Source organism: Sus scrofa, chromosome X (genome assembly GCF_054392235.1).
Source record: "Sus scrofa isolate SSC_HxYL_T2T_F1_AM1 chromosome X, Sscrofa_HxYL_maternal_Yorkshire_Landrace_v2.0, whole genome shotgun sequence".
Lineage (NCBI taxonomy): Eukaryota > Metazoa > Chordata > Mammalia > Artiodactyla > Suidae > Sus > Sus scrofa.
The window spans coordinates 92,944,709-93,007,950 of record NC_139401.1 but is presented as its reverse complement, the minus strand read 5'-3'; the positions used below and the strand labels follow the sequence as shown (position 1 = coordinate 93,007,950).

Sequence of the window (63,242 nt, the reverse complement as noted above, 5' to 3'; positions counted from 1 at the left end):
ATGCAGGAATGAAATGAGACTAAGGGAGAGAGACAAGGACAAACAAAATGAAGCCCAGATCAGGAGAGAAGTTAGAGTACAACCTGAAAACCAAGATGATTTTTTATTTTATTTTATTCTTTTGCTTTTTAGGGCCGCACATGAGGCATATGGAAGTTCCTGGGCTAGGGGCTGAATCGGAGCTGCAGCTCCCGGCCTACAGAGGATCTGAGCTGTGTCTGTGAACTACACCACTGCTCATGGCAAGGCCAGATCCTTAACCCACTGAGCGAGGCCAGGGATCAAACACGCTACCTCATGGATACTAGTCAGAGCCACAGTGAGAATTCCCCAAGATAGTTTAAAAAAAAATTTTTTTTTCAGAAACCCAGAATTTAGGAGTCGCCACTGTGGTGCACTGGGTTATTATCTGGCTTGTCTCTGTGGAGGCGCAGATTTGATCCCTGACCTGGCACAGTGGGTTAAGGATCCAGTACTGTTGCCGTTGTGGTCGCAGCTCTGGCTCAGATTCAATCCCTGGCCTGGGAACTTATATATGCTGTGGGGGCAGCCAGAAAAGAAAAAAAAAAGAAGAAAAAAACCCACAGGGACTTCCTGTCATGGCGCAGCGGAAATGCATCTGACTAGGAACCATAAGGTTGCAGGTTCAATCCCTGGCCTTGCTCAGTGGATTGGGGATCCAGCATTGCCATGAGCTGTGGTGTAGGTCACAGACAAGGCTTGGATCTGGAGTGGCTGTGGCTGTGGCGTAGGCCTGTGGCTACAGCTCCGATTCAACCCCTAGCCTGGGAACCTCCATACGCCATGCAGCCCTAAAAGGACCAAAAAAAAAAAAAAAAAAAAAAAAAAAAAAAACCAAAAACACAGAAACCCAGAATTTAAAAGATGAGAAGAAAGAATATGGAAAAGGAATTGTCAGAGGCAGAAGCTGGGAGAAGAGGCAGGATTTGAAAAGAAGATAGACCTTTCCAGATGAAGGCTGGCAGGGGACTGGGGCAGAAACCCAAACTACCCTGGCTGGAGAAACCCAGGCCAGTGAGAGTGGCACATATGCCACAAGTGGCGTCCAAGGCTGAGAGAGGTAGAAGAGCCCTAGTTCAGCCTCTGTCCCTAAACTGCAGCCCAAGAGCAGCCAGAGTTCTGCTCAGAGGCAGTGGGGGAGGAAAGACAACAGGAGAAGGGGCAGCAGCACATGCGTGTACCTGCAGTGCCCTTCCATTCCTCTGCTACCACGTCTCATTGCAACCCCACGGAACTTCCTCCCCACTGCCCTCCAGTCACCCAAGGCTTGTTGCTGCCCTCCCTCCCCAACACACACAACATGTGATACCTCAGGAAGTTTTCCTTTTCTACAACCCAGTGATTCTGACTTTGACGTGTTGCAGAACTGCACTTCCAATATGGTATCCACTAGCCACATGGGGCTTTCGAACACTGGACACACAGCTAGTCCAAACCAAGGTGTGTCTCTAAAACATGCACTGGGTTTCTGCAGGGGAACTGCTCTGTGCTGGCTCCCCGACAACCTCGCACTCTCTACAGAAGCCAGGTAGGCAAGGCTCAACTTTAGGTGGCCCCAGGGAGGATGCCCCATGATTCTCCTGGAACCTGGGAAGAAAGGCAGCCTCCTGAGAATTCGTGACAAGACCGTTTCTCATTCACCTCTCTATTTTGAGGAAAGCTGTCACACGGCATATTCTCATCTGCTTCCCTCATTCTGGTGAGGCATGGGACTTTCTGCTGCACTGCCACCCCTTTGCCCCAAAGGGTCCAGCTGCAGGCCACAGAGCTGCTTAGCCTCAGTGTGGGGTTGGTACTCAGCAGCACGGTGTCCCGCCATTCATGGTGCATGTCCTCTGGTCCCTTTTGTCCCAGTGTCATCCTATAGGACAGGGACACAGGGAATGGGTACAATTGTGGGCCTTGCTTTTGCTGTTTCTATAAGTAATAAAGTGCCTGGATCTGTGTGGGTTTCTTGTTTCTTTACCAGCTGAATCTATCAGCCTGCTTGATAGATTTTCTTTTTCTCTTCTTTTTTAGGGCTGCACCTGCCACATGCAGAAGTGCCCAGGCTAGGGGTCGAATCAGAGCTGCAGCTACTGGTCTACACCACAATCACAGCAGCTCCGGACCTGAGCTGCATCTGCAATCTATGCCGCAGCTTGAGGCAATGCCAGATCCTGAACCCACTGAGCGAGACCAGAGATCGAACCCGAATCCTCATGGACACTATGTCGGGTTCTTAACTGGCTGAGCCACAACAGGAACTCTGATAGTTTCTAAGACTTAGTAAAATATATATATATGTATATATATATAAATATATGTATATACGTATATACACATATATACATATATACACATATATACATATATATATACATATATATATATAAATCTCAATAAAGGTTTTGTACTGATTACATGTTGAATATTTTGGATATATTGGGTTAATGAAATCTTATTAAAACTAACTTCGCCTGGTTATCTTTACCTTTTTAATATAGCTGCTAGAAAATTTAAAATTGCATGTGTGGCTCACATTATATTTCTATTGGACAGTAATGTTATATAGATCAGTGAGAAAAGAAAAATTGGTGGTGGCAAAGAGGGACCGACAGGATTTTATTTTGCCAGAAATGGCATTTTTAAAAAAAAGCTAGCATGGGGAATTCCTGTTGTGGTACAGCAAAAACAAATCCGACTAGGAACCATGAGGTTTCAGGTTCGATCCCTGGCCTTGCTCAGTGGGTTAAGGATTCAGCGTTGCTGTGAGCTGTGGTGCAGATCACAGATGTGGCTCGGATCCTATGTTGCTGTGGTTATGGTGTAGGCAAGCGGCTATACCTCTGATTCGACCCCTAGCCTGGGAACCTCCATATGCTGAGGGTGCGGCCTTGAAAGAAAGAAAGGAAGGAAGGAAGGAAGAAAAAAAGAAAGAAAGAAAAAGAAAGAAAGAAAAAGAAAGAAAGAAAGAAAGAAAGAAAGAAAGAAAGAAATATTACTAACAATTCCTAGGAAGTTTTAACATTTTTAGCACTCTGCAATATATATAGCCATAATCTCAGAATGAAGGATAGACTTTTAAATTGAATAAATGTAACTTTACAGAAACTCACTGCATTATCCAGATTTTTCTCTTATTGCTTTAAGCTAGTGAAAAATACCTCAGATTGTTGAGGATGACATTGAAGAACCTTTGCTATAAAGAGCTCATCCTGGAGTTCCCATTGTGGCTCAGTGGGTTAAAAACCTGACACGGTGTCTCTGAGAATGTGGGTTCGATCCCTGGCCTCACTCAGTGGCTTAAGGATCCAACATTGCTGCAAGCTTTGATGTAGGCTGCAGATGCAGCTCGGATCTGGTGTGGCTGTGGCTGTGGTGTAGGCCTGCAGCTGCGGCTCCAATTCAACCCCTAGCCTAGGGACTTCCATATACTGCAGGTGTAGCGGTGAAGAGCTAAAAAAAAAAAAAAAAGAAAAGGGAGCTCATCCCATGAGTAGCTAACTAGCTAATTTGGGGCCTTGTGTGGGGCTTTGAGGGGTGGCCACCCCAGGTAACAGTGGCAGACGGGGCTAGTGAGGCTCTCATGTTTTTGTACTTCGGGTATTGGACTCATCTGGTCACCTATGTTTTGCAGTGTTCCTGTGGCTTCCTGGACCCACCCTCTCCTCCCACACCCAAATGAGGGAAAGATGTGGAGTGTCAGAGTCAAAGGGTATAACCAGAGGAACCAAAGTAAACAAATACAAATTTATTCTTTTCAAAGCAGAATTGAAGGGGAAGGGGAAAAGCACCACAGTGAGTGGCAAAGTTAAACAGTTTGTTCCCAGCCCTGCCCCTTCATCCTAAACCTTGCTAGACTTGTGAGCCACCCTTGCCACTTCCCTGAATCCCATCCTCATGACCAGTCCTTACAGCCAGCAAGCAGCATAGCAGTCTGGCCTCAAGACAGCCCTGGGGACAACAAGGACATTCAGCAGGTGCCCCTCCAAATGCAGCAGCTGTGGGCGGAGATGGAGGCTGGGAGCTGAGCCCTGGCCTTGAGCCCTGCCCTCTCCCACAGTCATTGGCGTTCAAAGAGTAAGAAGGAGCTGAAGTATTCCTTTGTTCTCAGGGCCAGATTTTGGCAGGAAAGCCCAGAGATAGAGCTGCCCCCACTTTCTCCTCCAGTACTGTTCGTGTCAGAGCGGCTACTTTCTTTAGTTATCTGTCACCTACGTCAAGGGAACTTTGAAAAGAATCTTGGCCTGAAATGGCCTCTGAGGCTGTGAGTCTGCCACTGAGAATGTCTGCTCGAGGAATGCTCTAGCCCGCAGCTGAATATGGAGCCTGGATCCCAAACACACACACTTCAGGCATCATGGGTATTCCTTAAATTCATCTGGAAGGAAAACATCTCCTAGGATTGGCCTCTGCTGGGCCTCAGGCTTTCTAATTACATTGGCCTGCCAGCCCAGCTCCTAAAGTACAACAAACTCAAAGATTTCTCTATAAACAAATATTTACATGGACTTTGAAAGAAATGGGCACTTGGGGGCCTTGATTTCAGCTTTTCCATTCTGGAGGGAAGGGCAAATATCCTCCTGGGTAGGACTCTCTCTAGGGAACCATACAACAAACAGCCTGATATCCTCCAGCCAGTCAGCCTTCCTAATAATTTCCCAACCTGACTCCACTCTGCTCTCACCAAGAGCAGATGCACCCTCATAATGGCCTTTTGGCCTCTATCAGATTCTGTCAAGAATTCATCACCTATCAATCCTAACTGTTCCCTGATACTACTGACAACAACCCCAGCAAACACTCACATCCCTTATCACTGATGCTAATCTCACAAGTCAGAGGTTTTCGTTAGGCTCCCTACCCAACGGCTCCCTTCCCCACCCTTCCAGTACAGGGGCCATAAACTACACAGCATGACACATAATACCTCTAGGAGACACAATACATGACAGATGTCTAACATGCAACACATCTCAGTAAATCCCGCCTTAATTTGAATTCGCAGTGCCCAAAGATCCATTTACCTCACTGCAGACAAACTGCCCACATGGGCTGCAATGACTGTCATTAGATCCTCCATCGCTATGCTCACTTCAGGCAACAAGGTAAACACAGGACCACAAAGTGTCAGTGACCAGGTGACTGAGAATTCAACTCTCAACTTTCTGCTCTGGTCCACCTACAGCACAAATCCTACATAACAAGATCTACATCTTCTCTACTGTGGCCCGCTATCATTGCCACAGGCCTTCAACAGTCCAAGGGCTTCCAGGTGGAGAGGGGGTTATGGAAAGGATTTTCCAGAATTTTCCAGGTCAGATTGTTTCATAATATCTACCCTCCTAAGGCTTAGGTAGGCATATGCTTCAAAGACCCTGAGCTCTCTGTCCTAGAGCAAATTTCTTCTCTCCTAGTCCTACATACAATCTAGGCTCCTACAAATATGGCTCCCCTCAACCCTGCTGCCTGATGCCAAGGCTCTGTGTTTGATCTCCACCTGCCACCTGCTCACCATATATCACCAGTTCTCCTGCCCAGGACCTCATGAGCACTAAGGCAGAGTGTCCTGATGAAGCCTGACACCCTGAACCTGTGGCTTAGTGCCCCCTGGTGATTCTAGAAGGAGGCGATCCTAGGCTTCTGGACCCAAGCCACTGCCTTCCCTCCCCTGCAGTAGCTAAATCTAATTTCTCAGCAGTTCTACCCACTGGCCAACTGCTTGATTGTTACAGGACACTCCAACCATCTCATACCCACCTGACCTTGGTGGCAACTGCTACTTTCTTCAAGGCCCTGAGCCAGACAGAAACTGGAAGATGTCTCAGTTGGCAAGGGCTACTAAAAGCCTATTTGTTCCTCCCTTTCCACACGGGGTGAGTAGACCTTGGACTTGCTCTCTTTTGGCCCCTGAACCATTGTTTGGAGGAGCCCAGGAAAATTCACCTGAGGCCCAGGTCTCAAGGGAACAAGATTTGGAATGAATGAAGTGAACAGAGGGACTCTTCCTGTTAGATTCCTCTGGGGCCACAGGCTTCTGTTGTTTTGGTCTTGAGGACAGCTCACCTCAAACATGAATGGAGAGACATCCTGGGGGAGTAGCCAGGATGCATCTATCTGTCCAACCAGAGGCTGGGACTAACAAAGAGCAAGGAAGAACATTACTACATCAAGAGGTATTAGAATTTAATGTGTGAGTGAGGCCAGGGAAGTACTGACATCCAGTAGCTATGTAGGATAGGGATGTATGCATATAAACTGAGGCAAGTTAAGTCAACTGTGGGGTGCTAAGTTATAATGCTCCTTTTGACAGAAAGCTGCTTAAATGGGCTCTGACTTTGTTTAAAGTTCCCAAGCCCACTCCCCCCACCCCCATGCCACCCCCCACTATCTATTCTGAATAGTTTCTGGATAAAAGGAAGAGTTAACTCAGTTTGAGGATGGGGTTCACCTTCCAGAGTTAGAGACACTAGTTTTACGTAAAGGAAGGCTTTGCTGTTGTCTGCGCAGAGGTGGCCAACTCCCTGATCTGTGGCCAGTGGCTCCTAGGAAGGGCCACTGTTCTGGGTGGCTTGTTGCATCTGCCTTATGATTATCTGCGGGGCAGTCAGCCACCTTGTCTGACTCAGCCTAAGAAAGAAGGGTCGCAACCTGCAGGGGCGTGGGGCAGTAACACTCCTTCAGTCTAGAGGGTGGCTTCCCCTTCCTGACCCAAGAAGAAGACCCCCTTTGCTGAGCAGCTGCTGCCCCTCCACCAGGGCTATGAGGGCCGACTCAGAAGAGCCAAGGGTGGCTTCAGCTGGGTTCCCAGGATGCAACCCAGCTGGTCTCTCAGGATGCTGGGATTTTTCAGGAGAGGATCCGGGGAAAATACCTAAGCCCATAAGTATTTCTTTAATGTTTCCCAAAGTAAGGTGAAAATAGGAACCTAAATGAACCTTGAGAAAGGTCTGCCAGGGACTAAGGCAGACAAAACTGAAGATAGTGAAGGAGGAAACAACATCTATGTAGCATCGGGACGACTAGAGCTATGCCCTCGAGCTGAAGCTACATGACACATGTTGCCCAGAATTTTTCAGGGGCACTTTGGGGGTGGGAGTGTCTTTGGGATACCCTTTTGCCTCCCTGAGTTGGGCCAGAGAGTAGGGCTAACTCCGGTGTATTCCTAATGTTGGAGCCCTAGTATCATTACACTCCCCCATCTCCATGATTCCATGGAGAATGGAAAGGGGCTATGGGCACTGCTTCATTCTGCCAGGCAGCTTCACTGCTCCCCATTAAAATGGCTGGGCTGCAACAGAAGTGTATTTAAGGGACTGGCCTCAGACTTGAAGATTAAAGGGCACATTTCCAGAGTCAGAGGAATCATGTCCCTCCATCCCCCGCCCCCACACACCCACCTCACATACCACCAAATCCCTGCTGCTGCCTGGAGCTCGAATAACTCTGGCTGAGGAGTGTGGGGCCAGTGGGAACTGGAAAGGTTGGGTGAAGGCCAAGGGAAGGCTTTGACCAGAACTGGGAGAGGACCATGGACTATGGGATGGGGATCTGGTTTCCATCAAGAGGCCAGCAGGGTGTTGGCAGTCACATCAGAACTTCGCACGCTGGGGAAGGCATGGCGCAGCTTCTCCATGATGTCCTCCAAGCACAGGCTGACATCTTGGCTCTTTGACCCCACATCATCTGAGTTAGAAAAGAGAGATTTAGGAAGAGACCTAGAGATTCCCTTGTGAGGCCAAGGAGCTGTAGTAGGACGCTGCCTGCTGAAGGGCAAACCTATGGCATTTGTATCTTCCAGGCACCTAGGTACCCATGAGATGTTGGGCACACATTTGTGGAATAAAGAAATGAAGGAATCAGTCAATAAGTCAATCTTCCTCCACCCTAAGCTCAAGGCCAGGAGGAGAAACCAGTCCCAGCTATAGCAGAACTTTGGACAGGAGACCTGGGGCAAGACAAAGCCATGGAGGAAGGGGCTAAGAGGGGTCGGGGGAACTCACCTGCAGCCTCTGTGTCCGGAGTAGTCTGTCCCTTCTCCTGGGGGTGACTGCTTTCTGACTGCTGTGGTGAGGAAGCCAGGGACGAGCCTGCAGAGCCATTGCCATCCGATTCGGTAGGTGGCTAGCAAGAGGTAAAGCGTGGCTTAGGTGGCTTTGCATTCCTGACCTTACTTTGACAGACTCTTGAGCTTTGAAGGGCTTTAGAGACCTCATGCCCAAGCCTTCTCTTTTTATTTTTTTCTTTTTATGGTTGCACCTCCTGCAGCATATGGAAGTGCCCCAGCTAGGGGTCAAATCGGAACTGCAGCTGCCGGTATACACCAAAGCCACAGCAACACCAGATCTGAGATGTATCTGTAACCTATGCCGCAGCTTGAGGCAACACCAGATTCTTAACCCACTGAGTGAGGCCAGGGATCAAACCCACATGCTCATGGACGCTATGTCAGGTTCTTAACCAGGTGAGCCACAATGGGAACTCCTCGTGCCCATCCCTTTGCCCTTGGACTTTAAGGAGCTTTTGGTGATGCCTCAAACAGTGGCATCCACTTTTAGGAAACTTCTTAGATATTCAATTACTGAATAGCTTCTTTTTTCAACATGAATCAAAAGCTCCCAGTTCTTATCAGGATGGCATTGTCTCAAAAGATCTCTTGCTGTCATTTCAGCTATAATTAAGCTATTTAGAATGCAGTTCCCTTTGGAAATAGTAGAGTTGCACACACACTTGGTTCATGACATAGTATCAAATGTTAAGATCTCCAGGAACTCATCTACAGACCATACCTTGGAGGATCTAGAGAAGAGGCATGATGTGGTATTACTAGGTATGGCTAATGGCAATAAAAGGTAACATTTCTGAAGTGTTTATTATATTCTTGGCATCATGCTAAATTCTTTTCTTTTTTCTTTTTACAGCTGCACCTGCAGCATATGGAAGTTTCCGGGCTAGGGATCAAATTAGAGCTGCAGCCGGATGCTATGCCACAACCACAGCAACACCAGATTCAAGCCGAATCTGTGACCTACAGCTTAGGGTAATGCTGGATCCCTAACCTACTGAGCAAGGCCAGGGATTGAACCTGCATCTTCACAGAGACCACGTTGAGCCCTTAACCTGCTGAGCCACAACAGGAACGCCCATTCTTTAAAGGAATTATTTCATTTTATGTTCACCACAATTCCATGAAGTTAGTGTACTTTTATCCCTGTTTCACAGATGCAGGAACTGGGGTTTAGTGATGGAAAATAACTCTCCTAACATCCTACAGCCACTAATTGTCAGAGCAACATTCAAACCCAGGGCTGTCTGACTCTAGAACTATACTACATCATATACACTACCTCTCAAAGAAGAAAGGGCCCAAAAGTAACAAGTGACCCTTTCACAGCAAAAATCTTTCTCTTGGGAGTTCCCGCTGTGGCACAGGTCGCTGCAGCAGTGTGGGTTTTGTCTTTTCTTTTCTTTTTTCTTTTTTTTTTTTTTTTAGGGCTGCACCCGCAGCATATGGAGGTTCCCAGGCTAGGGGTCCAATTGGAGCTGTAGCCACTGGCCTATGCCACAGCCACAGCCACGCCAGATCTGAGCCACATCTGCAACCTACACCACGGCTCATGGCAACACCGGATCCTTAGCCCACTGATCGAGGCCAGGGATCAAACCTATAACCTCATGGTTCCTAGTCATATTCCTTTCCACTGAGCCACGATGGGAACTCCAGTGGTGTGGGTTTGATCCCTGGCCTGGCACAGTGAGTTAAAGGATCCAGTATCGCTGCAGCTGCAGCTCAGATTTAATCCCTGGCCCCAGAACCTTCATATGCTGTGGGTACAGCCATAAAATAAAATGAAAATAAAAATCTTTCTCTTGGCAAGCATGTCCAAACTTGCTTCTTTCCAGCAAACATCTAAGAAGCAAAATCAACATTCTGGATGATTCTTTGAACTCTGTTCCTTCAATACCATATTCAAGTATGTGGGGAGGTGAGCCCTCCAAAGCCCTTCCTCTGCCCTCAGCCCCATAGTGGCTTGAAAGTCACATGTAAGGACAGAGTGGAAGCTAGGTGCAAGAGAACCAGCCAAGCCAAGTGACATACCAGCCCCTTCCTTCTCCATCCCCCGCCCCCTCCCCCCCTTTCCTGGCTGCCAGCCCAGTTCTCTTCTGAAAGTCTTCTACCAGCCACTGTCAAGGAGCAGCTCTCACCCACCCTCTTGTGCTCGGAGGCTGCTCTGGTCCTTCCTCGGCCCCAGCCTCACCTGCAGGAGCAGCTCCCTTAAGCGCTGCAGCTGGGACTCGAGTTGCTTGTTGTGGTCTTCGAGAATCTGCATGCGCGTCTCCAGGCGGCTCTTGTGCTGCCGAAGGATCCGAGCCTCAGCCAGCAGCTCCTCGTTGCGGTGGTCCTGTGCCACCTCAGCAGGGCCCTCCCCCAGGGTGGGTGCTTCGGCAGCCTCCTCATGCTGCCACTTCAGGCGCCTCAGCTCTCCCTGGAGGATCCTGTCAAGGATGGAGAAGCCAAGTCCGATGGCCCTCATGGGGTATTGACTGTCCCGGGCCCACTGTCCCTTCCTACCTAGGTGTGAACAATCCCTTTGTTCTCCCATCCCCCCCCGCCCCCCCCCCGCCCCCCCCACCCCCCACAGCAGCCGTGCTCTCTCTGGCTTGAATGGCCAAATCCACTTCCTCTTCAGCACGTATGTCATTTATTCTGCCATCCTTAGGCCACAGAGCACGGAGACCTGACATTTCATATAACAAATGTCTCAGGGCTTTGATGTGCTGGCTCAGGGATTAATTCCGACCTTAAAATTGGACAGAAACACAGTCTGCAAATAAATGAGGCATTGGGGCCACTGACTCACCTACTCCATTTTCAGATTTTTAGATTCCAGGGGGAAGACCTAACATAAAGAAAAGATCACCCATCTTTTCTCTTTTCTCCATTACCCTCCTCCTCTGTCCATTTTAAACACCCGTTGTTGAGTCATCAAGGAAACAGATTCCAAAGAGATGATTTGTGTTGGGGCACATTACTTCTTCTTTTTCTTCTTCTTTTTTATTTGCTTTTTTAGGGCCAACCCTGCAGCATGTGGAAGTTCCTAGGGGTTAAATTGGAGCTGCAGCTGCTGGCTTACACCACAGCCACGTCAAATCTGAGCTGCATCTGCGACCTACACTACATCTCTCAGCAATGCTGAATCCTTAACCCACTAAATGAGGCCAGGGATTGAACCTGCATTTTCATGGATAACTAGTTGGATTCTTAAGCAGCTGAGCCACCACGGGAACTCCTGGGATATTACTCTTTATTTTTTGCAACTCTCTCCCTAGTGTTTCTCAGGGCCTCCCCACTGTTGCTCTAAAGCAGTGTTTCTTAAACTATCCATAGTGAAAAACCAGGGGGATTTTTCAATCCATTATGGATCAATATGTGGTCTGAATGTGCATGGCTAGTACACAGCTCATGCCACACAAGTTCAACAACACTCAAGCTGGTCTGTACCCTATTCAGTGAAGACAAGTCCACTAATTATGGGCTTGGATGTCATGGCAATGTCAAATTGCTCTAAAAGTTTTTTTAAAGCTGACTTTCTATTTATGTATTTATCTTGCTTTAAACCAGTAACAAATTGTAGATAGACCCTATTCTAAGAACTTGCTACTCCAAATACAGCCCACAGGCCCGCAGCATGGGCATCTTTTCGGAGCTGGTTAGAAGTGCAGGAAGTAAGGCCGCAGCCCAGCCCTGCAAATCAGATTCTGCATTTTACTGGGCTTTCCAAGTGCACACTAGTGTTTTAGAAGCACAGTTCTGGGATTGCTATTGATTCTACTACACATGACCAAAGTGGCTTGGACACTCCTCAAGACTCCTGCTGCCCTCCATGTGTTATGGAGGTCAAGACCATCTGCAAAATCTTCTTCACCTTTTTTCTTCCAGTCCTCAAATGCTCAATGCAATACTGTCCCCCTTTTATGGCTTTCACTAGGTGATAAGGATCTCCTTCCATTTCCAACAACTGAAAGTTCCTTGAGGGCAAAGATATGCCTCATCTCTTCTGGATTCTCTGTTTGCATTCTCTCTACTTGTACCTACTGGGGACGTGTAGATATTTGGGTTGAGTTAAAGGGATTCAAATAATTATTGGGTGAGCTAACTTTTTTTTCTTTTTCTTTCGTCTTTTTAGGGCTGTGTCCGCAGCGTATAGAAGTTCCCAGGCTAGGGGTCAAATTGGAGCCTAGGCAGCTTATGCCACAGTCACAGCAATGCTAGATCTGTGATCTATGCCTCAGCTCAGAGCAATGCCAGATTCTTAACCCACTGAGCAAGGCCAGGAATCAAACCCACCTCCTCATGAATACTAGTCAGGTTCTTAACCCACTGAGCCACAGTGGAGCTGTAGGATAAGCTCGCTTTTATTGAACCCTTCCAATAAGCCAGACATTGGCTAACATATTATATGCCTGATCATTTGATCTTCACAGGTGACTTGAAGAGGGACGTTCTATTATCATCATCATCCCTATTTTACAGATGAGGAAAGGGAAAATTGCAGAACATAAGCAACACGTTTAAGGCCACATAGCTAGAATGTGGAGATCCAGGACTTGAATTAAGCTGTCTGACTCTAGAACCCACGCAGATCTGTGCCACTGCCACACCCACCGGTTCTCATCCTCTAAGTGGGCCAGGATCTTTTCGAGCTCCCCCTTGCTTTCGGTGGCCATGCTGCATGGAGCCTGCTGTCCGAAGGCTGGCTCCCGGTCTGTGATGGGGCTGGAGTGCCGAAGCAGATACTGGTCCTCGTCTCTGTGGGGGGGAGGGGTGTGAGGAAAGGAGGTGGCCAGCCACTGAACCAGGAAACAGCTCAGGGTGTGAGTCCTCAGCTCCCAGCTAAAGCCCCAGGAGACATATGCTGGAGGATTCCCTCTCTAAGTTACATAGACAGGGAAAGGCCATGTATTCGGGCTTAAGAGGAATGAAAGTAAAATAGATAACCAATAAGGCCCTACTTACAGCACAGGGAACTATACTTAATATTTTGTAATAACCTATAGGAGAAAAAAAATCTGAAAGAAGAATACATATATATACATATATACATAATATGAATATATACTCTAGAATATACATATTATATGTATATAATCATATATGTATATGAATTACTGTGCTATATACCTGAAACTAACATGTTATTATAAATCAACTCTACTTCAATGAAAAAATTTTTTAAATTTTTAAGAAGGGAAACAAAGAGGGATGAAAGTATTCAAAGGTGGCAGGAGTTGTGGTTGGGGGTAGCAAGAGAGAGTGTTTTCAGAATACTGGGGTTTCTGCGTTCTACTTATAGCAACCAGGGAAACCATGAGCAAATTATTCCTCTCTCTGTGATGTTCCCCCATCCCACCCCCATTCACTTTCTCACCACCACTGGGATCATTGCCTGCCTGAGTCCCAGTCCCAGGGCTAGATTTATCCATGTGGTAGCAGTTCCTAGGTCCTCTAGGGAGGCCAGGGACCTTCCTAGAGATGAAGGGTCCCTCCTCTGGGCTATAGCACCAGGGATTCTCTCTGGCCATGCTTTGGTCAAGTCTCTGGTGTCTTCCCAGAGTGGACATGGCCCTAGATGGGGCATTGGCTCTGAGCATAATAGCTCACTTCTGCAACTTTATATGGGGGCATATTCTTCTTTCCTTGGAGTTGGGCGTAGAAGGGTGGAATCTTGCAACAGGAAGGGACCTTGGCAGATGGCAGGGAGGTAATGCGTCATTCATGCCTCAGCTCAGTTGATAGAAGACAGACTGCTTCTCTTATTAAACACTGTGCCCCCAAGCAGCCTTCTGTACTGAGGGTGTCAAAGACCCTAACCACCACAACCCCCTCCTCTTAAAGATCTATCCTGCCCAAATGGTGGCAGAGGGATCCCAAAGAAAGCTATTCCTGGCAAATAAGCAGGTGTGAAAACTCACATGCTGTCATCTGGAGTCAGGCTGTCATTAAAGAAGGAGCAATTTTGACTTTCCATCTCAGCAAGCCTGGAAAGAAAGAGCAGGAACAGAAGGGAGAACAGAATGTGAAGCCTGCTTACATCTCAAGGACTCTAATCCCACAACAGGATAATCAGCTTTGGGGGCTGTCCCAAGTGCCCCTCTCCCCAGGCATTGGGCCTCACTGGCTGCTGCACTGTGTACTGTGCATGTCTCCTCAGCCCTGACCCCGTTTTCTTTGCCTCCACTGAAAAGCCTTCTCCCCTGGACTCCTTACAATTCCCCTCCCCCAAAGCTGGTGGTACCTGCTGGCAAAATGCTCAATGCGGGAGTGTGTGTCAGCGTGTGGCAACATCGGGGAAGAAGCTGGCCTAGAAGAAAGCAGCAGAGACTCAGAAGACCAAAGACTGGGTAGCCGAGCACACTGTTTCCTCCGCACCACTCTTCCACATACACACCACCCTACCACCGCCAAATTAGGAAGGACAAAAGCTGATGGGAACAAGATACAGAGATTTAATTCTAGTCTATTTCTTAGGTCAGATTCCTCGTCAGGCCCAAGCTGAACTGTCACTGGTTGGGTTGGCCCTGGAACACTGCCCTAGCCCACGTGGGACTCAGCCCCTTCACAGCACATCCCCAGGCTCAGTGAGGATGCCCGTGGTCCCTGCTCAGCCACCAATACTCACGTCTCACTGTAGTCGGCCTCCAGCACTGATTGCACAGGCAGATAACCTCGCTGAGGATGTTTGCTGAAATAATGCTTTGAGCGGAATTTGTTCTTTAAGGTAGTGGCAAAGTCCCGCATGTTTTCACTGGATGTGGTCTAGGGGGAGACAAGATAGAAAAACTCACCTTAAAGGGCTATTCCAGGGAGGTTTGGCTTCTCCCCTAGTGCAGGGAATGTAATAGTTCATTCTTGTTCATGTTTACCACACCCCACTCTTAGAAAAAGACCTAAAAGGATACATGCCAAACTGTGAACACTGGTTGCCTGTGGGAAGTTGGACTGGAGAGGTGGGGAACATTCTGAGGAGAGAAGGGAACTTTGTTTTAAACACCTCTATATAATTTGACTCTTTTATAATGATCTTCTATTTGTTAAACTTTAAACATCTTTTACATAAATTCTAGGGATGTAAACGATTTGCAGGAGCTACAGGATTATCAGTCTACCATCTTAAGCCAGTTTTCCATGTGTGACATTCATGATTTTTTTTTTCTTTTTTGGCTGCCCCGAGGCATATGGAGTTCCTGGGCCAAGGATCAGATTTAAGCTGCAGTCTTTCCCTATGCCACAACGCTGGATCCTTAACACCCTGCGCTGGGCCGGGGATTGAACCTGCATCCCAGTGCAGCAGAGACACTGCCAATCCCGTTGCATTACAGCAGGAACTCCAATAATGTTTATTTTTAAATGATTATAAATGAAAAATAAAGGGCAAGGTCCCCGCTTCCATTGGGTCACATATGTTTCTGTGCCTACGGAATTTGGAGAAGAGGTGACAACTCAGGGAGATGGATCATGGAGATGGGGAGGTAGGATGGAAGAGAGCAGCAGCGGGGGTGGGTAGCTAGGAATATGCTTGGGACTTTGGGAGTATCTGTGGGGAGAGAGGGATAAAGGAGTTTAGAGAGCAGAGTCAGCTCAGGAAGCTAAGCCTGTTGCTGTGCATCCTGAACACAACAGGGGAGAAATTCTATGACTAGAGTTCAGGGATGCTGACCCACCTGAGCCCTGGAGGCTGTCTGTGAAGGGCACAGTTTCCAATGAAACCCAAGTAGGTTTTGGGTAAAGGAAATGAAAGAAAATACCCCCCCCCCAAGAGATTGAGTAACGAATTTGAGCATAAGCATCAGTATTGACTAGAAGGGATGGAAGCAATGGCAAAGTGGCAGATGAAGACCAGGAGGCATGAACAATCCAGGAAGCTAAGCAGGCAAAAGTAAAGTGAGAGAATAGAAGGTGAGTCATCTGCAACTGCCTTGCTCTATTTTTACCTGAGACTTTTCTCTTCAGGAGAATAGTAAGTATCTTTTAGATGGCCAAGGGTATCCTGTGCTGCTCTAGTGGGGGAGAAGCCCTGCTGGATGAACAGAGAGGTTGGGATCCCCCAAACTGGTGAATCACCAGGACTGTTGGGAGAATGCTCCCCAACAGAGAGCAAAATACAGTGAGCTAATGCCTGGCAAAGTGAATCAAGGGCCCAGAAGCTGAGAGCAGCCTGCCCCTCCTGCCCAGCCCAGAGGCTTCATACCGGGGTGTAATACTCCATGATGGGGTAGTGCAGTTTGTTGCCTTTGCTGGCCCTGCCTGTCAGGAAGCAGGTCTGGCAGATGTCCACGTTAAATTGTTTCAGACTCCGGTACCTTGGGGAGAGGAGAGGTGGCAGGAAAGAGGATCCAGTGTACCATAGTGACCTCCCCCCTCCCCTAACATCCCAATATACACCCACATTAGAAGGGGACAAGGCATGGAGCCATAACCTCCTATATGGGGAGCACTGAATCACCTATACATTTCAGTGGCCTATACATCTAGTCTTCACTAGATGACTAGTCTTACCCCAGAGACCATAAATCTTTTTAGGGCTGCGGCATGTGGAAGTCTCCCGGCTAGCGGTCAAATTGGAGCTGTAGCTGAGGCCTACACCACAGCCATGGCAACACATGATCCAAGCTGCATTTGTGACCTACACTGCCATTTGCAGCAATACCAGATCCTTAACCCACTGAGCAAGGCCAGGGATTGAACTTGCATCCTCAGAGACACTATGTTGGGTTCTTAACCGCAGAGTCACAAGAACTCCCTCACCATATTTTTTAAAAAGGAGTGTGGGACAGGGGTAAAGAGCTCATTATATCAAATAGCCTTCTAAACAAGGATGGCCCAAAAGGTATCACCACCTGACTGAGAAAAGGTACATTTCCAATATGAAGATAAGTGATTTTACCAGCCATAAGCAAGTTAGCTAAAAGTTATTCCCCAAAGTTATTTATAATAATAACTCTATTATGATGGAATACAGACTAGCCCTTCAGATCCACTTCCAAAGCCTGATTGGACTGCCCCGACTTAGTAGCATAGGATGGTGAAATGTCTAGACTTAGCGCAGTCAGAGGACCTGCCATCTGGTCCAGGAGCTACGCTAGCCAGCTATGGGAATGCCACCTCTGTGCTTCATTTGCTTATAAAAAGCAGCATGTCTGTAAAGAGAGTATTGCTAGTGCTTTAAAAAGGCACGGCATTATAAATCATCTATACTTTAATTTTTTTTTATTTTATTTTCCCACTGTACAGCAAGGGGGTCAGGTTATCCTTACATGTATACATTGCAATTACAGTTTTTCCCCCACCCTTTCTTCTGTTGCAACATGAGTATCTAGACATAGTTCTCAATGCTATTCAGCGGGATCTCCTTGTAAACCTCTAAACTGAGATGTTCTACTAGTATAAATTAAACATCATATTTTGAAGACATTCTGAAAAAAATGTAAAATAATGTAAAAAACAAGGTATAATAATTTTAATACTGATTACATGTTGAAATGATAAATGTTTTGGGTATATGGGGTTAACCAAATATATTACTAAAGTTAATATCACCAGCTTTGTTTTTTTTTTTTTTTTTTTTTTTGTTTTTTTTTTTAAGGTAAGAATTCTATGGTGGCCTAGTGGTTAAGGATTCAGCCTTGTTACTGCTATGGCTTGGGTTCAGCCTCTGGTCCAGGAACTTACACATGCTGCAGGTGCAGCCAAGGGGCGAAAAAAAAAACAAAAAAAAACAAAAAACAAAAAAAAACAACCAACAAGAAAATCTTTAAGGAAAGAAAAAGGTAAAAGCAAGAATTTTATGGGAGTTCCCTTTGTGGCTTAGCAGTTAAAAAAACCCAACTAGGATCCATGAGGATGCAAGTTCGATCCCTGGCCTCACTCAGTGGGTTAAGGATCCAGCATTGCCATGAGCTATGATGCAGGTTTCAGATACAGCTTGGATTCTGAGTTGCTGTGGCTGCGGCATAGGCCAGCAGCTGCAGCTCTGATTCGACCCCTAGCCTGGGAACCTCCATGTGCTGCAGATGTGGCCTTAAAAAGCAAAAAAAGAGGAGTTCCCGTCGTGGCGCAGTGGTTAACGAATCCGACTAGGAACCATGAGGTTGCGGGTTCGGTCCCTGCCCTTGTTCAGTGGGTTAACGATCCGGCGTTGCCGTGAGCTGTGGTGTAGGTTGCAGACGCGGCTTGGATCCCGCGTTGCTGTGGCTCTGGCGTAGGCCAGTGGCTACAGCTCCGATTCAACCCCTAGCCTGGGAACCTCCATATGCCGCGGAAGCGGCCCAAGAAATAGCAACAACAACAACAACAACAAAGACAAAAAGACAAAAAAAAAAAAAAAAAAAAAAAAGAATGTTCATGGTAGTACTACTTATAATTGAAAACAAACAACCTAAATATCCATCAGTATGAAAATGGATAAATTGTGATGTAGTCATCATATAGAATACTTGATGCATATAAAATGAATTAAAATGTATGGATAAGGAGTTCCTATTGTGGTACAGCAGAAATGAACCCAACTAGTATCCATGAGGTTGCAGGTTTGATCCCTGGCCTCGCTCAGTGGGTTAAGGATCTGGCATTGCCATGAGCTGTGGTGTAGGCCTGCAGCTGTAGCTCCAATTCCACCTCTAGCCTTGGAACTTACATATGCCTTGGGTGTGGCCCTAAAAAAATAAAAGCACCCCCCCAATAAAATGTACGGACTACCGTTACCAAGATAAATCAATTGTAAAACATCACACTGAGGAGTTCCCGTGGTGGCGCAGTGGTTAACGAATCCGACTAGGAACCATGAGGTTGCGGGTTCGGTCCCTGCCCTTGCTCAGGGGGTTAAGGATCTGGCGTTGCCATGAGCTGTGGTGTAGGTTGCAGATGCGGCTCGGGTCCCGCGTTGCTGTGGCTCTGGTGTAGGCCGGTGGCTACAGCTCCGATTCAGCCCCTAGCCTGGGAACCTCCATATGCCGTGGGAGCGGCCCAAGAAATAGCAACAACAACAACAAAAAAGAAAGACAAAAGACAAAAAAAGACCAAAAAAAAAAAAAAAAAAGAAAAAAAAGAAAAAAAGAAAAAGAAAGAAAAAGCATTTTATGATGAAAGCCAAATTCAGGATAGCAGCTACTTTGTGGGTGGAGGGGGGAAATGCAATCAAGGAAACTTCAAATATATTATTTTTTAATGCTCTTTTTCCCCCCCTTTTTTATAAGGGCCACACCTGTGGAATACGGAAGTTCCCAGGCTAGGGGGCACATTGGAGCTACAGTTGCCACCTATACCACAGCAACACCAGATCCTTAACCCAATGAGCAAGACCAGGGATTGAACCCACATCCTCATGGATTCTAGTTGGGTTCATTACTGCTGAGCCATGATGGGAACTCCCAAATATATTGTTTAATGTATTATATAATATGTAATATATAAATTAGTAGATATGTGAAATATATATATTATATAATATATAGTATATTGTAAAATATTATTTCCCTTCTTTTTTTTTTCTTTTTATGGCTGCACCTGGAGCATCTGAAAGTTCCCAAGCTAGGGGTCAAATCAGAGCTGCAGCTGCACGTCTACACCACAGCCACAGCAACACCTGATCTGAACCACATCTATGACCTACACCTCAGCTCACCGCAATACCGGATCCTTAATCCACTAAGTGAGGCCAGGGATGTAATCCACATCCTCATGGATACTATGAGGAGTTCTTAAACCACTGAGCCACAAAGGGAACTCCTTGTTTTATTTATTAACCTTGGTGGTGGGTGCCCACAGTGGGACACTAGAGCCAGCTCTTACCAGCTCGTGAGAGCCAGTTGTTAAAATTTTATGAATTCTCCAAGCCAGTTGTTAAATATAGTCATTATATAAAAATTAAGTCATATAAACTCATAATTAAGCAAATGGTATTAAAAACAAAGGTAATAAATACTCCATCTCATCACTTCCTATATTTCACTATTATCTATTATGCTCTTGAGGTTGTCTACATCTATTGTACCTGATGGCAGAAATATTTTTTGTCTTTTTAGGGCTACACCTGTGGCATATGGAGGTTCCCAGGCTAGGGGTTGAATCGGAGCTGTAGCCACTGGCCTACACTGCAGCCACAGCAACACCAGATCTGAGCCGCGTCTGCGACCTATACCACAGCTCAAGGCAACACCAGATCCTTAACCCTCTGAGTGAGGCCAGGAATTGAACCTGCTTCCTTATGGATGGTGGTCAGATTCACTTCTGCTGAGCTATGATGGGAACTCTGGAAATACTTTAAATGGTGTGCAACCATGCATCTCTTCCTAACCTCCTATTGGCAGCTTGACATTGGCCATGGTGGGAGTATTTACATCATGGAAACTAGCCAATGCATAAATCAGGTTACTATTTCGCTTTCTGGACAGTAGGTTGTGAACCATCTGCCAGCATACATTTTGGTACAGAGTTCTCATATGTCAGGATGCTGGGGCTTCTGGGTTCTATTTAATACTCCCTGGGAAACACTGTGTAAATTACTTCCCTTTCTGTGTTGTTCTCCCACCCCATCCCCTTTTGCTTCTCTATATGATTTTATAGGTCTAAATATTTCATAATACCACTAAGACAAAAGAAAATATTTCATTGTTTCTGTGCAATCAGAATGATTATAACAGTATATAACAAATACAATAGATTAGTTGTAATTATCTAATTATGCAATGCATTGTTTTATAATATATAATTCAAATGTAACATGGCCTATTTATTATTAATATCATTCCAGCAGATACTGCCTTCCCTACCTGAAGCCCTTGATGGGACACTGCCTACAGATAGAGCACTTGGTCTGATGCTTCACTTGTTCAGCAATGGTGACCCGATGCAGAACAGCCAGCCACACCATAGACTGGGGCTCCAAGTTGACCCATTCCAGGAACTGTGAAGCTTCAATAACTGGCTTCCCAGTGCTCTAGGGAAACAAGACCAATGGCAATATCTGAGGCCCAAAGTGTTTCATTCCTAGAATGACAGTCCTCTAGGGAGGTGGAGAAACAGCCAGTCCTGTTCTTCAGAAATGTCCACTTTCAACTGTGTCCTAGTTGGTCCTCCCCGAAGGAATTGGACCCTAGAAGCTCAGAGAACTCTCTGCCCTCTTATTCCAGCCCAACAAACTTCCCTACCCCTGAGTACTTCAGATCAAAACCCTAGTTCTTGTCCTCCCTTCTGCCCACCCTCCCTCCTTCCTTTCCTTTCCTCCCTCCCTTATTCCATACTCACAAAACGGAAGCAACTACGGACACTGGGCTCCACATTGCTGCCGCCAAAGGCTGCTACTTCCCCCAGCTGACGGGGCACCTGAATGGCCTCATGAAGCAGGACACCAAGGTGGCGTTGGTCACACTGACTGCCTGAGTTGGCCACTTGGCTGAAGAGGTCTGCTGGTCCCACGGAAGTCATGGCCAACCCCGATCCACAAATGGCCAGAGAATGGTGAGAGGAGAAGGAGCAGAAAAAGAAGACAGGGAAAGAGCAAAGCACATCGACTTAACTAATGATGTTGGCAACTAGAATACCTAAAGGTCCATCCATTACCTCCTAGAAGCCCAGAAGTTCTAAAAAACAGCATTCTCTGGGTGCAAAGAGAAAAAAGTGAGAGAGACACAAGGAAGGAGAGTATCAGAAAGAGAGGGGAATCAAGGGGGGGAATACAGATGGCGAGCTGTGTGTGAGAGTAGTGTCAGACACAGATGTGACACTGCTGGGAAAAAAGATTCTTGAGAAGCGAGACGAAGGGGTGGGGGGTTCAATGGTGCCTGAATATGAGTCTCAGTTGGTCTGTCCTATCCCTTTCTGTTCATATAGCCCATGTAGTCTGATACTGCAGTAATCTCGTGGTTATCCGCACAAATGGAAAGAAACACTGTCATGGATAATCCAAAAAGAGGAGATAATTTGACACAGTCAATCATCGGAGAATTAGTTCTAAATGACTGTGGAACAGATTCTGGTATTTACATTTGAATATGGGCTACATCTGCCTTTGTGGGAACTTCCCCATCCCACCCCAACCTTAGAAAACCTCCTCCAGAAGTTCTTGCCTATCTGCTTCATACCTCACCAGGGCCCAGGAAATCAACAAAAGTAGAAGGCAGAGGGCCTGGGTTTTAGTTCTGGATCCATTATTGAGTAGCCGGTAAAACCTTGGGTAAGTCAGGAACCTCTCTATGCTGCAGTTTCCTTACTTGTAAATTGAGACTAAATCATCACTGTCTATCCCATCTCAAAGGACCATTGGGAGAAGTAAATTATGTCATAGCTAGGAACATGCTTTTTAAAGTCTTCTTCTTTGGAGAGTTTTCTTATACTGCTGTCATCCCTCTCCTGTGAGCTGATATAACACATATCCTCTGCCATTCAGATTATTCTAATTAGCACTCTAAAAAAATGCTTTCTGTGTACTTCTGTCTCCTCCTCTGGACTTGAAACCACTTGAGGCAGGGACCATGTCTAATTGGACCTTGTACTCACCACATTTAGCATAGCAGTCAGCACACATTAAGCACTTGACAACTAATGATGCTGCTGCAGAAAGATGCAAAATGTGTACAAAAGAGGGAGGATGAAGGAGATAGCAAAGGCTCTGTACACCAGAGAGGTTAACACCTACCAAATTACCTAATGTCCACCACCCAGACAATGGGAGTTATTGCACATAGCCTGCATTTTCACGGGGGTCAGTCTCCAGAAGAATATGTCACATGGCTTGAGCTTCAGACTGGGAGAGGGCTAAGCCTGATAGGCCACAGGGAAATGGAACTAGAAAGTCCAGGTCCTGGGGATCCCAGGATGCCAACTCAGATTGTCATCAAGTCATTACACCGGATCAGAAGAAACCAATGCCCTGGGAGGGACAGGGGGACTAATACCAGGCCTTAGACCCATCTTGGCCTTGGGCTGCTATGGATTCTTTGCAATAATCTGGACCAGGAAGCATTACAAGGTAGCCAGAGTAGCCCTCTGCTGAGTCATCAGACTGACCTTCTGTTTATCTTACCCCCTTCATCCTCCCACCACACCTCCTCCCTCCACCCAAACTTTGGAGTTATACTCACACTGCAGTTTTTCCTTCACTTCTGTGCCACACAGGCATGCAATGCCAGTCTTAAAGGACAATGCCCGCATCTTTCCACTGCGACCACTAGGTTTAAAAGAAGAGACTGACAACATGACTATCTGTAAAGGGTTAACATTTGGCAGTCATTTCCCTCACAGGGTTGAACCCGGCAGGGTTCTGTGACAACCATGTCCCAAGCTGAGCTGAGTCCAAGTCCACCATAGGAACAACCCCTTCCCGCTACACCCATTCCAGGCGCCCCACTGAATTTCCTCCTGGAGGCTGCTAAGACCTCAAGCCCCTACCTATCAAAAACATTCAGGAGCCAGTTGAGGCTCATGTCCACACAGAGTGGCACGTTGACCAGGATGCCTCTTTCTTCTTCCAGCCGTTCATATAAGGCAGTCAGGCAGTGGATGACCTCCACCACATCCATCACATGCTCACTGGCTTGCAGATCATGCTCATTGAAGATCTCCAGGGCTGTGGTTAGGGTTACCAGGTCCACTGGGAAATAAAGGAGAGAAGGAGAAAGTACAGCCAAAACTAGAACCTCAGGGACTAGACAAGGAGATCTGGCCACCAGCATCACCTAATTTGACTCAGTCTCCAGACTAACCATTTCTAAGTATGAAACAAGCTTGCTCTTTACCAAGACCCTCAACCAAAGCAGGGAGAAGGCAACAAAGGGCCCCCTAAATCAACTCAAAATGTTTCTAAACCGGGGAGTTCCTGTCGTGGCACAGTGGAAACGAATCCGACTAGGAACCATGAGGTTGCAGGTTTGATCCCTGGCCCTGCTCAGTGGGTTAAGGATCAAGTGTTGCCATGAGCTGTGGTGTAGGTCGGCGGCTACAGCTCTGATTAGACCCCTAACCTGGGAAGGTCCATATGCCATGGGTGCAGCCCTAAAAGGACAAAAGACAAACAAACAAACAAAAAAAAAATGTTTCTAAACCTGTATGTTCTTTGACATCAGTTTCAAGAAGATGGTGGGATTTGGGTAAACTCCCAGGGTCAAATAACATGTTCAAGTTTTTCTGTCTTTACATGCTTTTCAACTGCAAATAGGTTTGTGAGCCTTAATCTCAGAACTTAGACACTGGTTATGAAGGCTCAGGTATGCCTAGGTAAATGTGATATATCTCAGGGGGACTTTTTAAAAAAATTTTTTTGTAGGGTTGCACCTGCAGCATATGGATATTCTTGGGCTAGGAGTTGAATAGGAGCTGCAGCTGCTTCCTACACCACAGCAATGGCAACACTGGATCTGAGCCACATTTGCAACCAAAGCTGCAGCTTGCAGCAACGCCGGATCCTTAATCCACTGAGCAAGGCCAGAGATTGAATCTGCATCCTCACAAAGACAACATCACACCCTTAACCTGTGGAGCCACAACAGGACCTCCTTATGAGGACTTTTTACTTATCAACCTAGCCAGATACATCTGAGCCAGGAAGAGTGAATGGACAATGTCTCTGATAAAAGACAGAAGGCATATTATATCTATAGACAGGTTATCCCCTAACCACTGACATTTGCTTTAATAGTTCTGCTGCTACGTCCAAAAATCCCAAGATGGTGAAAGAACACAAGCCTCCAGTGGCTCCAAACCATTTGCTGAGATACTTCATTTTTTTTATTATAGTTGATTTAAAACATTCTGCCAATTTCTGTGGTACAGCAAAGTGATTCAGTTATATATATACATATATATATATATATATATATATATATATATATATATATATATATTCTTTTTCTCACATTATCCTCCATCCTGTTCCATCACAAGTGATTGGATATAGTTCCCTGTGCTATACAGCAGGATCTCATTGCTTATCCACTCCAAATGCAACAGTTTGCATCTACTAATCCCAAACTCCCAGTCCATCCCACTCCCTCTCCTTCCCCCCTAGCAAACACAAGTATATCCTCCATGTCCATGATCTGTTTCTGTTTGAGATACTTCTTGCCATAAAACAGTTGCTTCATTATCCATGTTGGGCAGGGAAGAAGGGTCAAGGAACAGGAAAACTGTGGGGTAATTTGGAAACAAGTCTGGGGGTTGGGGAGAATAGAAGGGCCCTGGAAAGATCAGATGTCCACAGCCAGCATATCCTAGTGTTTGGAGAGTCCCTATCAAGCCAATCAACAACTCTGGCCAAGGGGGAATGAAAGTGAGAAACAGCCAACATATGAGGAAGATTAGGAGTGGGATGAAGTGCGACAGGAGACTTACGACGCAATGCCTTCTGGACTCTGCGGAGTTTCATGGCAGTGCGGTAAGCTGAGAACTTAATGTTGTTCAGATCAGCTGCAAAGAATAGAAAGAAATCCACTCAGATCAGGGAAATTCAAATTAAAACCACAACAAGATACCATGTTACAGCAAAATATAAAAGTCTGACAATAACAAGTGTCAGCACAGAAATGGATGAACGAGAATGGCTGGTGGAAGTGTAAACCGATACCATCACCTTGGAAAACACCTTGATATTACCTAGTAAAACTGAACATCCATATATTCTACAACCCAGCCAACTATATATCCTGGAGCAATGATTGTCACACTTTTTTTCACCAAGCAGCCCTGATTTTGTTAGCTCCAAATTAGAAAGGACCCAGATGTCCATCAACAGTGGAACGGATAAGGAAACTGTGGCATATACAATGGAACACTCCACAGCAATGAAAATGAATGAACATGCATATTGATCACATGCATCAACATGGGTAAAATTTACAACATAATAATGAGCCAGGGAGTTCCCGTCGTGGCGCAGTGGTTAATGAATCCGACTAAGAACCATGAGGTTGCGGGTTTGATCCCTGCCCTTGCTCAGTGGGTTAACGATCCGGCGTTGCTGTGAGCTGTGGTGTAGGTTGCAGACGCGGCTCGGATCCCGCGTTGCTGCGGCTCTGGTGTAGGCCATTGGCTAGAGCTCCGATTTGACCCCTAGCCTGGGAACGCCCATATGCCGCGGGGAGCGGCCCAAGAAATGGCAAAAAAAAAGACAAAAAAAAAAATAATGAGCCTCTTTTAGAAGCCAAAGATGAAGCACACAAGAGTCACACTCATCATCACCTGGATAGTGTCTTTCCAAGCAGATCTAGTTCACACCTATAAGCATGATGCCTTAATGTGATGGTAAAATCATTTAAGGGGAGTATAGAGCTTCCAGTTGAAGGAGATGCAGAGAGGAAAGGAAGGAAGGATGCTGGAAAAAGGACAAGGACTCACTTCTACCCTCACCTGCTTGTTGAATGGGATGCCCTTCTATTCTTTTTTTTTTTTTTTTTTTGGCTGCATCAGAGGCATGTGGAAGTTCCTAGACCAGGGATCAAACCCAAGCCACAGCAGTGACAATGCCAATTTCTCAACTGTTAGGCCACCAAGAAACTCCTTAATTTATTTCTTACTGAGATAACATTGGTTTGTAACATTATATGTTTCATGTGCACAATGTTTTATTTCTATTTCTGTATACACCACTGTGTGCTCACCACCAAAAACTTAATTTCCATTTGTCAACATACAGTTGATCCCCTTTACCCATTTCACCCTCCCCCATGCCTCCCTCTCTTATAATCACTACCCTGTTCTCATGAGTTTGTTTTTACTTGGTTTGTTCGTTTTTTTGTTTATCCATTTTTTTTTATATTCCACATATGAGTATTTGTCTTTCTCCATCTGACATATGTCACTTAGCACAATATCTTCAAGGTCCATCCGTGTTGTCACAAATGGCAATATTTCATCTTTTTTATGGCTGAGTAGTGTTCTATTGTGTGGTGTGTGTGTGTGTGTGTGTGTGTGTGTGTGTGTGTGTATCCAGCTATCCCACTTCTGGGTATTTACTCAAAGGATAAGCAAACACTAATTCAAAAAAGATATATGCACGCCTATGGTCATCACAGCATTATTTACAATAGCCAAGACATAAAAACAACCTAAATGCCTACTGACAGATGAATGGATAAAGGTTATGGTATGTATATAGTCAGAGATTTGCAGACTCATGGGGTGTTTTGTTGTTGTTCTTGTTTTCTCATCATTCCATTGTGATACTAAGAAACTAAGAAGCTTAATGAAAAATAAAATGCTTATGTTGTTATATAGACACACACACACACACACACACACACACACACACACACACACACACTCAAAGAGCCAACTGAATAGAATAGAATACTGCTGCCTTCTATTCTTATAGGTCAAAGGCAAGTGTATAGATCCCCACCCTATACAGGAACCTTGAATTCTTACCTAGGGTTTGGTATAATTCAGTCATCTTGGGATGGTCCCAGCATGTGGTCTGAGCCTGGTGACTACAAACAAAAGCATCAATAGCGCCAAGGTCCATACCACCCCCTGCTCCACATCCCCACACACACAAGTATATCACTCAGTGATAAGTTGTATGCAAGAAGCAGCAGGTCTGAGAGTGAACCCTGAAGATCCCAAAGCACAAGGTTCACCTTTACCCACGTAGAGTCTTGAGTTCTTGAGATGAGTAGGAGAAAACACTGGACTGGATGGAGGAATCCCCACAGAAACAGGATGAGAGTGATCGGTAGGAAAAAAAAAAAAAAAAGACAGGCGAAGGACAGGGGACAGGGTGGGCAGGTGACTGACCCGTTTCTGATTCAGATGCCCACTCACTTGATGTAGTAGGGAACTTTATTGGGTGAAATTGCTCTTTCCCAGGGCACTTGAACAGAGGCTGGTGAGAGAGAAAAGAAAGAGAAAGAAGCTGGCCACTAATGCTCTCCATGCCCCCAGTAACTCCTCTGTTCTATCCTCCCAGAGAAATAGCCCAAAAGGGGATGCCTGACTCTTATTGCCAGCTCTTAACAGCTGCCAAGAATGGGGCAAACATTTCTTTTTTTCTTTTTAGGGTCACACCTGCAGGATATGGAAGTTCCTAGGCTAGGGGTTGAATTGGAGCTGCAGCTGCCGGACTGTACCATAGCCACACCAGATCTCATTGCAGCCCAGGGCAACATCAGATCCTTAATCCACTGAGTGGGGCTAGGGATTGAACCTGCATCCTCACAAAGACCACATCGGGTTCTTAACCTGCTGAGCCATAACAGGAACTCTGGGGCAAACGCTTCTAATGAATGCGCTTCTCTCCCTGATGTTAGGGTGAGGGAAGGAGAAAAGTTTGTCACCAATACCCTTAAGTGCTAGAGACATGACAAAGGCATGAACAGGAATATCTGGCCTTGGCCATCCTGCTGGTCTTCTCCCTGAGCAGGCTGCCATTTTATATGTTCAGCTCAGGCAGCTGGTGTGCTGCTGTAGATATGAAGTGGGCCCTAATTTCTCATGGGGCTCAAAGCACTCCCCAGAGAAGGTCAAGTTTCTTAGTCCTGTGTGACAATGGGGCATGGGACTGCCCATTCCTCTCTGGTGAGGAACTATGGAAAAGGATTCCTCTCTTGGCTCCATGTTTTTAACCTCCAGATCTTCCAAGAGAAACTCAGTCATTGGCCTACCTCCCCATTGCAGTTTCCCTCGGTGTGAGAGCCCTCTGTGAGTACAGCTGCAGGCCAGTGATTATAATTCAATAGTTCTAATGCCATTAACATTTATTGGGTTCCTGTAGTTCCTGTCGTGGCACAGCAGAAACTAATCAGACTAGGAACCATGAGGTTACGGGTCTGATCCCTGGCCTCATTCAGTGGGTCAAGGATCCAGCGTCGCTGTGAGCTATAGGTCGCAGATGTGACTTGAATCTGATGTCACTGCGGCCATGGCATAGGCCGGCAGCTGTAGCTCCGATTGGACCCCTAGCCTGGGAACCTTCATATGCCTCAGCAAGAAAAGAAAAAAAAAAGAAAAAGAAAAAAGAAACATTTATTGGGTTCCTACTGTGTGCCAGATACACTGCTGAATGCTTTGTGTGCATATCGAATTTTTCTACCTGTACATTCCCACCATTTCCACTGCTACCACTCTGATCTGGGTCACCATCATTCCTTATCTCAAGTGTTGCAACCTGCTCTTACACTTGCCCCCAAGCACTGTGACTCTGTTGAAACATAAGTCAGATTATGTCATCCCTCTGCTCAAACCTCTATAATGGCTCTCCATTCCATTCAAAATAAAATCCCAAGTTCTTACCAGAGCCCTCTAGGCCCTCCATGTGCTGGCCTCCTGCTACTACTCTGACTTTGTTACTCACTTTTATACCAGCCTACTTGCAGTTTCTCAGGCATGACCCTGTCTTAGGATCCTAGAAACTGTTCCTTCTGCCTAGTCTGCTCTTCCCTCGGATATCCACATGGCTCATCCCCTCACCTCCTTGTGGTTTCCACTCAATTGCCACCCTCTCCGTGATGCCTCTTCTGATCACCCTATTCAAAATTGCAATGCATCTCCCATTAAGTCCAGCACCCCCTAATTCACGCCTCCACTGATTTACCTTTTTTCCATTGTACTTGTCACAAATTGACCATATATATATATAGGGCCTATACATGGTCAATATATATATGTGTGTGTGTGTGTGTACACACACACACACACACACATATATACAACTTATTTGTTTATGGTCTGGCTTCCTCCAGTAGAATGTAAGCTCCAAGTCCAAGGATTTTTTTGTCTGTTTCATCACTGATGAAACCCCAGTGCCTAGAATCATACCTGGCCCACAGCAGCCCATCAATAAATACTGTTAGAAAAATAAAATCATTTAATTCACATAACTCTATGAGCTAGATAACATTTCCCTCTTCTTTTTATATACAGGAAAATTGAGGTTCAGAAAAGTTAAGATATGTTTTTCAAGCTGGCACAGCTATAAAGTCAAGGAGCTGTGACTCAGATCTACCTCTCTTTGACTTAAGGCTTATCCTTCTAATCACTACACTGCTACTTTATCCTACTGATTCTTAGACTCCAAGGTATACTGGGCTCCCACCAGGCCCTCAAAGGACAACAGTAGACTCTCTTGGAAAGCGGCTGAGGTTCTACCAAGTGAAGTCCAGTTTTTAGAACATACAGGAGAGGAAGTGCTGTGACCCAGGCCCAAAGTCCCGGTGGGCATCCTGGAGCTGCTTAAGCCTCTCGCCAACTGACACCTATGGAAAAAACACACAGGAAGTCAGTGGATTCATTCCAGACATTTAGAGTGGGCTTTCCAGGTGCCTCAGGCAATCTTTGTGAATTCCCTCAGAGGCTGGCTCTTCTCCAGTTCCAGCTCCTCCCACCATTCACCCAACTCCTAGCCCTCCCATGGCACTTGCACAGGTCAGAGAGGAGCATCCTTAATTCCAGAGCAGAGTTACTCTCATCTGTCCCTGTCAACCCTGAGTGCCTACTCATAGACAAGCCCTTCTCAGATTTTTTTTTTACTTTAAAAAGAAAATTGTCATATATATATTAATTTTTACAACATTTGAAAGCATCTCATTCCAGAAAGGATATGAGATGAATCACTTCCTTCAGTTTAGAGGCTGAAAACCCTGTTTTTTGGCCCCAAATTCTCAACTCTCTTGCAACATAGATCCCATTTCAATGCCCCTTCCCTTCTTTTGGGCCTGGAGAAGTTCCCCACCAGCCTAGTTACACTGAGCCTTCCCCCTCACTCCAGCCTTCTCTCCTACCTGTAGCTGTTTCCACCGGATGTTGATCTGCTCCAGGGCTCGGGAATTCTCCATTGACAAATGCACATCAGATATGGCAAGCTGATGAGCCAGATCATTTACCAACTTCACTCCATCTTTCATGGGGGAGAATTCTTCTTTGAACAGCTGCAGAACCAGGACCCATGTCCCACAGCAGATAGACAAGTGGAAAGAGGAACCATGAGTCATTCATCGCAATTCCTCCCTCCTTACCCAGAGATTTGGTTTTAATAGCACACCCTCGGTTCTTACTTATTAGGGCAACCAGACTAAGGTGTGGGTGGCCGTTGTCCTTATCTCTTCCTTTTCTACTCTCAGAAAACACCAGAGAAACAGAAGACAGAAGAACAGAGGAAACTTCAGCTAAACTAGCCCCCAAATCCAGCACAGAAACTGGGAGAGACTCTGTTGAAGTCCAAGCCAACTATTGGGTCTCAGCAGCAAGAACACTGTCAGGGTCTGGGCGGAGGATCTGGTCTGGGGGTGCACTGTAACCAGGGGAGGGGCCCGTATACCTTAAGAGCCTGGATGTGCTCAGGGAGTGAATCAATGAAGAGATCCCCAATTGGCTCCCATGTGGCTCGGACACCCTCAGCCTGGGTCAGTGTTGTGCTTAATTCCTCCATTGCCCCTTGGATCTCCAACAGCTGCTCCAGAGTGCGTTCAATATGGCGGTGCTGGTCCACACAGCGGGCTGTTAGCTTCTCCCATAGTTCACTGGCCACGGTTGCCTGCTTCCACACAAAGCGGCTAAGATTCTGGATCCGCTGTCTTGGAGAGGTATCTGCAAGGGCAGGCAGAAGGTCAGGTCAAGCCAAACACAGAGGGGCAGCAGAAATACAGAGACAGACAGCCCTTTGTAAAGTCTGTGTGTGTGTGTGTGTGTGTGTGTGTGTGTGTGTGTGTGTGTGTGTGTATTTTGTTCTATGTGATTATATCACATGTGCAAGTTCATGGATCCACCACCACAATCAAGAGACCATATTGGTGGAGCTCCCATTGTGGCACAGCAGAAACGAATCTGACTAATAACCATGAGGTTGCAGGTTCATTCCCTGGTCTTGCTCAGTGGGTTAAGGATCTGGCGTTGCCGTGAGCCGTGGTGTAGGTCACAAAGGCAGCTCGGATCCTGTGTTGCTGTGACTGTGGTGTAGGCCAGAAGCTGTAGCTCTGATCCTGCCCCTAGCCTGGAAACTTCCATATGCCATGTGTTCAGCCCTAAAAAAAAAAAAAGACCATAGTGGTGTTTTCCACTTATTATAGCATGGAGATTTTCTCATATTCTTAAAAAATGGGCAAAGTAAAGAGTGAAATATTTTAAAATATTTTAAGAAGTATAGTGAGGCAAATCATCCAGAGTCTGATTCACATGATACTGGAATGCAATTTTGCCTTGGCATATGCTGCTCACTTCTTTCCAAAGAAGGAAGGCATGTTATGAAGACCTAGTACAAGAGGGGTTAGGGTGACTTGTCCAGCTTTTCCACCAAAGTTCCTAAGTTGTAGGTTTCCTCTTCCTCCTTTAGGCCTCCCTTCAGCAGTAGATAATTGTTCTGCTCTTTTGAGCTTTTCTATGAGGCCCACTGGATAGTAAATTGAGTATTAGGTAAACTTGAGAGGGTCAACAGCATTGAGAAAGGGCTCCATTAAGGAAGGGTCCTTTCAAGATATTCTTGGCCAATCTCAGAGGGTTGAAGCCTCTTTCTGGAGAGGAGGGCTTCCTGGGCCACCACTCAGACCTAAGCACCATGAATCCCACCCTGCTGCCTTATTTAAACCTAGATCTACAGTGATCCGAGCTATCAAGGTATGGGGGCCAGAAGTCACCAGAGTGAGTATCAAAGAGCCACAATCAACTTTATTCTCAAATGTCATCACCTAAGTTTTTAGATTTTTTAAAAAGTTGTTTATTTGCTTGTTGATTACAGCAGTGTCACCTGCCTCTCTACGTTGGAACAAAGCAGTATGTTGGCCTTGTTTTTGTTTTTGATTTTTAGGGCCATATCCACAGCACAGGAAAGTTCCCAGTCTAGGGGTTGAATCAGAGCTGCAGCTGCCAGCCTGCACCACAGCCACAGCAACGCCATATCTGAGCCTCGACTACAACCTACACCACAGCTCACAGCAATACTGGATCCTTAACCCACTGAGTGGAGCCAGGGATTGAATCTGCATCCTCATGGATACTGGTCAGGTTCGCTTTTGCTGAGCCACAATGAGAACCCCCAAAGCAATATATTTTTTAAGAACATACTACTACTTTTTATTTACTGAGTCATATTAATGCATTTGAGTCTTTCGAGTTTTTCATTCATTTGTTTTGCTTTTTCATGACTCATTAGATGGTCACACATGATGATCCAGAGAGCCACATCCAGCTTTGGGGCACACATTCATCTCCCCTGCTCCAGGCTCTGTTCTCTTTGCTTTTTCTTATCGTGTGAATCTGGCACCCTTCCAACTTTGAACTCCTAGGAGAAAATTATCCTCCTAGATAACGGCCGATAAATTGAGTCTGGAGAGGGCAGGAAGTGCTGAACGGCTCATAGCTTGAGAAGAAGATAAAAGAGAGGAAGACCACCAACCTTTGCTCTCAGAACGAGGCTCCTCCAATTCTTCAAATGGGTGCTGGGACAGGAAGGCTTGAGCTGACTCCAGCACAGAGTAGATGTAGGGGCCCCGAGACTTGACATCTTCCATAAAGGCCTGTGAAGTTTAGCAGCATGGTCAATAGGGAAGTAGAGTCTTTCAATTCCATCCTGCAATTGACAACCTTTCTTCTCCTAAGTGCAAATTGATCTTTAGCATGATTCTGTACCTTTGGGCATTCAAACTAAAAGAAGAGCAGTCCTCTCTATAGGCAGAAGGGTAACCTTCTGACACTGGAAAGTCTATTTATTCTGAAGTGGGTCTGTCTGTGCCATGAGGTAAAGAAAAATGCAAGGATTTGGGGCTAGGAATCTTGGTTCTCTGGACGATCAGAAAATCCTCTGTAAGGGGCTTAGAGAAATCAAAACCAGTATGGGCAAGATTTATATGGAAATTTTAATTGCATTTTTGTTGAAATAGACACCAAGAATAGTACCCAAATCAAATGTTACATTTGACGAATTTCCATAAAGTGATTCCATGTCTGCAACCAGTACTGAGATGAAGAAACAGAACTCTACCAGCATTCCAGTGTCACATCGCCTAAATATCACTTCTTCTAGTGCATTGTGTATTCATTTTAAGAAACATCTGTTGTCTTTTGCTGATTATAGGCATAATATATGTCACAGAAGTCTTAGACATTTTAGAAAACTCTGAAGACGAAAATGAAAAAGAACTCTAATTTTATCACTCGGAGTTAACCATTGTGAAGATTTTGATATAGTTCTTATGTTTGTAGATGTGTGTATACATGCACACATCTATACTGATTTTATTCAAATGAGATCCACCTGTATATAGTCTTATATCCTGTGTTTTTTTCATTCAATATTACATTATGTTCATTTTCCCATGTCCCCATTAAAAATCAGGGTAAGATTTTAAGGGAGGCCAATATTTGATGGAAAGAAGAGAGGGTAAAGATTTGATTTGTTCTCTGGAGTACTACCCCCAGACCAGCAGGGTTGCATATGGGTTCCTGTGACTTTATTTGTCTAAGCAGAGATTGGGTATCTGTCTGTTGGGGTGTTGCACAAGAACACCCTTCCTGGAGTTTCCCTTGTGGCTTAGCGGTAATGAACCCAACTAGTATCCATGAGGATGCAGGTACGATCCCTGGCCCCACTTAGTGGGTTAAGGATCCAGCGTTGCCATGAGCTGCGTTTTAGGTTGCAGACGTGACTTGGATCTGGCATTGCTGTGGCTGTGGCACAGGCTAGCAGCTTGCAGCTCCAATTTGACCTCTGGCCCGGGAACTTCCATATGCCATAGGTGTGGCCCTAAAAAGACAAAAAAAAAAAAAAAAACCTTTTCCCAATGGAGAGGCTACACACCACAGCTTCCTCCATAACTCAAACCTACCGCGTGTGTCTCCTTCTCCTGTTGCACCAGGATCACATCCCCTTGTAGAGGCAGCTGAGCTGACAGTTCTTCATCCTTTTGGCTGAGCCAGTCAATAATCTCTTGGAGAGGAATCTGAAGCTTTCCACTGTGGTCTGAGAAGGCCTCTAGGCGGGCACTGCACACAATGGTAAGACAGTGATTTTCAATCCTTTTATTAAGGTGGCAAAACTTTCTTCCCCCAACAAATATGTAGGTGGAAACTTAATCCATAAGCAGATGAAATAGATGCTGCTCTGGTGGAAGCGGGAGAATCCCTGGAGCCCTCCCTCTGGCCCAACCACAGAGGCTCCTCAGGCACCTCAGCAAGGAGCATGGTACTAAAAAACTTGGCGGACATCAGCTAATCCAGTTGCATGCCCAACATCAGGCTGGGAAAGGGAGCAAACTGAACTAAGCAAAGGCATTAGAGGTGACAGCTGTCTGGTTGCCCTCCTGTCCTGGAGGAACTCAAGTCATGCCAAACTGCTCATCCACAGAGGCTTCTCAGAGTCTGCCCTCTGAGCAGAGGGCAGATGCAGTAGGTGTAAAGGGCACGTCAGGTGGCTGAGTGTGGGCACACATGTGTGTGAGGTTGCATACAAATATAAGCAGCCCAGGGGTCCCAAAGGATGATGGGAACATAAGCTAGAAGTTTGACATACAGAAAAACGTGTACCGCATAATCATCTCAGTCTGCCTTCCCCTACAAATGAGCCATGAGCTGAGGTCCAAGTGTTAGGAAGCCAGAAGCCAGCCCAGGCTGTGTGAAGCCATCCCCTTAGCCAACAGGTAACTGACCATTGCCTCCCTACCACCTGGACCAAGCGGTCTAACTACACTTTTGCTTCCATTAATTCTCAGAGCAGCCTGGTGAGGTAGGCACTGCTATTGCCCAGAGAGGTTAAGGAATTTGCCCAAGGTGACACAGTTAAGTGTATGATTTGAACTCGGGTTTGCCTGATTCCAGAGCCTGCATTCTTTCAACTCGTCCACAATGTCTCATCCCTGTCAGAGCCTATTGGAAGCCAGGAGTTTAGTCTTTGATGACAGGAAGTGGAGAAGAAAGCCCTGTGTGTGTGTGTGTGTGTGTGTGTGTGTGTGTGTGTGTGTGTGTGTGTAGGTAGGGTGCTATAGAGAAGGGTGGAGGAAAGATGAACAACTGATATAGAAATTACCCTCAAGCTCTTACCTTAGTTTGGGGAGGTGTGGGTGGATGATAAGCAATGGGTGGGAGCAGAGGGATGAAAAGATGGGATAGACAGCAGAGGCGATCTCCCGAGATGGAGGACAGTTATGAGAAGAAGACGGGGAGACAGTAATTAAATCGACCATTTATACCTCAGCGCTTTTTTTTTTTTTTGTCTTTTTAGGGCTGCACATGCAGCATATGGAGGTTCCAGGCTAGGGGTTGAATTGGAGCTACAGCTGCCAGCCTATGCCAGAGCCACAGCAATGTGGGATCTGAGCCACGTCTGCGACGTACACCACAGCTCATGGCCACACTGGATCCTTAACCCACTGAGCGAGGCTGGGGATCAAACCCATGTCCTCATGGATGCTAGTCAGATTCGTTTCTGCTGAGCCATGATGAGAACTCCCATCAGTGCTTTTAAGTTCAGAAAACATTTTCAATCTCAACTGAATCGTCACAACAACACTGGGAGATAGTTCAGACAAGTGTGATTCCTCTAGTCATTTTTTCCCCCACAAAACAAAACAAAAAATCCAAACAAATGGAAGCTAAAATTCAGAGATTACTCAAACCAATTCTCCAAGGTGACACAAGTACTTAAGACTGAGGCTCAAATCCAAGTTTCCTGACTTCTAACCCAGGGTTCTTCCCCCAGTGCCAGAGAAGGAAATGGATGAGAAATGGAGGGTGAGGCTGATAAGAAGGGGACCCACATGCTGAGAGGAGGAGGATGAGCCTGACACCATCCCAGCCAACTCCCTCAAGCCCCTGGTTTGAGGGGCCAGGTCTTACCGGAGGTTGTGAGACTTCTTTTTGATTTCATTCCAACACAGATTCATGGCTGGTGGTTCCAGGGGTCCAGCGGCACCAACAGACCCGTTGAATAGCTTTGGGCTTAGGTGGGGCACCCCAGCACCATGGTGAGAAGGTGCAGGGGTGGCGGCAGCAACTCTAACCTGGACAGAAACACAGACACCTCTGTAATCCCTGGAGTGTTCCACACCCTGGTCTGCACCAGGCCAAGAATGGACTAAGTGTAAACAGGGAGAGAGAAGGGCTGGCCCTGGGTTGTTTTTGGGGGTGTGTGGGGGGGTAGCGGTGAGATAAATGAAGGCTCTGTGGCTCTGTTCATGGCAAGGTCCTCCCTTGGTAAAGGCCGGTCACTTTTTTTTTTTTTTTGTCTTTTGTCTTTTTGTCTTTTTGTTGTTGCTATTTCTTGGGCCTCTCCCGCGGCATATGGAGGTTCCCAGGCTAGGGGTTGAATCGGAGCTGTAGCCACCGGCCTACGCCAGAGGCACAGCAACACAGGATCCGAGCCGCGTCTGCAACCTACACCACAGCTCACGGCAACGCCGGATCGTTAACCCACTGAGCAAGGGCAGGGACCGAACCCGCAACCTCATGGTTCCTAGTCGGATTCGTTAACCACTGCGCCATGACGGGAACTCCTTTTTTTTTTTTTTTTTTTGCTATTTTAGGACTGCACCTGCGGCATATGGAAGTTCCCAGGCTAGGGGTCAAATTGGAGCTTCAGCTGCTGGCCTACACCACAGCCACAGCAATGCCAGATCCAAGCCGTGTCTTTGACCTACACCACAGCTCATGGAAATGCTGGATCCTTAACCCACTGAGCAAGGCCAGGGATCAAACCTGCATCCTCATGGATCCTAGCTGGGTTCGTTAACCCCTGAGCCACATGGGAACTCGCAGGCCGGTCACTTTTAACTGCTGACTCCTATCATGATCACTCATGATTGTAAATTCTGCCAGGACTACAGCCCAAGCAGGATTCTGGAAGCACTTGTGTTAAGTAAGAGCTGCTCAGAATTGCACAAAGACTGGCAACCATGGCATTCAAGGTGAGCCATAGGCTCATACTCCAGTGTTCCACAGTGTACCCAGTATTCCAAAAAAGAAAGCTAAAGGGCTGCTCCACAAAGTTCCGGAGAAAGAGGAAGAGAGAGAGAGAGATAGAGAGGAGAGAGAGACCACCTAAAACCACAAGTAGTATAAGTCCTACTTCTGACATGAATCTAGGCCTTGGTGCTCCCTCTCCCTCTCCTCCCACTCACATTTCCCGCCACCATCAGGAAGGCTGGAAATGGTCCTAAAGAGCTCTGTTCATCTTCCACGAGTTGAGAAAGGGCTAAAGCACCATTTTGGATCCCAATCTCCCAAAGGCTCTGACTAGAGTCAACAGAGAAGAGGACTAGCCACAGACCACATCAAAATCTTGCCTTGGTCTCTCAAGCTCAGAGCCCATCACCTCCTCACCCTGTAGGATCTCCTGGGGTTTAGGAGAATGAGGGCTGTGCCAAATAGTCCTTCAGAAGTTAGTTACCTCCAGCGCCATGCCAGACCTGCCCAGCCAGGGGCAGGAGGGGGTGGAAGGCAGGGGATTGTGGAGGGAGGAAATCTCAGCCTGAGAAAACCCACCCACCTGCCTGCCTGTCTGTCTACTTGCTTGCCTTCTGGAAAGAACACGGTCCTGTTGGTGGCTCAGCCTCTTCTAGTCTCTCCTTCCCCCCAAACCGTACTTTCTCCCCACACAAGACTCTCCAGGAGGGAGTTCCCATCGTGGCACAATGGAAACGAATCCAACTAGGAATCATGAGGTTGCAGGTTCGATCCCTGGCCTTGCTCAGTGGGTTAAGGATCTGGCATTGCCGTGAGCTGTGGTGTAGGTCTCAGATGCAGTTCAGACCCTGCGTGACTGTGGCTGTGGCGTAGGCCAGCAGCAACAGCTCCGATTAGACCCCTAGCCTTGGAACCTCCATAAAAAGACAAAAAAGAAAAAAAAAAGAAAAAGACTCTCCAGGCAAATCAGGAAACCGATCATCCCATTAAAACCACAGCTCACAGCCACACACCAAAAGGGAAGTGAGGGAGCAGCCAGGCTCTGGGGCAAAGTTCTGATGAGGTCAGTTGCCCTGCATCCCCAGGAGCTGATCCTACCTGTGCTGCCTGGGAACCCGGTTGCAGGATCGGGCAGCCCCATGATGATCCCTCCACAGGAATCCAGACCCTGTGCCTGGATGGCCACAGGCAGAGTCCTGACAGGCTCTCCCAGGGAGGGCGGACAAGGCTGAGCCAGGCCAGGAGGCGGGATCTGTCACCCTGTTTGTTTACTGACCCTCCAGGAATCCAGAGGGGGCGGCTATGTCAGGGCTCAGGATGGTGAATCAGGGCTTTGTCCCTGGGGAATTCCGGCTCGCTCCCAACTGGGCCCGCCACACCGGGGCCAGGAGGGCCCTCCCAGGCTGGCAAGGATGGCGGGAGTGGGACCGGGCATTCCATGGTGCTGAGGAGGTGGGCACGCAGAGGAGAGCTGTTGTTGATTTATGGTCCCTTTCCCTGGAAGACAACAAAGGACTCACTCTGCCTCCAAGCCCACCCCTCCCCTGAGGTGGAGGAAAGGGTCAGACCACTTTGGTGACAAGCCCTGGTAAGCTATTTTCCCAAGGCCTGGCAGGGCAATGAGCTGGGAGATAAGCCCTATCCTTGACTAAGTAAGCATCCTCAGAGGCACACCTGGGGACAGAGCTGTGGGATGCCAGGGTTGGTATGGTGAGCAGTAGAAGACAGATCCAAGCCTGCAGTGAAAATGAGGGAGTGCCTTTGCAAGGAAAGGCAGGACAGTCTTGTCCTCACAGACCTGTACTCTAAGCCCAGGGGGAGATGGACGGTCTGTGGGCTTCCCCTCCCCCACCCCGGACTTCTGTAGGGGGAGGAGAGGGCAAGATGGTACCTAGCCAGCTCCATGCAGGGATCCAGTGCCAGGGAGCCCCCTGAGCCCTTTGCAGTCCCAGGCTGCTGGCTGAGGGGCAGGGCCCTTTCTGGAGGTGGCCACGCTTCTCCTATTCCAGCCGACTTGCCTGGGGAAAGGTTAACATTCCCTAGCTGGGCCCTCACCCCTTAGCAATGAGGGAAAACACTTCGTTTTGACCAAAAAGGGTTCTGTTCCCATCCTCATTTATCTCCCACAGAGTCTTCTGGGCTCTCCACAGTTCCACATTGTTTCCATGCTGAGGCCCACCTACAGGAATAGTTAGAGCAGCTGCCTGACCCTTTCTGGGGGGTCTGGGGTGGAGCCATCCGGGATAGAGCCATCCGGAGTGGATGGGGGATGGCAGGGGATGGCAAGCCAAGAGCAGGGAGTGGCTCTAGCTCCAGGTCACAGCTTGGCTCATGCTGGGATAACTGAACTCAAGCCGGTCTCACAGCGTCCACCGGACTGGGAATGCCCCAGAGTTAGAAACGGCCTCTTGGAGTTCCCGTCGTGGCGCAGTGGTTAACGAATCCGACTAGGAACCATGAGGTTGCAGGATCGGTCCCTGCCCTTGCTCAGTGGGTTAACGATCCGGCGTTGCCGTGAGCTGTGGTGTAGGTTGCAGACGCGGCTCGGATCCCGCGTTGCTGTGGCTCTGGCGTAGGCCGGTGGCTACAGCTCCGATTCAACCCCTAGCCTGGGAACCTCCATATGCCGCGGGAGCGGCCCAACAAATAGCAACAACAACAACAACAAACAACAAAAGACAAAAAAAGACAAAAGACAAAAAAAAAAAAAAAAAAAAGAAAGAAAGAAAGAAACGGCCTCTTGTGATCCAGCTTCAACCAAGTTGTTCTGGTTCTGAGGGAAGCACCCACAATAAGCTGGGTTCCACCCATGTCAGCCTTTCATTCCCTCCAGCCTTCTTCTTGGTTTCCTAACCCCCACTTGGCTCCCTTGCTATGTGCCACCACCCCGTTGTCCCCTCAGAGTTCCCCCTAATACTCACAAACCCCCTTTAGCAGAGCTAGGGAGACAACAGGCAAATAACAGATAATCATTCTTTTCTTTGCCTATCAATGGCCTTCTACTTCTGGCTTTTGTGGCCAAGAAATTTGCTTCTCACCACTGGCTCCCCATAGGGCTCTCTCCTCATCTCTTGAAACTTTAAGACAAAACCAAGGCCATAGAGAAGGAAGGGAAGAAAGTAGACGGTGACCGAGAAGAGGGGTTGGTCTCACCATTCTTGGTCACAAAATGAAGCCCTCAGATCCCCCTGCCTAAGTGGTGAAGCTTGGAGGCATTGTGCAATGAGCAAGGCAAGCCTTCTGGAAGGATCCATGCTTCTCAATCTTTCCACACTATAAAGGGGTAGGTGCACAGAACTCTAAGTTGACAGTGGCTTTGAGACTATGTGACAAGTGGCAAATTCTCTCTGGCTAGATGTGCGAAAACAGCTCAGGAGGGCCTAGATTTTATGCCTCTTTGGACTTTCACTTCCCTTCATTATTCTCCCTCAATGGGCTCCCCAGCACTTCCATTCCTGCCACTTTTGTCTCTCCCTTCTTCCTCTCTGTATATTCAGCTGCTGTGTGCACCCCTGGGAGTGACTTAGCACCACAGCTTATTTGTGCAATACTAAGAACATAGTACTTGCACACACTCCCATGGCCTGTGGACCCAAAAGCATTGTAGGGCAAGCCAAAGTATGGTTATACTTCTCCCTTTGTCTTGTCAACTTTCCCTTGGTCCTTCCTCACTGTCGGGAAAGGATGCCGCCCTCTAGAGATTACTGCCTCTTATGCATCTTCCACAACATTCGCAGACAGGTGCACACAGTCCCATTGCTCCACTCCTGGAGGAGGAGAGAGAGGGGTAAGGCAGCTATGAAGCTCAGACAATTCTTAGTGGGGCTAACCCTGGAGCTGCAAGTAAGACTAGGGACTTAGGAGGAAAAACCAATGGAAGGAGAGAGAATATTTTGCAGGTGCAGAATATGAGGCCACAGAGAAGCCAAGACAAAGGAAAGTCCTGATTGTCCTAGGCCATGCCCTGAAGGATTACACTCCTCTGGTACCTCCCTTAGGAGGCTGATATGAAACCAACCCCCTCAGTTATTGTGGGCCCTTTGGTTTGCCCAGCCCGCCACACTTTCTTGGCCCATGCCTCCCATGAAAGGCCTCTTGACTTACAGGGATGGGCCAGGAGGAGGCTCCGTGCTATCCAAAGAGTTTCATGTCTATGGAGAGTATCTCTGAGCCTTAGGAATCATGAATATACCCGCAAGAACACCCACAGATCCTGTGTCCACCCTGTCTCCACGGGTCTTTCTTTTGCTCTTGTCCACTTACCTGAGGCTGGGGGCAGGTGCTTCGGAGGCTGCTGCTATGATGGAAGTGGTCCACTACTCGCCATTCATGACATCGTGGGAAGGTGGAAGGGCATCCCTGCATGACCAGAGGTTGCATCAGAACCAAGGCTCATGAGGGGGCAAGGACAGGCAATGCACCAACTGTTGAGCATAAGCACCTGGAAGAGTGACAAGGAGAGGTCTAGAGTCACAATCTAGAAAAGGCCTGTGAATCCAGCACTTCCCCAGAGGTGCCTTGACTGGTTATGAAAATAAGTATTCAAAGCTTATTGACCTACCCAATAGTATTTCCCAGGCCACCATGTACCATCAAAACCTGATTTAATTATTGATCAATGAAGCGTTTATTGTCTTTCTATTGTGCTTTGTGCTGGAGACACAAAAATGATATGTGGTCTGAGATCTCACAGCCTGGGGATGGGGTGTAAGAGGTAGAGGAGGGCAGTCATGTAAGCTGATAATGACAATAAAACACTGTGGCAAATGCTATAATTGAGGATTGGCCAGAAAGCTAGGGGAGCACAGAGAGGGAAACCACTAACTCTGAGAACATGCAAAGATTTCAGAGAGACTGCATTTGAGTTGAGTCTTGAAGAGCGAGGAAATGTTTGCCTGTGCAGAGAAAGGGAGAAAGGGAGAAATGTACTCCCAGCAGAGGGACCCACTTGTGCAAAGGCAGATGTCACCAAAAAGCCCAGCACATTAAGAGAACATTAAGTGTAGTGTGGCCGGAGTTTAGGAGGCACAGAGATGAAAAGACATGGTGCCTATCTGAAGAATTCACATACAAAGAGAACAAACATGGAGAAAATCAAGCCATGAAGTCTTACCTGCATTAATAGCAGGAGTATTTATGGGATGGAGTGAAGGGATGAATGAGGTGAGTTCCACCTGGTCATGTCAGGAAAAGTCTCCCTAAAGGAAACATTTTTTTTTTTTTTTTGCCACCCTGCAGCATATGGAGTTCCTGGGCCAGGGATCACATCTGAGCCACAGTTGTGACCAATGCCACACAATGCCAGATTCTTAACCCACTGTGCCGGGCCTGGGATCGAACCTGTATCCCAGCACTCCAGAGATGCTGTCAATACCCATTGCACCTCAGCAGGAATGCCAAAGGAAATATTCCTGAGTTGAGTCATGAAAGAGAAATTAGATTGTCATTAGACAGAAAATAAAAACCAAAAAAAGAACATTCCAAATAGCACAAAAATAAAATGTATGGTGTGTCCAGAGTACACGGAAGGTGCCTTGTGGGGAGATGCAGATGAGGCTGTGGCCAGATTGGGTCATGCCTTGAATTATAAGCAGAGGATTCTAGGCTTTATCTTGTAGACAGTAAGGAGGTACTGAAGATTTTAAGCAGAAGCGTGACACGACCAGATTTGCATTTTATAAAGATCCCTCTGGCTACCTCGTGGAGTGATTCTCCCAGGGGAAGAACCCATAAACGACAGAAGCTGTCATAATAGACAGGAAGTTGCAGTGAGGATGGAGCAAAGAACATGGCTTTGATATACATTGAAGAGGTAAAATACACTAGGCTTGGTGATCACTTGGATGTGAAGGGTGAGGAAGGTGAAAGAGTCAAAAGTTCCTAATTTAGGAGCTTGGGTGGATAATGTTGTCAACCGCAAGAGAAGGAAGACAGAAGGAGATACAACTTGGGTATGGGAGAGGGATGATGGCAGCATTCCCAAATAAGCTATTCTTGAGACATGTTCAGCTTTCAGTGTCAAGAGCTAAGCTTAGAAAAGCTATGAGTGCAAAGAGAAATGTACACACTAATTTACAGTTTAGTGAATGTACACAAGTATAATGAGAATAAATGTCTAAGACAATGCTTGCAGATGATAGTCCTGGGCAAAGACAGGCAGACTTTGACCCAATGGGCAGGAAGTGACCATCTTTGATTCCTGATGCTGTTGATTAAACAGACACCATTTTTAGCCTCTATTTCAGTGCTTCCCAACATATTAGGTATAAGGGCCCCTTTAAAAATATCTCACTTCACCCACTCACATCTATGTAGTAGCTGTACTTTTAGTACTTACAGAATGAGAAAAACACTTATACATTTAAATATCTGTGGACTCCTCACATTAAATACCCTTCCCTCCTTCTCATGGGTCCATGGTCCAAGGAATGGGGACTATTACAGATCATGAAGATTTCATGATCCAAAGGACACTTTATTGCAGTCAAAGTCCCTAGAGATCACACACCTACACAGTTCCTCATCCCCAAAGATATTTCCCAAAAGAATGGTTGCAAAGATGGCTCCCCTCTGATCCAACACCACCATAAAAGAATTACTCAGATCAAAAATGAAGTATTGCTATGGGCACGTTGTAAGCATGAAGGCTATGAAAGGCTTGCTTTCACACTTCTTTTTATATTAACATTTAAAATTTTTGTTGCCTATACAAGGAATTGTGTTCTTTATAGAAAAACTGGAAAATACATAAAATCATAATTGAAAATAAAAATAACCTATAATACTCCTACTCATGAGATAAACATTATTACAGATATGAATCCTTACAATAATTCTTCTATGAAAAATATATACATACACTTTGGAAATAAAATTTTCATCATTATTTATATATTAATTATATGCATAAATACAATTTTGTATCATGCTTTTTTTAATTTGCCATTTATATCATGATCAGTTTAGAATATCACTAACTATTCCTCTAAAACATGATTTCTAATGATCGCACAGGTGATAGAGTACTATGGTTGAGGCCATGGGCTTTGGCATCAGACACACCTGGGTCAAAATCACTATTCAGTCTATTAGCAGTGAAACCTGGAAAAAGTTAACCTCCCTGAGCTTCAGTGTCCTCAACTGTAAAGTGGAAATGACTGCCCTTAGAAGTTTGTTCTAATGATTAAAATTAATAATGTATTTAAATAGCTTAGCACAGTGTCTGGCAATAGTATACTGTTCAATAAATGATTAGCTGTAATCATTGTTGTATACTATTCCACTGAATGGCTGTACCACAATTTATTTTAACATTTAAACATGTTACAGTGCAATGAACAGTCTTGTGCATATTTGTTGATTCTTTCTGTAGGATAATTTCCTGGAAGGAAGAATTCCTGGATCAAAGGCATGAAGCAATTTCAGACTTGTAATAATACTTCTAAATTGACCTAGAAAAAAGTTAGATCACTTTATACTACCCCTAGCAATGTGTGAAAGTGCCAGTTTCCCAGCACACTTTCCAACAGTGAATATTCTTATTTTTTTAAATGTCTGCCAATTTTGTAAATGAACATGGCATATTAAGGATTACTTTGTATTTCCTTAATTACTAGAAATAATTAACTTTTCCTTACATTTTTAGTGGCTGGTTGTATATCTTCTTTCTTCTTTTTTTTCTTTTGTTTTTTGTTTTGTTTTGTTTTTGTATATATTCTTTCATAAACAATCCCTTTTTCTCTTTTGAGGTTCATCTTTCTACAGACTAACTTCCTTCCTTCTTATTCTCCTCTATAGACCTGATGTCAGGCTAATGCTTCACAAAACAAAAATAAAACAAACTCAAGAATCAGTGAATACAGATCTTTTGATCAAACAAGGCAGAAAAAGAGTAAACACTGGTCCTAGCATGACTATCCTCTGCTATTTTCAGACCTTGCCATTGACTGTAACCTCAAGTCATTTCACCTCTCTAGACCTTGGTTTGCTAACCCGTAAAATGTTAATGTTTAACAGCTGTCACACATCAAAATGCCAGCGTTCCCTGTATTTGTACAGCAGCTTTCATAGCCTGCTGTACTGTCTTGCCTGATCCTCAAAGGAGGTGGTAAGGTTGGTCCAGCTGGAATTATGATCCCCTCTGACAGATGAAGATGCTGAGACACAAGTGAACCTGGGCCTCCTGACCCTTGGCCACTAGTCTTGGTTCTACACAAAGGTTCTTTTTCTGTCTCTTTCTTTATCTCCATCCTGTTTCAAACTACCACCTACACATATTCTCTTCCTAGTCCTCCTTTTAACTTGCAGAGGCTGTAAAGAATTGGAGATGAATCTGACTTGGTCCTCAAATGGTCAAGTATAGGAAATAAGACATATAGAAAAAACAAACAAAAAATAATCACTTAAGGGAGAAATGATTCGTACCTTATGTGGGACACAGAAATCATGCATGAGAGGTCACAGAGAAGGTATTGTTCACTTCAGGTTGAAGGGATTTAGGATGTATTTATGGAAGAGATGGTTTTGAGCTAAAGTGAGAGAGAAGATTTGGATGCATGAAGTCATGTGGAGGATGCTTTTGGGGTGGAACTAACTCGCCTGTGCTCTCCCTAGGGATCTTGCTAGATACTGCTAGGAACACTCTTTTCCTGGTTCTCAGAACCACACACAGGCCCTTCCAGGAGGATTCAGGGGGAGACATTGTTTCTCTTGCACAGAGATAAAAGCTTTAAAAATCTGTGGGAAATACCAGGATTCCAACACAAAAGTAAGATTGTTGGCTTGTGGAGGACAAGATTCATGCTCAACATTTATTTTTATCCCACATATTTTTAAACACGGAGGCAGGCACAGAGCAGGCATTCAGCGAATGTTTCCTGACTTGATTTTTTTAAATTGAAGTGTAGTTGATTTACAATTTTATATTAGTTTCAGGTGTAAAACATAGTGGTTCGGTATTTTTATACATTATATTCCACTTAAAGTTATTATAAACTAGTTAGCTATATTCCCTGTGCTGTCTAATATATCCTTATGGCTTCTTTATTTTATGCATAGACAACTACACTATGTTACCACTTATATGTGGAATCTAAAAAATGAAACAAACAAATATATACAACAAAATGGAAACAGAATCACAGATATAGAAGAAAAACTAGTGGCTACCAGTGGGGAGAGGGAATCAGGAAGAGGTGAGATGGGGCGTGGGATTAAGAGACAAAAAATGACTTGATGGATTGAATTGAACTCCAATTAGGTGAGAACAGTTTCTCAACTTCATAGGTACAAACTCCCAGGGGCATAAAGAGAAAGCCTTTGGATATACATATTTACTTGCATTTCTGAGAAATGATGTATACAGAACAGAACCTTAGCATTGGAAGCAAGGCTTGGAATGGCAAAAAACTGCCAACAAGCTAAAGGTCCATTACTAGAGGATCATTAAACAAACAATGGTGTCCATACAATGAAATTCTATAAAGTTATTGCAAACAGATATATATATCTATATATATATTTTCTTTTTATGGCCACACCAGTGGAATATGGAAGTTCCTGGGCCAGGGGGCAAATTAAAGCTGCAGCTGAGGTCACAGCCACAGCTGCACCAGATCTGAGCCACATCTCTGACCTACGCTGCAGCTTGTGGCAACACTGGATCCTTAACCCACTGAGCAAGACCCAGGATTGAACCCAGATCCTCACAGAGACAAGTTCATGTCCTTAATCCACTGAGCCACAATGGGAACTCCAAGATATATTTTTAAGTAAAAAAGAAATGAGGAAAAAAATAAGGCTGGTTTACATTTAAAAAAGGAAAATGCTTACATACGCAATAAAATATCTTTGGAAAAATACAAAAGAACTTGTTAACATTGATTGCCTTTGGAGAAGGGAATCAAGTGTCTACTAGACAGAGTTTGGGGAATTCCTTTCATCCCTTTGAGATTTTTCCTTATTTTCCCTCTTTAAAACTGAGAACTATAACTGACCAAAAAGTACATAAAACATATGTGCAAAATATACTGAATTATTACAAAGCAAATCTTTGTATAATCACTACCTGGGTTGAGAAATAGAATAATTACTCATACCAACAAAAGCCCCAAGTCGCCGACAGGAGATATAGTTTTTATTGAATATCCTTTGAAACCTTTTGAATTTTGAACCATGTGAATATATCAGCTATTTGACAGCTACTTTCTCCCTCCTTCCCCACACCTCACCAAAGTGCCATGGACATCCTCAATTGTTTTATGGAAAGGTTGATGTAGCAGCTTTTCCATAGTCAAATAAGTAATAACAGTCAAAAATTACTGTATTCCACGTTTTACATATATTAACTCACCAGTCCACATATATCATGTCACTGAATCCTTGTGACAATCCAATGAAGTAGTTACTATTGCTGTCTGTGTGATGCAGATAAGAACACAGAGACAGTAACTTATTCAAAGTGATATTGTGAAGACAAGGTGAGGAGCCGGGATTTATATCCATGCAGGTGTGTCCCAGAATGCAAGTTCACTGCTACACTATTCTGCCTCTGTCATGTCTAGAAGCCAGGCTCTGAGGCATTGTGGTCACTGATACTAAGCAACTGGAGAAGATTCTTTGCTATGGGCCACCAAGTGGGAGGCCAAGTGCTGACTCAGACATGCCACTACCCAGGCAAAGACACAAATAATTAAGAACGGACAGGGTACAGTGGGTCTGGGGTATCACCCAACTGGCAAATCCTGTAGAGCATTTAAATGACCTTTCAGGACATCTGAGAAGTAAAATGCTGATCAACCCTTGTAGTCTGACCTCAGAGCTTCCTAGGTGCCTGAGAGCTCAGTAAATATTTTTTGAATGGATGAATAAGCTCTTTCCACCAGTATACTGGAGAAGTCTAGGAACCTATTCTACAGAAATACTTGCGGAAGTGGATGAGGATGTCTGCTGCAGTGTTGTCTGCAAAATCTGCAATCGACTCAAATGTCCATGCACAAGGGACTGGTTAAGCAGACTGTGTCAGAGAGGCGACACAGCATGACAGTGAAGAGCCTGGGCTCTGAGCCAGCACACTTGGGTTTGTACCCTGGCTCCACCACCCATCAGCACAGGTTTGGCCAACTCCCTGATTTCTGTGCTTCAGTATCCGCATCTGTAAGACAGAGATAACGAAAGACCTACTTCATAGCTTTGTTATAAGGAGTTAATTCATAGTTTATGACATCTAGTAAGTACCCAAATCTTTTCTATTATTGCAGCCACTCACGCAATGGGGTATTATTTAGCTATTAAAAAGAAAAAGGTGAGAATTCCTGTTGTGGCTCAGTGGGTTAAGAGCCCAACGTAGTGTCCATGAGGATGTAGGTTTGATTTTTGGCCTCGCTCAGTGGTTTAAGGATCCAACATTGCCGTGTGCTGCAGTGTAGGTCACAGAGGCAGCTTGATCCTGTGTTTCTGTGGCTTTGCATAGCCTGGCAGCTACAGCTCTGATTCGACCCCTAGCCTGGGAACTTCTACATGCTGCAGTTGCGGCCTGAAAGAAAGAAAGAAAGAAGGAAAGAAAGAAAGAAAGAAAGAAAGAAAGAAAGAAAGAAAGAAAGAAAGAAAGAAAGAAGGAAAGAAAGAAAAAGGTATGCGAGTTCCCTGGTGGCCTAGCAGTTAAAGATCTGACTTTGTGACTGCTGTGGCTCAGGTCACTGCTGTGGTGTGGGTTCCATCCCTGGTCCAGGAGCTTCTGCGTGCCATGGATACAGCCAAAAATAAAAATAAAAAGAGGTAGATCTGTACTCACTGATTTGAATAGATGCTGAAGATATATATTTTAAGCTAAAAAAAAACACCCAAATGTCAGAATTAATATGCTTGGTAGAACTCTAATTTTTTCTGTGTATATATAGAAAGAGAGCCTATAAGGATACACAAAACTGTTCAGCAACATTGCTTCTGGAGAGATGGATGAGGGGGGCTGTCCTTTTGACTTTATATACTCTGTGTGTGTGTGTGTGTGTGTGTGTATATGTAACATACTATATATAATAATATATTTTTTATAACAAGCATTTATTATTCTTGGAAGAAAAAGATAGAGATGAGTTCTAAGAAGAGGACAGTGAAAAGAAGACCCCTTTCCTTGAGCTATAGATTCCTCTCTCCAAACTAAGGTAACACTGCACGAAGGCCCTCCCTCTGACAGCACTGCCTTTCTACCTGATAGCATGGCACTGAGAGACAAGACACACATTTCATCCGTACCCAACCTTGTTATGTGTTCCTAAAATAATTCCTGCAATGTAGCCAAAAACCAAGGTTCTGCTTCAGATGCTCTCCCTTAATGAATAAATCATGGGAACGCAGATTGTCAAGCTGGTAGGGACCTTAGAGATTATCTAGGCCAACCCCCTCATTTACAAACGGAAACAATGAAATGTGTTCCTGAGAAGGTAGCTGTCAAGTAATTTCGAGAAAGAGAATTTATTTTTGGGTGGAAAAAAAACAGAGATGAATCCTTATGAGGAGAGTTTTATTAAAAAAAACAGTTAATAAACAAACTTATGGTTACCCAACAGGAAATGAGGGGGAGATAAAATAGGAGTTTGGGATTAACAGAAACACACTACTACATACAAAATAGATAGCTAACAAGGACCTACTGTAGAGCACAGGGAACTCTACTCAATATTTTATAATAACCTATAAGGGAAAAAAATCTGAAAAAGAATAGATATACATATACATGTATAACTGAATCATTTTGCTGTAAGCCTGAAACTAATACAACACTGTAAGTGAACTATACTTCAATTTAAAAAAAAAGAAAGAAAGAAAAGAAAACCAAATGAAATAAGAGTTATAGGAATTGGAAAGAGGAAAAAAAGAACCAATTAAGGCAATACACTTGAAACCTTTATACACTGCTGGTGGGAGTATAAGTTAGTAAACCATTTTGGAGAGCAATCTGACAATAACTCCTAAAGGTGAAATTTTCATACCCTGTGATGGGAAAATTCCCTCCTAGATATACACCTGATAGCAATAGTCACATATGAATATCTACCCAGGAATGATCCTAGTAGCTCTAACACTAAGTCAAAAACTGGAAACAGCCTAAATGTCCATAAACATCAGAATGGATATGTAAATCATGGTATAGTCATTAAATGGAATGCTATACAATAGTGAAAAATGAATGAGCTAGAGACACTTGTCACAACATGGATGAATTTCACAAACATAACTTTGAATAGAAAAAAACATATTGGAGCACACATACCATTGACACAGATTTTTAAAACCTATAACATATAAAGCTGTGGCATATGCTGCTTAAAGATACCTACATATGCAGTACAAGTATAACTAAGTATATGAGAATAATAAATGCCAACTCCAGAGAGTGGAGGGAGGAAAGGAAGAAGCTTTGATCACAGAAGGATAGACAAAGGGTTTCAACTTTACTGGTCATGTTTTTTCCTAAGCACAGTGGTGGGTATCCTGATTTTCATTATACTATTCTTTATACCTCTTTGAATGTCTAAAAATTTTCATACCACATTGTTTAAAAGAATGCAACAAATGCCATGCTGAAAGGGAAAGTCATAATTTTGGACTATAACAAAAAACTGAAGAAATGTATACAAAAAAAAGATCCCTGGGGGTAGTTTCTGATGTACACCACAGCCACAATGATGCTGGATCCTTAACTCAGCCAGATATCAAACCTGCATGCTCATGGATACTGGTTGGTCCCTATTTGTGGGATCTGGATTAAGATGGCAGAATAGAAGGACTGGAGTTCAACTTCTTTCCTAAAAACAACAAAATTCACAACTAAAGGCTGAGTAATCTCCACCCAAATGGACTGGAAACCTTAAAAAAGATACCCTACTCCAGAAGGAAAAGAGGAGGCCACATCAAGAGGTAGGAGGGGCGATTTCACATTATAAAAAACCCCATACCTGCCGGGTGGGAAGCTCCGCAGACTGAAAACTAACTGGTTCACAGAGACTCACCTACAGGAGTGCGAGGTCTGAGCCCCACATCAAACTCTCACGTGTGGGGATCTGGTACTGGGAGAAAGAGCCCCTGGAGCATCTGGAATTGAAGGCCAGTGGGGCTTGTGCACAGGAGCTCCAAAGGACTGGGGGAAAAGGAGACCCCATTCTTAAAAGGCGCACATGGACTTTCACGTGCACTGGGTCCCAGGGCAGAGTGAGGTCTCCATAGGCATCTGGGTCAAACCTGACTGCAGTTCTTGGAGGACATCCTGGGAAAACAGGGGTGAATGTGGCTTGTTGTGAGGGAGGGACATTGAAAGCAAAGCTCTCGGGAATATTCAGCAGCTGCCTTTCTCTGGAGGTGGCCATTTGAGAAAATCTGGCCCCACCCATCAGTCAGCACTGAGAAGCCCCAGGGCAAACAACAATCCAGGTGGGATCACAGCCCTGCCCCTCAGTAAACAGGCTACCTAAAGACCCTCAGGCACACAACTGCCTCTAATCCCATCCAGAGACTGAGCCCCACCCACCAGAGGGATTAGAATCAGCTCCACTTACCAGTGGGCAGGCACCAGCCCCTACCATCAGGAAGCCTACAGCAAGCCCCCAAACCGACCCCATCCACACGGGGGCACACACCAGAAGTAAGGGAGGCTACAACTCTAGTATCTGTAAATAGGTCACCACACCAAAAACCTATACAAATGAAAAGACAGAGAACTATAACTCAGATGAGGGAGAAAGGAAAAACTCCAGAAAATCAGCTAAGCAAGGAGGAGATTCTCAGCCTCCAGGAAAAAGACTTTAGACTGTTGATGCTGAAGATGATGCAAGACATTGGAAATAAACTGGAGGCAAAGATGGATAACTTACGGGAAACACTGAGCAAAGAGATACAAGATATAAAACTGAAACAAGAAGAGATGCAAAATACAATAACTGAAATAAAAAACTCACTAGAAGCAGCCAACAGCAGAATGCAGGAGGCAGAAGAACGAATAAGTGAGGTGGAAGACAGATTGGAAATTACGGATGCGGAACAGAAAAGAGAAAAAAAATTGAAAACAAATGAAGAGAGTCTCAGAGAACTCTGGGACAACGTTAAACGCACCAACACCCGTATTATAGGGGTGCCAGAAGGAGAAGAGAGAGAGAAGGGGACAGAAAACATATTCCAAGGATAATAGCCAACAACTTCCCTAACGTGGGAAAGGAACCCCTCACTCAAATCCAGGAAGCACAACAAGTACCATATAAAATAAACCCAAGGAGGAACACCCCAAGACACATATTAATCCAACTGACCAAAATGAAAGACAAAGAGAACATCTTGAAAGCAGCTAGGGAAAAGAAGCAAGTAACATACAAGGGAACCCCAATAAGGTTATTGGCAGATTTCTCAGCAGAAACTCTGCAGGCCAGAAGGGAGTGGCATGATATACTTAACGTGATGAAAGGAAAAAACCTCCAACCAAGATGACTTTACCCAGCAAGGCTCTCATTCAGATTTGAAGGAGAAAGCAAAACCTTCACAGGTAAGCAAAAGTTGAGAGAATTCAGCAACACTAAACCAGCCTCACAACAAATACTAAAGGAACTTCTCTAGGCAGAAAAGAAAACACAGCAACAGGAAACAAAACTTCCACAAATGACAAGGCTCACCAGTAAAGGTATATATACAGTAAAGATGTGAAATCATCCATGCACAATTATGCCACCAAAATTGGAAATCATAAGAAGAGGAGGGTACAAATGCAGGACACTGGAGATGAACTTGCAATTAAGGGAACAACTTAAAACAATCTCATATGCATACAGACTCTTATATCAAAACTTCAGAGTAACTGCAAACCAAAAGTCTACAATTGATACACAAACAAGGAATCTCTGGAGAAGAAACATATCTCATAGTAAATAAGTGCATAATCCACCATGAAGGGGGTCATTTGACATCATTCTTGGAATGCTGAAGTCTTCTTAGATCTGATTCTGATTTCCTCCCCATCAAAGAATTTTTGATAATTACAATTAAATAATGCCACTGCACAATTAAATAATACAGTTCTACAACTGTATTATTAATAACCATTTCTCTCCATGGTACAATGTAAGGTCTATAATGTCTTGTTTATCACATCACCTAGAATGGTGTAATGCCTGTATTGAAGAATCAATAAGATGTAACAAATTGTGAGGACATATTTACATAGTTACACTGTTTTTTAACCAACTTATGCATTTTGTATTTTACTTATTTTCAGAGGGTGTATTATTTCTGTTATTCTTACCAGTTAAGTTATTCTTTTTATTATGCTATATAAAATATTTAATGGTATATAAGGCTTTCGTCTTTATAAATTTTAGTTGCACAATATACACAATTTTAATATAATGCTAATATTTAAAGAAAAATTGAAATGTAATAGATAACACTAAATAGTAAAGATGAAAGCCATAAAATTGGGATAAAGTATAGAATAAATTTCCTATTTGTCTCAGCATATTTTCCATTCCACTTCTCCAGAGGGAGACACTTAATCTGTTTCTTAAGATCCATGATATAATAATCTGTGTGAATGTAATTGTGTTTAAATATATGTATTTTATTCTGTAAAAAAATTAAATTAAAAAAAGAAATGTATACAAATATGTACAATTGTCTGGCTCAAAATGACAGGATTATTCCTTCAAACCTGCTTCATTTTTCTGAGACTAGTTTCATGGGAGAGAACCTGCTAGAGAAGCAGCCATTGACACAGGGGACTGAGAATCAAGAGATAAGGGTTCCACTCTTTCAGATACTCAAAAAGAAAAATTTCATTAACCTCTCAATTTTTTCACAAAGTCAGAAAGAGAAAGACAAATACCACATGATATCACTTATATGTGGAATCTAAAATACAGCACAAATGAACCTACATACAAAGCAGAAATAGACTCACAAACATAGGAACAGACTTGTGGTTGCCAAGGGAAAGGGGGAGGGAGTGGGCTGAACTGGGAATTTGGGGTTAGGAGATGCAAACTATTACATTTAGAATGGATAAGAAATGAGATCCTACTGTACAGCACAGGAAATTATATCCAATCACTTGGGATAGACTATGATGGAAAATAATATATATATAAAAGAATGTGTGTGTGTGTGTGTACATATATATATATAAATGACTGGGTCACTTTGCTGTACAGAAGAAATTAGCACAACATTGTAAGCCAACTATAATGAAAAAATTTTAAAAGGTGGTGTTGGGTTAGATGATCTTACAAATTTTTTCTGTGACAATTTCTTCCAGTTTTTTTTTTTAGCAGCAATTTCTAAAACTGTGTGCTCGAGATACTAAATTTTTTTGCATGTAGAAAAGTGTTCCCTAGTCAAATTCCTTTGGGATATACTGGGTTAAACAGATTTATTTTTTCTCGGAGACTTTCATACCTTATATACATTATGACTCTCCAAGAGGAGAATTCAGTTAGGAAGCATTTTTAAAAAAAAATAATCGGACCATAAACTACACTCCCCCTCACCACCACTGCTCCTTATTTTAAAACAGAATCTATTAACATTCTCTCCCAACAGTGTTCTGTGGAACATAGGTTGGGTAAACACCATCCTAGAAGGATTTGTCTCACTTGTTCCTTTACTGGCTGATGCATGTTTAGAATCTTTCCTAAGAGAGGAATGTAGTTTCATAGTGTAACTCCCACAGAAGGGGTTTCTTTGAGTGAGTGGCCCTGGACAGTGTCAAGGGATACCTTCTCGGGCTTCACTGGTGAGAGCCCATCTGATCTGACATTGTGGCAGATTTAACTTTTGAGTCTCTCTGCTTGGAAGTGCTGCATCCCAGATGTGCTATCTGCATCTGGCTCTAGGGCTTTTGCTAAGTTTGCTGCTTCAAGCCATGCTCTTCTCCTTCGGGTGATGGCAGAGCTGAAGAGTGTTCTGGCCTGGAGCTCAGGGCCGAGTGCTTGGGGTGACAACTCTCAGGATAAGAGGAGCCCTGTCTAAGTGCCTTCAGCCCCCAGCATGGCTTTGCAGGAAGCATGACTGCAGAGCTGAGGCCAGCCCACCCAGGAAAAGAGGGGCTCTTTCTTTTGTCAGGGACAAGACACTTACCATTTCCACTGGCAGAGCCACCTTTTCAGGGGGAGGGCTTCCATAGAAGGTCCTAAGGTTTTCTGGAACCATCTCCCCACCCAGATCCCAAAGGGGAGCCTCTCCTGAGGTTCACGGTTCCCATGGGGCCTATTCAAAGGTGATCTGCCTAAGAGCCTTTAATTTAGAAATAAGGATTCCTTTGGAAAAGTCCAGGTGCTAAGGTGAACTAGACGTAGAGATTTTTAAAGGCTTTTGTTCTTTTGAACAATCAAAAAGAAAACATAAGAGAAAAGTATGTTCTTTCCCAGGCAGCAGGCTCTCAAAGGAAGCAAGCAGCTGCTCTTTCCTCTTCCTCTACCCTGCTCCACCCCAGCCCAGCCCAGCCCAGCCCGGTTACCTGCTTGGACCCAACACCTCTGAGGCCCAGGATAAGCCCTCACTACCCACACTGTCTCAGGTCCACTTGCCAGGTGGGGGGCATTGGGCCTGATGCTGGGGAAAGGTGAGGAGAGCAGAGGGGTACTTGATTCCAGGAGAGGTAAGCCTGATTTCAAAGCTCCCCAGGCTCTGCTCTCAAGAGTGGAGAGGTGCCTCCTGGTTACAGGGGGTAGAAAGGAAATCTAGGGGCACAGTGAGGAAAACTGCTGGATTGGGGCAGGAAGTAAATGCAAAGATTAGGAGGTGCCTTCAGCCCCAGGGTCCTAGGTCAAAGCACATTTGCTCCAGGGAAGTGCTCCTGCAGTCCTGTCTGCTGGCCAGACACTCATTTGTTCAGAGAACCTTCTCCGAGGTCCCGGGTTTCCTCTCTCCTCCCTTTTCAGCCAATGCTTTCCACACCCCTTCCCTTCCCTCCCGCCAGGAAATCCATCCGTGGACAAAAAGCCTGTCATTGAGAACAGACATAAATAAATAAACAAGTAAATAAGTAAATACCCCCCTCCTTTCAAAGCAGCAATCTGTGGACCTGCTTCTTATCCATTTTTAGACCATAGTTGCTCAAATTGGCTAGAGTTTCTATTCCCAAGCATCTTTTTTTTTTTTCCTTCTATGAATCCAAGCGGCAGCTACTTCATTGTGGGTATTTTTTAATGTAAGTTTTTCCCCAAAGGCACAAGCAAGCGGCGGCAGGCAAGCAGGTGCGCGCGCACGCACACACACACACACACACACACACACACACACACACACCACACACACACACACACACACACACACACACACACACACACACACACGGGGTGAGTGCACGCGGAGTACCTCTGGAGCTTCCCTTCCCTCAGTCATTTCCCCTCAGCGGGCTGAAAAAGGGCGAGGCTTGGAAGTCGTTTCTCTGTGGCCTACCTTCTGATTCCGTCAGGTCTGAGGAGCAGGCGGCCACTGGGAGCTGGGCGGCCAGGGCTGGGCTGTCTCTGTGAATCAGCAAAGAAGTCCCTGAGACAGGGATGCCGACAGCTGCTGTATGCACACTCTCCCTCTGTCTCTCCCACCTCCCCTGCCCTCCTTCTCCTGCTCCTCCTCCCCTCTCTCGGAGCCGCTCTGTGTTGCTATGCAATCATATCACTGGGACTAAACAGCATCACTCCGACCTCAGGCAAAGATACCCTTGACTGGGCAAATGCGCAAAGAGCAAGGACAGTTTTGTAAAACTACTGAAGCCTTGGCGGCTCTCTCGGAGGTTTCAATTCATTAGAAGCAGGGGAGGAAAGCGGAAGAGGCTGAGAAGCAGAGAGGGAGAGGGGGAGAGGCTTCCACTGGGGAGGAGGAGACAAAAGAGGCTGGGAGATCAATACAAGCTACTGAGAGCGAGGAGCCTGGGCCCCAACTTCCACAGATCTAGCCCAGAGCCAAAGCCAACTTCAGAGCCAGCAGCTGGCAGGGCCCCTCGGTAGCTAGTCCAGGATTCAGTTTCTGTGTTGGAGGTTGAAACACTCTGCTCCAGAATCACTGGTACCCACTGTATCACAAGCTACCGTCTGCCAGCTACCCATAAGTTCTGTTCTCATCTCGTCTTAGATCTACATATAGAGCAAGCCTCGACAATGAGGACAACAAAATGGACCTGAAATGATTTGAGAAAACATAGCTCCTCCATGCCTCCCCTCAGCCACTACCACACTCTCCGCTCTTCTGTCAACACCAGCCCTTACTCTTTTAACTATTGCCCCTGTTAAAGAGAAAAGGGTATGAACTCCAAACACACTAGAGACTCAGCCACTAAAGGGATGGAGGGAATTATATCCCTTTACAGAATGCCCAGTACACAGTGTGTTAACTCAATAAATATTTGTGGAACGAGTAAATTGGATGGATAGATGGATGGCAGTCAGAAAGCCCCACATCCCCATCCACTTACACAAACATACTTAATGCCCCAGCAGCTCCAGCCAAGGGCAAAGGATAAGAGAAGCATTCTTTTATTTTTTTTTAAAGGCCACACCTGCGGCATATGGAGGTTCCCAGGCTAGGGGTCCAACTGGAGCTACAGCTGCCGGCCTACATCACAGCCACAGCAATGCCAGATCCGAGCCACATCTGCGACCTACACCACAGTTCATGGCAACGCTGGATCCTTAACCCCCGAATGAGCCCAGGGATGGAACCTGCAACCTCATGTTCCTAGTCAGATTCGTTTCCGCTGTGCCATGATGGAAACTCAAAGAGAAGAATTCTTTCTTCTCTCCACTTCCCAGAACAGGGAGTGTATGAGAGAGAGAAACAGATTGGTTTGGGGGTGGGTGGCTTAATTTCACTGAGTTGCCTCTAAAAACTCTATAAGCTCTGTTGGCACTGGGATTTAGAAGAGAAAGTACTTCCTGGTGCCAAGGACTTGTTTACAAAGTTTCTATGAAGACTGAGAATTTTTATCGTTGTTGTTGTTGTTTTATTATTATTATTATGGAAAATCCTCAGCTAGGAAATAACCAGTGTGCATGTGTTTTCTTTTGAGATAAAATGTTGAAAACTTAAGCTGCTGGGTTCAGTTCAGCATTAGCCATAAGGCCTGATCTCCTCCTTAAAACAAAACAAGCAAAATGGGAACCAACTGCTCCCTCTGCCAAGCAAGGCTTTCAGAGCTGCGTAAGTGGCCCCTCCTGCAGGGCCAGAGAGGCAGCAGCCAGGCCCCCATGCAGGCTTAGAAACGGCCTTTGATTTCTGAAGGGGCTTTTGGAAGCACATCCGGCTTCTCCATCTACACATCCCCCACCAGAGCATTTCTGAGCTTCCCAGCTTAGCCCGCCTGGCCGCAGTCTTAACCCTGGCAGCACCCGGGGAGGGTGGGGGTGGTTCTCAGCACCATCCAGACCCAGGACCCCAGGAGTCCTTTACAACTGATTCAGAATGACTTGGAGGGGGGAGTTGGCTAGAAGAAAGACCAGAAGAACACTCTGAGACATTGTTTGGGCTGGCACAGCACAGAACACACACCAAACACATGGGAACCTGACTCGATGTTCACCCCTGGCACTGGTGCACAGGCACACTAAGCCAAAGCAGAGTCTGGGTCTAGAAGGATATAGGAGAGTGAGCTGGATGGAGTACTTGCTCCCTACTTTGACTGTACTTGGACTTGCCCATATCACAAGGAGCAGTTGGAATCCTCCTTTTCTTTTTCTGTCTCTAGAGAACTCATTCAGGCTGCAGATACAAAGAGACAACACCAGCCTCCAGGAAAATAAACCCACAGAGTTTGTTTTGAGGGGTACAACACAATCTTTCCCCAAATCTCTCTCCCACTGACCCAATCATGGTGGAAAAACACCTCCCTTCCTCGTTCCTTTGCTTAAGGCACTCAGAGCTCCTGTGAAAAATTAGAATATTACCAATGAGACAAAAACCATTAAGCTATTATCAGCAAGTGACACCTAAGATTTAATTATTAGATTATAATAATGGCTAACATTATTGAGCATTTACTGCAGGCTAGGTACTGCTTGAAGTGCTTTGCACACATTATTAGCTCGTTTCATCCTCATAGCAGATTAAAAATAGCTTTTATTATCACCCCCACTTTATAGAGAAAGCACTATAACATAGTGAGGATACATGACTTGCCCAAGGTCACCCAGCTAATGCCTTATGGAGCTAAGGCTTACCCTAAATCTCTCTAGGCAGTGTCCGCATGATTAACTGCTATGTTATATTACCTCCACCCATCTCAAAGTGGCCTGATCAGATGTCAGATCCAGGTAGGTCACTGAGACAAATAAGATTAGGGAAGAAGAAGTCCCCGGATAGGTTTTTTAATCTTTTGTGCCTTTGCTCAGGCTATTTCCTCTACTCAATGTCTCCCTTCCCTTTAGAGGTCAGAAACACAAGGGACCTTAGATGTAAGACTTCTCTTTCTCTCTGTAAGGTCCCAAGTGAGCAGACCCCACATAAACTTTGATTTAGGCTATGAATGGAGTATTAAAGGGAAAAGACAAATGACCTTGAGGTGAGGTGGAGCTCCCCAGTTTGCTTTTCAGTGAGTGCCCCCTTATAGGCTACAGAAGGTTCATGCCTTACTGGTTCTCTGGGATACTTGGAGGACGGTTGTTTGGTTTTCATTTCCTGGAGGATGTCAAGATGAATAGAGTCTCTAGTTGTGTTTCAGGAGAGGTAACATTTGGCTTGAACATTGCAACTGGATAGAAAAGTTCACTCTGACATTTAAACCCTAGGGATACTCATTTTCACCCAGGAGACATCTAGACAAACCAGAACAGCAGTCAGGCCACAGTTTCAACTGTGGACCCACCCTAGTAACCTGTAGCAGCCTGTTTGAGACCCATCCTGTTATCACTGAGCAGGACTTTTGTAAGTAGACAAGGGTAGGTGGGGCATTTCAGGTAAAGAGAAAGTGTTACAAAGACATAAAGCTGAGAGAACACAATTGGTTAAGGGATTGCAAGTACTAGCTTGCTTTAAGTTAAAATGGGGTAACACATGGGAAATGTCAGGAAGTGGCAGGAGATGAAGCTTTGGAAGCAAACATGAAAGTGCTAGAACACCATGCTAAGGGTCATTTGTGGTTTCATTGCTTTTTTTCCAAGCAGGATAGTGGCATGGTCAGATTTATGTTTTAGAAATATAATTCTAATGGCATTAATTGAAAGAACGATTTTTTTAAAAATTGAAATATAGTTGATTTACAATATTAGTTTCAGGTATATAACAGAGTGATTCAATATTTTTACAGGTTATACTCCATTTAAAGTTATTACAAAGTAATGGCTATATTTCCCTAGGCTATACACTACATCCTTGTTGCTTATTTATTTTATATGTAATAGTTTGTATCTCTAAATCCCCTATCCCTATCTTGCCTGTCCCCTCATTCCTCTCCCCACTGGTAACCAATAGTTTGTTCTCTATATCTGTGAGCCTGTTTTTATTTGTCATATTCACTAGTTTGTTTTATTTTTTAGCTTCCACTTAAAAGTGACATCATGCAGTATTTGTCTTTCTCTGTCTGACTTATTTCACTTAACATAATACTCTCCAGGTTCATCCATGTGTTGCAAATGGCAAAATTTCATTCTTTTTTATGACTAATATTCCACCATATATCTCTCACATCTTCCATATCCATTCATCTGTTCATGACACTTAGGTTGCTTCCATGTCTTGGCTACTGTAAACTGTGCTCCTATGAACATTGGGGTGCATGTATCTTTTCAAATTAGCGTTTTTGTTTTCTTTGGATATATGCCCAGGAGCGGGATTGCCGAATTATATAGTAGTTCTATATTTAGTTTTCTGAGAAACCTCCATACTGTTTTCCATAGTGTCTGCACCAATTTACATTCCCACCAACAGTTGCATGAGGGTTCCCTTTGCTCCACATCCTTGCCAACATTTGTGAAGAACAATTTTTGAGTGCTTGCTACTTGCTAGTCAGTGCTAGACCCCAGGGGCCCAGAGAAGACTTGGAAACCATCTTCAGGTTGCTCACAGCCTAGTGGGTGAGACAACTAAAGAAACATAAATACAATCCAGTGCAATGAAGGATGAATTGGAGGGAAGGAAGCCAGAAGTTTGGATGGCTGATAGGTGGCGGTTGCAGTACTCATCTGATGAGGACCTGAATGGTAGCATGGATGGAACGTTGCCCCATTCCTAATGGATCTTCATATTATCCTCTCCTTTTATCATTTCTTCCTAGCTTTACTACTTGTGGAGTTTCTGAAAGAAAAAGAAACACTGAGTAGCTATTTTGTCCTTTGGGTAGGTAATTCCCAGTGTCATTCCACAACCTTATTCATTGTCTTCCTGACCATGTTTACCAAATGTACTACTTCAAATCATTTCTACTCTTCTCAAATATCTAGCCCAAGCCCATCTACTTCAGCAAATAACCTCCATTCTTGTTTTGCTCAGAAGCTGGAAACTATCCCCTCAAAAGTCTTCTCCACCTCAGAATTTCTTCCCATCTTCTCCTTCCATTATCTCCATACCAAGGACCCCTCCCACCATTTTCCCTCACCAAAGTCAAAACCTCTGTTTATGATCTCACACTATTCTCTTCCTATCTTCTCTGGGAATTTCTTCATAAATTTTTTGTCTTTCTCTTGCTTTCATCTTTGATCTTTTTCTTACTTCTGACACTTTTCCCTGCTGTCTAAAAACCTGACTCCTCTGAGCTTGGACATGGGAAGAATGTTTCTCCACTGGAGAAAGGACCACCACCACCACCTACAGCAACCCACCACGCACACACAACCAGGTCAAGACTGTCCTACCAACAAGTTGGGGAAAGTTTGGAGGGTAGGAACACTATCAGGGCAAAGAATTTCCAGGTTTTATGCAGCACTAAGAAAACAAAGAGGGTAAGAATAAAACACCCTGGCCAGTTATTTACAGAGTGGTTTTTTTTTTTTTTTTTGCCACATTATTTTCATTATCTAGCAGAGATTGCTTCCAATGCATGGGGATTTCATGCAGTAAAACCACAAGGGTTAAGTAGAGGGGCAGACAGAGGTGAAATGCCTCAAGAGAAGTTGGGATTGTGAGAATGAGTCAGACAGTAAGAGGGAGGGAGTTTCACCAAGTGTGTATGACACAGACAAGGGGGCAGGAAATTGGTTTGGAGGAACATGTTAGGAGTGTAGGGGCACAATGCTGAAAAGGCTGGGTTTTGTCATTGGAATCAATAGTGAATAAGGCCTAGCCACGACAGACAAGGGCTGAAGAATCAGCGTGGTCCCCATCAATGTTCTGAGCACCCTCTGCTGCTTCTACTGAACATCTCACTTGGTTACCTCCCACCCTCTTCTGCTGTTTTTCAAGCTTCTGC

General features: G+C 45.1%; 1 protein-coding gene across 12 annotated transcripts; it reads right to left on the bottom strand.

Moving 5' to 3' along the window:
- Nucleotides 1–3,739: 3,739 nt before the first annotated feature.
- DRP2 (dystrophin related protein 2) lies at nucleotides 3,740–57,442 on the bottom strand. Of its 12 annotated transcripts, none has more exons than XM_013986299.3 (23): nucleotides 57,224–57,442; nucleotides 42,137–42,314; nucleotides 36,809–36,972; nucleotides 34,804–34,960; nucleotides 33,375–33,495; nucleotides 31,305–31,573; nucleotides 30,769–30,915; nucleotides 30,165–30,243; nucleotides 27,815–27,875; nucleotides 27,419–27,480; nucleotides 25,388–25,462; nucleotides 23,450–23,651; nucleotides 23,143–23,228; nucleotides 21,308–21,465; nucleotides 20,833–20,999; nucleotides 16,254–16,365; nucleotides 14,685–14,821; nucleotides 14,301–14,366; nucleotides 13,978–14,043; nucleotides 12,671–12,814; nucleotides 10,263–10,500; nucleotides 8,007–8,127; nucleotides 3,740–7,689 (listed from the first exon to the last, which is right to left on the bottom strand). In XM_013986299.3, the coding sequence occupies exons 2-23, from the start codon at nucleotides 42,251–42,253 to the stop codon at nucleotides 7,565–7,567; spliced, it is 2,874 nt and encodes a 957-aa protein (XP_013841753.2). In that variant the 5' UTR covers nucleotides 42,254–42,314; nucleotides 57,224–57,442; the 3' UTR covers nucleotides 3,740–7,564. The 12 variants fall into 12 exon arrangements, with proteins under 12 accessions (XP_013841753.2, XP_084863418.1, XP_005673820.2 ...); XM_085007292.1 differs by having other exon boundaries at nucleotides 21,308–21,468; nucleotides 57,308–57,442; XM_005673763.4 differs by having other exon boundaries at nucleotides 57,308–57,442.
- Nucleotides 57,443–63,242: the final 5,800 nt, after the last annotated feature.

Bases quoted from the DNA above. Each gene is read 5' to 3' on its own strand.
- DRP2 (XM_085007292.1), bottom strand. From the start codon at position 42,253: ATGCAACCTCTGGTCATGCAGGGATGCCCTTCCACCTTCCCACGATGT. The intron at 23,652-25,387 runs GTAAGTCTCCTG...TTTATTTCCCAG, and splicing joins AGTCCAGAAGGCATTGCGTC to TGGACCTGGTAACCCTAACC. The intron at 21,469-23,142 runs GTGAGTATAACT...CCGTGGGACCAG, and splicing joins AGTGAAGGAAAAACTGCAGT to CAGACCTCTTCAGCCAAGTG.